Source organism: Arvicanthis niloticus, chromosome 24 (assembly GCF_011762505.2).
Source record: "Arvicanthis niloticus isolate mArvNil1 chromosome 24, mArvNil1.pat.X, whole genome shotgun sequence".
Classification (NCBI taxonomy): Eukaryota; Metazoa; Chordata; class Mammalia; order Rodentia; family Muridae; genus Arvicanthis; species Arvicanthis niloticus.
This window is the reverse complement of record NC_133432.1, coordinates 37,668,017-37,740,105: the sequence shown is the minus strand read 5'-3', so window position 1 is coordinate 37,740,105 and position 72,089 is coordinate 37,668,017. Positions and strand designations below refer to the sequence as shown.

General features: G+C 41.6%; 1 protein-coding gene and 2 pseudogenes across 1 annotated transcript in view; all 3 read left to right on the top strand.

Annotated features, from left to right (window-relative positions):
- The window catches only part of LOC143438268 (CD209 antigen-like protein A), a 3,575-nt gene extending 2,714 nt beyond the window's left edge, over positions 1-861 (top strand). The window contains exons 3-4 of the mRNA XM_076923958.1: positions 1-105; positions 736-861. The exon at positions 1-105 is cut by the window's left edge and continues 47 nt beyond it. Coding sequence (XP_076780073.1) covers positions 1-105; positions 736-861 — 231 coding nt within the window. The remainder of the gene's footprint in view (positions 106-735) is intronic.
- Positions 862-2,194: 1,333 nt separating this feature from the next.
- Positions 2,195-2,901, top strand: LOC143438150 (large ribosomal subunit protein eL15 pseudogene; annotated as a pseudogene).
- Positions 2,902-29,158: 26,257 nt separating this feature from the next.
- Positions 29,159-49,137, top strand: LOC143438267 (endogenous retrovirus group K member 6 Gag polyprotein-like; annotated as a pseudogene).
- Positions 49,138-72,089: the final 22,952 nt, after the last annotated feature.

Genomic DNA, 72,089 nt, shown 5'->3' with positions numbered 1-72,089 from the left:
AACTGTTACTTATTCTCCACATTCCAAAAGAATTGGAAGGAATCTGTTACTGCCCGCAAAAACATGGGAGCCCAACTAGTTGTCATAAAAAGTAATGAGGGGCAGGTATGTTGAGCTGGGCTTTTTTATTCTATATACATGAACTCTAGCTATATAAAATTCTTATAAGGTATTTTTTACTACACTTGAAGAGGTAGAATTGTACATTCAGATAAATACAAAGTGGGAACATGGATGCATGTATTAGGGAACATTTAATATGAAGGGGAATCTTTTGGAGTGCTGACCAGAGTTTAACATGCACTTCCATTGGTGTTAAATGTCCTGATTTGGGGCCCATGGGATGAGTTGATGGGTAATAGTGCTATCTAAGAAGCCCAGGAATCTGGAACTCACAGACTAGGAATACAACCAATTCTTGTCCTCTTACACACACACACACACACACACACACACACACACACACACACACACACATACACACGAAGTTTATTATTCTGAGAAGAAAATTCCTGATGAAATCTTCAAAACCTAGGAATCACCAGACTCTTGTAAGTTTGGGACGCTGGAAGCAAGTTTCCCATCTCATTATTTTAGTTAAACAAAGCATGTGAGACAAAGACAGATGCCAAAAATTAAGATCTATCAAGTCACACCACACACTGCTTCTACATTCTCCATCCCAGAGAGAGCTTTTGTGATATCTGGCCTGCTCTTTGGGGTTTTCAATTTCAGGAACCCAACAACGACTATGGCAATGAAGATTGTGCAGTAATTTCAAATGATGGATGGAATGATATCTCATGTTTAGCTATGTCATTTTGGATCTGCAAGAAACCTGTATCGCCTTGCTCTACGTGAAATCTGTTCATCGCCATAGTCTACAAACGGGGCCATTTATCATCTAGTTGAACTTTAAGCATGTTCATTTTAGTTCCTTCTATATTTCTATGTGTACTTGGGTCTCAAATATAGATCTGAATTCTAATTTTCCAGACACCTTGTCTTTAAACACGTGGGCCACTGCTCTGCCCTCTCCTGTGCAAATTGCTTACATTGGGTTGAGGTTGGAATGTTTCTCCATGTTTTCATCTTTCTTCCTGAATTAATTTCTGGATTGCTTATCACTTGGGGAACTTTTAGAATGTCCCCTGTAAGTTTACATATTTGAATACTTCGTCCCCAGTAGGTGGTGCTACTTGAAGGGGGCTATGCAACCTTTAGAAGATGGAACATTGCTAGAGAAAGTACATGACTAAGGGTGGGCTTTGGAGTTAATAGTCTCACCTCACTTGCTGTTCTCACTCTTCCTCATATGTGTGGTTGAAAATATGATCAGCCATCTTCCTGCTCCTCTTGCCATGCTTTTATTATAACAACAGAAAAGTATTTTTATCAAATCTAATGCATAAGAAGTAAAGTTGGTATAAAGGAATTGAGTATACTGACCATTTGTATTTCTGGAATAGGCAGGACTATCGCTATCTGATGCTCTTGTTAGGGAACCCACATATCCAAATGTTTTTATTAAGAGAAGAAGTAGGTACAAAGAGAGCATGAGCAGTAAGCATATTTCCTCAGTCAAGCATTATTTAAGTCCTATTTAGGCAACTTCATTTTATTTTTCAGATTCTTTTGGGAAAAACACCATGTCTAAACATATTATTTTATTAATATAAAGTTTCATAGAAACAAAATGAAAGAAAAATAGATATTTAAAGAAAAATATCAAAATGTTCTGAAAACTGCATAAAACTCCAGCATACCCTATCATTTGTACACTTTGGCTGTAGCAATACTTTTTTCTTTTTTATTGGATATTATATTTACATTTCAGGTTTTATGCCCTAACTCCTCTTCTGCCCACTACCCAGGAACCTCCTATCCCATCCATGCTCCTCATGCTTCTCTAAGGATGTGCCCCCACCTACCCCCACCCCCCCTTCCCACCCAAACTTGGTGTTCATCCTTCATGGGACCAAGAATCTCCTCTCCCACCTATGCCAGACAAGGCCATCCTCCCCTCCATGTAAGGTAGAGTCATGGGTCCCTCTCTGGTCAGCTCCCAGGCTGGTGGTTAGGACCCTGGGGAGCTTTGGTTAGTTGGTATTGCTGCTATCCTCATGGGGCCACAGACCCTTTCTGCTCCTTCAGTCTTCTCTCTAACTTCTCCATTAGAAAATCTTGATCATCCTTTCCTCTGGCGGCAGCCATCAGGTGAGCCAAGATGGGTGCATACAAATACATCCAGGAGCTATGGAGGAAGAAGCAGTCCGACGTGATGCGCTTTCTTCTGAGGGTCCGCTGCTGGCAGTACCACCAGCTCTCCGCGCTGCACAGGGCTCCCCGCCCCACCCGGCCTGATAAAGCACGAAGACTGGGATACAAGGCGAAGCAAGGTTATGTCATTTACAGGATTCGTGTCCGCCGTGGTGGTCGCAAACGCCCGGTTCCTAAGGGTGCAACTTACGGCAAGCCTGTCCACCATGGTGTTAACCAGCTGAAATTTGCCCGAAGCCTTCAGTCTGTTGCTGAGGAGAGAGCTGGGCGCCATTGTGGGGCTTTGAGAGTCCTGAATTCCTACTGGGTTGGTGAAGATTCCACATACAAATTTTTCGAGGTTATCCTCATTGATCCATTCCATAAAGCTATCAGAAGAAATCCTGACACCCAGTGGATCACCAAACCAGTCCACAAGCACAGAGAGATGCGTGGGCTGACATCTGCTGGCCGAAAGAGCCGTGGCCTTGGAAAGGGCCACAAGTTCCACCACACTATTGGTGGTTCTCGCCGTGCAGCCTGGAGAAGGCGCAATACTCTCCAGCTCCACCGTTACCGCTAATACACATGATATTTGTATAATTCATATCCAATAAACAATTTTAGGACAGTCAAAAAAAAAAAGAAAATCTTGATCAGATCAGTGGTTAGCTGTGAGCATCAGCCTCTGAAGGTGTCAGCCTCTGGCAGACCTCTGGGATGGAGACCAAGGTGGAATGGTCTCCAGATGGTTCCTCCCTCAGTTTCTGTCCCACACTTTGTTTCCATATTTGCTGCCTTGAGTATTCTGTTACTCCTTCTAAGTAGGACTGAGGCATCCACACTTGGTCTTTCTGCTTCATGAGCTTCATGTGGTCTGTGTGTTGAGTCTTCACTATTCCAAGCTTTTGGGCTAACATCTGCTTATCAGTGAGTAAATACCATGTGTGTTCTTTTGTAATTGGGTTAACTCACTTAGGATGATAATTTCTAGTTCCATCCATTTACCTAAGAATTTCTCAAATTCATTATTTTTAATAGCCGAGTAATACTCCATCATGTATATGTACCACATTCAGTGACTATAGGTGTGTGTGTTCATTTCTGGATGTTCAATTCTATTCCATTCATCTTCCTGCCTGTCTCTGTACCAATACCACGCAGTTTTTAATCACTATTGTTCTGTAGAACAGTTTGAGGTCAGGTGATTCCCCCAGAAGTTCTTTTATTGTTGAGAATAGTTCTCACTATCCTGGGTTTTTTGTTGTTCCAAATGAATTTGCCAATTGCTCTTTCTATCTCTATGAACAATTGATTTGGAATTTTGATGGGAATTGCATTGAATCTTTAGATTGCTTTTGGCCAGATGGCCATTTTTACTAAATTATTCCTGCCAATTCAGGAGCATAAAAGATCTTTCTATCTTCTGAGATCTTTTTCGATTTCTTTCTTCAGAGATTTGAAGTAAAGATCTTTCACTGGCTTGGTTAGATTCACTCCAAGGTATTTTATATTATTTGTGACTATTGTAAAGGGTGGCATTTCTCTAATTTCTTTCTCAACCTGTTTATCCTTTGAGTAGAGGAAGACTACTGATTTATTTGAGTTGATTTTATATCCAGCGACTTTGCTGAAGTTGTTTATCAGGTTTAGGAGTTCTCTGGTGGAAGTTTTAGGGTCACTTAAGTGTACTATCATATCATCTGCAAATAGTGAAATTTAGACTTCTTCCTTTCCTATCTGTATCCCTTTGACTTCCTTTTGTTGTCTAATTGCTCTGGATAGGATTTCCAGTACTATATTGAATAGGTAGAGTGAGAGTAGGCAGCCTTGTCTAGTCCCTGATCTTAGTGGGATTGCTACAAGTTTCTCTCCATTTAGTTTGATGTTGGCTACTGGTTTGCTGTATATTGCTTTTACTATGTTTAGGTATGGGCCTTGAATTCCTGATCTTTCCAAGACTTTTAACATGAAGGAATGTTGAATGTTGTCAAATGCTTTCTCAGCATCTAGTGAGATAATCATGTGGTTTTTTCTTTGAGTTTATTTATGTAGTGGATTACATTGATGGATTTCCAAATATTGAGCCAGGCTTGCATTCCTGGGATAAAGCCTGCTTGACCTTGATGGATGATTGTTTTGATGTGTTTTTGGATTCTGTCTGCGAGAATTTTACTGAGTATTTTTGCATCAGTATTCATAAGAGAGATTTGTCTGTAGTTCTCTTTCTTTGTTGGGTCTTTGTGAGTTTTAGGTATGAGTGTAATTATAGCTTCATAGAACGAACTCGGTATTGTTCCTTCTTTTTCTATTCTGTGGAGTAGTTTGAAGAGAATGAGTATTAGGTCTTCCTGGAAGGTCTGATAGAATTCTGCACTAAAACAATTTGGTCCCAGACTTTTTTTGGTGGGGAGACTTTTAATGACTACTTCTATTTCTTTAGAGGTTATGGGACTGTTTAAATGGTTTATCTGCTCCTGATTTAATTTTGGTACCTGGTATCTGTCTAGGAAATTGTCCATTTCATCCAGATTTTACAATTTCATTGAATATAGGCCTTTGTAGTAGTATCTGATGATTTTTTTAATTTCTTCAGTTTTTGTTCTTATGTCTACCTTTTCAGTTCTGATTTTATTTTAATATTGTCTCTGTGCCCTTTGGTTAGTCTGGCTAAGGGTTTATCTATTTTGTTGATTTTCTCAAAGAACCAGCTCCTGGTTTTGTTGATATTTTGTATATATTTCTTTCTGTTTCTACTTGGTTGATTTCAGCCCCGAGTTTGATTATTTCCTGCCGTCTACTCCTCTTGGGTATATTAGCTTCTTTTTGTTCTAACGCTTTCAGGTGTGCTGTCAAGTTGTTAGTGTATGCTCTTTCCCGTTTCTTTTTGTAGGCACTTAGAGCTATGAGTTTTCCTCTTAGTACTGCTTTCATGGAGTCCAACAAGTTTTGGTATGATGTGTCCCCAATTTTATTAAATTCTAAAAAGTCTTTAATTTCTTTCTTTATTTCTTCCTTGACCAAGTCATCACTGAGTAGAGCATATTTCAGTTTCCACGTGTATGTGGGCTTTCCATTGTTTTTGTCATTACTAAAGACCAACCTTAGTCCATGGTGGTCTGATAAGGTACTAGGGATTATTTCAAACTTTTTGTATCTGTTTAGGCCTGTTATGTGACCAAGTATATGGTCTATTTTGGAAAAGGTACCATGAGGTGCTGAGAAAAAGGTATATTCTTTTGTTTTAGGATGAAATGTTCTATAGATGTCAGTTAAGTTCAGTTGGTTCATAACTTCTGTTAGTTTCATTGTGTCTCGGTTTAGTTTTTTTTCCATGATGTGTCCATTGCTGAGAGTGGGGTGTTGAAATCTCCCACTATTATTGTGTGAGGTGCAATGTATGCTTCAAGCTGTAGTAAGGTTTCTTTTATGTATGTGGGTGCTCTTGTATTTGGGGCATACATGTTTAGAATTGAGAGTTCATCTTGGTCCATTTTTCCTTTGATGAATATGAAATGTCCTTCTTTATCTTTTTTTATTACTTTTGGTTGAAAACTGATTTTATTTTAAATTAGAATGGCTACTCCAGCTTGTTTCTTGGGACCATTTGCTTGGAAGATTGTTTTCCATCCTTTTTCTCTGAGGTAGTATCTGTCTTTTTCACAGAGGTGTGTTTCCTGAATGCAGCAAAATTCTGGGTGGTGTTTATGTATCCAGTCTGATAGTCTATGTCTTTTTATTGGAGAATTGAGTCCATTGATATTTAAAAATATTAAGTAAAAATGAATGTTGTTTCCTGTTATTTTTGTTATTGGAGTTGGAATTACGTTTGTGTAGTTATCTTCTTTTGGGATGTTTGGAAGATTACTTTCTTGCTTTTTCTACATTGTAGTTTCCCTCCTTGTGTTGGAGTTTTCCACCAATTATCCTTTGAAGTGCTGGATTTATGGTAAGATGTTGTGTAAATTTGGTTTTGTCATGGAATATTTTGGTTTCTCCCTTAATATTGATTGAGATTTTTGCTGGGTATAGTAGTCTGGGCTCGCATTTATGTTCTCTTAGGGTGTGTATGATATTAGTCCTGGATCTTCTGGCTTTTATAGTCTCTGGTGAGAAGTCTGGTGTAATTGTTATAGGTCAGCCTTTATATGTTACCTTACCTTTTTCCCGTACTGCTTTTAGTATTTTTTCTTTGTTTTGTACATTTGTTGTTTTGATTATTATGTGGCTGGAGATATTTCTTTTCTGGACTAGGCTATTTGGAGTTATGTAGACTTCTTGTATATTTATGGACATCTCTTTCTGTAGGTTAGGAAAGTTTTCCTCTATAATTTTGTTGAAGATATTTACTGGTTCTTTAATTTGGGAATCTTCACCCTCATCTATACCTATTATCCTTAGATTTGGCCTCCTCATTGTGTCCTGCATTTCTTGGATGTTTTGTCTTAGTAGCTTTTTGCATTTTCATTGATAGTTGTGTCAATATTTTCTATGGTATCTTCTGCACATGTGATTCTCTCTTATATCTCTTGTATTCTTTCGGTAATGCCTGTGTCTATGACTCCTGATCTTTTTTTTAGGTTTTCTATCTCCAGGATAGTCTCCCTGTGAAATTTCTTATTGTTTCTACTTCCATTTTTAGATCCTGGATGGTTTTGTTTAATTCCTTCACCTGTTTGGTTGTGTTTTCTTGAAATTCTTTAAGGGATTTTTGTGTTTCCTCTTTCAGGGCTTCTACCTGGCTACCTGTGTCCTTGTTAAATTTTTTGAGAGTGTTATTTATGTCCTTCTTAAAGTCCTCTATCATTGTCATGAGAAGTGATTTTAATTCCGAATCTTGCTTTTCTGGTGTGATGAGGTGTTCAGGGCTTGCCATGATGGGAGAACTGTGTTCTGATAATGCCATGTAACTTTGGAATCTTGCTTAAGTTCTTGAGCTTGCCTCTCTCCATCTGGTTAATTCTAGTGCTGCCTGCACTCACTGTCTCTGACTGGAGCCTGCCTTTCCAGTTATCTTGCTTGTGTCTGTACTCCTCAGGGTCCAGATGTCTCTGTGATCTTTTAGTCTTGAGCTCCAGTTGCTCTGAGTACAGTGGCTCCTCTAGGATGTCTCAGGTTATGGTATCTCCATGGTGGCAGACCAGCTAGGTGTCCACTTCTCTGGGTGCAGTGTCTCCTCTAGGGTGTCTCCCTATCCAGTGTCCACACAGGAGCAGACCAGGTGGGTGTCTGCCACTCTGGGTTCAGTGGTCTCTCTATGATGTCTTGGGATCTGGTGTCCACACAAGGGGCAGACCAGACAGGTATCTGCTCCAGGTAGCAGGCCTAGGAAACGAGTGGAAGGGGAGTGGTATTCCTCAGGGTTGGGGTTTGGGTGTCTGCTGCTCTGTGTTCAGTGGTTTCTCTACAATGTCTTGGAATTTGGTGTCCACACAGGAGCAGACCAGGAGGGTGTCTGTTCAAGGCAGCAGGCCCAGGTGAGGGGCAGAAAAGAAGTGGTATTCTGCAAGGGTAGGGTTTGGGGGTCTGCTGGAACCTGAGCTGCCTGCACCCAGTTATGGGTCTGCGGCAGCTTAGGACAGTGTGTGAGTGTTCTTACCTGCCACTCTGGGTTTGGTGATCCCTCTAAGATGTCTCAGGATCCAGTGTCCACACAGGAGCAGACCTGGCAGGTGTCTGCTGAAGGCCGAGTCAAGCACTTTTATCTACAGCATTTGTCTCCTTTATCATCTTAATTAGAGAATTGAAGTTTATTCTGGCCACTGTACCAAGTTACTATAATTTTCTTTAAACAGACACATTATTTTTCATAAAATTAAATCCACCATTCACTTACAGTATTCACACAGGAAATGTATATCAACATACTAGGGAAGACATTAAGAAAGTATTCTTACATTGAATAGCAGGTGAATACACAGTCTCAAGGCCACCCAAGAGTCTAAAAATAAGTGATAATTGTAGGCTTAGCACTAACCAAGACATATACACATTTCCCCCTTCAAAGTCTTATGCAACATTACAGATGAGGGTAAAGTGTACATAAAAACAGAAGGCACAGTTGAGGGCTGCAAACATTCTATACAGCTACTGCAATCATTAATTCACAACAGAAGTTACATGTACTGGACCCATGCAAGTCTTGCAGTCATCAGTCCAGTAATGGGCAGGTGCTAACAGGGCCTTACCTACTACCCTTGAAAAACTATTAATAGATTCTGAGAGAAGGAAATCATTGTCTCTAGTTGTGTACCAACTACAGAGTCCACAGTGTTTTAATGGAGAGCAATAGTCCCATGGCAACACAAGTGACCCTGGTTAAATCAAGTAGATCACAAACAAAATAAATGGGCATGAGAAAACTTCATGGGAGTGGACAGAAATGTTAGGAAGATGGAGGATGGTAAGGATGGGAGCGGTTAATGCATACTTTATATATACATATACTTTATATATACATATATATACATACACACACACACACACATATATATATATAATTGTTTAAGAAAAAATTAATTAACAGTTACAAAAGAAAGCTTCTAGGGAATTGAGAGATGTCACAGTGGTTAAGAGTGTTTATTGTTCTTGAAGAAGACCTAGGTTCAGTTCCATGCACCCACATTGGGTGGTCCACAGTAACCTGCAGCTGCTTCTAGTCTCATGCTAATTAGGGTTCCCAAAAACCAATTTTCAGTGTTCAGAATATAAGACTGAGGGACTCTGCCTCCAGTTTTTTGATTGGTAAGTAAAATTGTGGCAGCCAATGGTTTGGCAGATACAGAGGCGAGACTTGTTGGATTCCTGGGCAAGAGAATGAAGGAGGAGAGATTGCCACCATACCTGGGAAGGAAAGGAAACACCATGCCTGAGAGGTGCAGAGGAGAAGATAATAGAGTATCCTTAATTGGGTTCAACTATAATAACCTTTGACTCTAGTTCTAGGAGACATAATAGCCTCTTCTGATTTCTGAAGGCATTCATGTCATGCTCATAAACTCATTCAAACACACATACACACACACACAAATAGAAAGGGAGGAAGAGAAAGGGTAAGGAAGAAAGGAAGGAGGGAAGGAAGGAAGGAAGGAAGGAAGGAAGGAAAGAAGGAAGAGAGAAAGTCATAAGATGTTTTAGCCTCTGTAGGTCTAAAGAGATATTATTTGATAGTGAGCCTCTTATCCATTTAAGACCCTTGAGTTATTTCAATCTGTCACATTATCAATAAAATTCCTAGGAGTCTTTTTGTTTCCTCTTTCAAATACCTTGCCTCTCTTTGGTTCACAATGCAAATTACAGAAGCCATTTTTTTTTTTGTCCATAATTCCCAAGCTATTACTTCTAATCCTATCCACCACCATGCCTTCCTACAATATTTTTCTTCAGAAAAGAGTATACTCCCTATGGATATTAACCAAACTTGGCATATCAAGTTGCAGTAAGACTAAACACCTCTTCTCATATTGAGACTAGACAAGGCAATCCAGTAAAAGAAAAAAAGGGACCCAAAAGCAAGTAAAAGAGTCAGAGACATGACACACATACACACACACTCATTCTCATTCTCTCTCTCTCTCTCTCTCTCTCTCTCTCTCTCACAGAGAGAGAGAGAGAGAGACAGAGACAGAGACAGAGACATAGAGAGAGAGACCTACACACACACACTTAGGAGTCCCACAAGAAGACTAAGATATACAACTGTAGCATGTATGCAGAGGACCTAGGTTAGTCCCATGAAAGCTCCTTGGTTATTGATTCAGTCTCTATGAAGATTTATAAGCACAGGTTAAGTTGATTCTGTTTTTTCTGTGGTGTCTATGACTCCTTCAATTTGCTCACTTCTATCCCCCAATTTTCCACAAGACTCCCCGGGAAACACCTGAAATTTGGCGGAGGATCTTTGCATTTGCCTCCATCTACTGTTGGAGAAACAAACCCTCATAAAACTCTAGTCCAGATGGATCAAAGATCTCAACTTAACACTGAATATACTGAATCTAATAGAACAGAAAGTGAGAAATAGCCTTCAACTCATTAGTACAGGAGTCAACATCCTGAATAGAACACCATTGGCTGAGGCTGTATAATCAACAATTGATAAATAGTACTGCAAGAAACTATAAAGTTTCTGTAAGGCAAAAGACACTGTCAATAGGATGAAACAGCAACCTACAGATTGGGAAAGGAACTTCATCAACACTATGTCTGACAGGGCACTAATATCCAAAATTTTTAAAGAACCCAAGAAGTTAAACACTAATAACTCAAATAACCAAATTAAAAATGGGCACAAAGCTAAACAGAATTTTCAACAAAGGAATCTTAAATGGCCAAGGAACACTTAAAGGAATGTTCAAAATCTTTAGTCACTAGGGAAATAAAAATCAAAATGACTCTGAGATTCCATTTTACACCTATCAGAATGACTTGTACAACCACTTTGGAAATCAATTTGGTGGTTTCTCAGAAAACTGGAAATAGTTCTACTTCATGACCCAGCCCTGGAACTCTCAAAGACTGAACCCCAACCGAACAACATACACGGACTAAACCTAGGCCTCCCTGCTCACATGTAGCAGATCTGCAACTTGGTTTTCATGTGAATCCCAAACAACTAGAGTGGGGGCCACCCCAAAAGCAGTTTCTGTATGTGAGATAGTGAGATGTGCTCTTCTAACAGTGCTGCCTTGTCTGGCCTCAGTGGGAGAGAAAGCACCTAGCCTCAAAGAGACTTAAATTGCCAGGGTTGGGAGATAGCCTGTGGATTCTTCACCTGCTTGTAGGAGAAGGAGAGTTGGAGATGGGGGAAGTATTGTGGGAGGGGAAGATCAGGAACAGATATAGAGATAGATAGATAGATAGATAGATAGATAGATAGATAGATAGACAGACAGACAAACATGAATTTTGCAGGCAAATGGATGGATCTTGGAAGTATCATCCTGAGTGAAGTAACTCAGTCCACTAAAAGACATGCATGGTATGTATCACTTATAAGTGGATATTAGAAATAAAATATAAGATACACCTGCTACATTCCACAAACCCAAAGAAGCTAAACAAGAAGGAATGCAAAATGAAGATGCTTGAATCTCACTTACAAGGGGGATTAAAATAGTCACTAGAGGCAGATGGAGGTAGGGAACTGGGTGGGAAAGGTGATGGGGAGGGTAATAGGACTGCTGAGAATCAGATGTGGGAAAGGACATGAAGAATAGCCAGATGGCCATGAGAATGAATGGAAATCTGCAACTAATGGAATGGGAAGATAGGAGGCATCTCTAAGAAGAGACAGAGACCTGGAAGCCAAGAATCAATGGAGATGCCCTTGGCTGTCACTCACCACACTGTGGATATAGAACCTGAAGAGACCACCTCCTGTATCCAGGCATGAACCCCAATACCAATAGGGACACCAAACCATCCACAAAACTTCCAACCCAACATTTATCATGTCTACAAGAAATGCAGATATGGGGGATGGAGCAGAGACTGCTGAATGGCCAACCAATAACAGGTCCAACTTGGTACCCGTCCATGCATAAGCAGCCATTCCTGACACTATTAATTATATTGTTATGTTTTCAGACAGTAGTCTAGCATGGCTGTTCTCTGAGAGGCTTCACTCAGTAACTGACTCAGATAGATGCAGACATCCACAGCCAAACAGTGGATGGAGCTTGGGCACTCTTATGGAAGATCAGGACAAAGGATTGTAGGCCCCAAAGGGGATGGAAACTCCACAGGACAACCAACAGAGTCAACTACCTGGACACTTGAGGCTTCATAGTCTGAACCACTAGCCAAAAACACAAATGGGCTGGACCTAGGTCTCCCTGCATGTGTTGTAGATGTGTGTAGTGGTATATCTTCCCACTACATTTGTATAAAGCTCAGCAATTGGGCTGTATGAGAGATAGGTAAAGTGAGGAGTCAGAAAGAAAAGGAAGATGAGAAGGAAGAGGAAAAAAGAGGAGGAGTTAGGGGAGAGATGCAGGAGCCATGGAGAGTCATGCATATGTTGAAAGCAGTCCTGGGTAACAACATATATCTAGGTTAGTTAATTGGTTAACACTTCTAATTGTGTGGACATCTTGTTATTTGAGCATTACCAAATATATAAAGCTATTAGATAATCTTTAAACATTAAAGTCTCATTTCTACTGGGTACAGTGTGGATGGCAAGATGGTCTGGGCTCAGCCAAACATTGTGGAAACAGTGTGCCAGATTGCCAGAGCCATCTCCCATGCTGGTGTCTTGTGGGTGGCAGGGCCAGTTCTTCTGGCCTGCCTGAGCTGGTTGCCTGAGCTAAGGAACAGCGAGAACCCATGGCTGCTAGTGGTCTCAGGACTTGCCTAGTCAGGAAGATGGTGGCCCCATACCACAGACCATGTGCTACCATTTTAAAATATTACCATTAACATATGTGCACACTGGTCTTCATGTAGGTTCTAAACAATAAGAGCAGAGGCTATTTCAAAAGCTATTTCCTGTATGTGGAATATGTTATTCAAGCTGGGCTGCCTTGTTTGACTTCAGTGGGACAACAATTGCCTAGGCTCACAAAAACATGACATGCCATGGTGAGGGGATACCTGGGGGTGGGGAGGGAGAGAGGAAGAGGAATATGAGGGGAAGGATTTTGAGAGAGAGTCACCAAAGCGGGTGGTAGTAAGCAGGATGCAAACTGAGTAAGTAAAACAAATGTATAAAAAATGAATTAAAAAGCTAGAACACAAACAAACAACAACAAAACTGGAAGGTAAATCTAAAAGAAGAGCAAGTAGAGAGCTGCCTTGAACTCATTGGCACAGGAAACAAATTCCTGAATACAACACCAGTAGCTCAGGCACTAAGATTAAATATTAATAAATGGGACCTCATGTAACTGAAAACCTGTAAGTCAATGGACTTCATCAACAGGAAAAAAACAGTCACATATAGATGGGAAAACGTCTTCACCAACCCTCCATCAGGCAGAAAACTATTATCCAAAATATATAAAGAAGTCAAGAAGTTACACATAAACAAACCAAGTAACACAATTGAAAAACAGGATACAGACCTAAACAAAGAATTCTCAAGAGAGGAATTTCTAATGGTCTAGAAGTACTTAAAGTACTTAGTCATCAGGGAAATGCAAATCACAACTCTAAGATTACAGATTTATACCCATCAGAATAACTAAGATTATATCCTACAAAGCAGCCCATTTCCCTGTCCTGGGCTCATGTCAGATTCTTGCCAAGAAGCCCCAGAAGCTCTCTGCCTCTCCTCTTTTTTAATTTTATAACAAGACTGAGCCTGTCTTAGGCTGTTCTGCCAAGAATGCCTTCCTTATTCATCACAGAGTATGCATTACCAAAAGCAATGCACTTGTGTCTTAGGTTGGTAAGTCTCTGTGCAGAACCTTAGCTGTCCTAGGCTTGCCAGCCTGTTAATTTAATAATTGTGCCTGGGAGTCCATTTTCAGTTTTAAGCCATGTACAAAGCCAACATGTTGATGTTGTTAAAAAGAAGCTTTAACATGGTGGACAGGAATAAAAGTATTCCCAGGACAAAAAGGGCTAGCATGATCAAGCTATATATGCCCACCTTTTCTTACCTATACCCCTGATGGGATAAGCTGCCTTGCCTCAAGTTTTTAGACCTTGTGGGACAGAGAATCAAAAAGAGAAGGTATAATGACTCTTGTATTTTCCTTAAACATGAGCAGTCATTCAGACTCAATCATGTACTGGTCTAGAAATAAATCCAATATTGGAAATAATAATCTTCATTTGGAAAGTAGGATATGGACATTTTCAGAGACATATTTGGAAGTTAGCTGCAGTTCTCTATGATGTTCTGTTAACAAGAGATAAAGTTGGGACAGGATCTGGATTTCAAACAAGTGTTAGTACATGTGTTAAGGCTCTTATTTGTCAAGTTAAAATTACTTTTCTTCTACAGTATTTAATGTATGTTGCATTGATTGTACACTTTCTAATTGTGTTAGTGTATTGAAATCTGGCATGTCAGTTATGAAAGTCTATCAACCAGCTTTTGTTTTATTGCCCTGAGTATCACAGAACCTTGGTATTCTGAAAAAAGCTTACAAGTACGGGAAGAAGGGAGTCAGGCTTTAAGCTGAAGCAAGAGGGTAGTGGGCTTGATAATTACTGGTATAACAGCTTTAATTACATTAATTTCTAGAACCACTGCTTCTGCAATTCCTTTGACACAAGATGTTAAGACAGCTACTTTTGTTAACCATTTATCAAAAAAGGTTACTAATGTGTTGAATATACAAGAGGGTTTAGATAGGCATTTGGAACAATGGATTAATGCTCTTTATCCTATTCAAATTCTTGGAAGGAGGTTCAGAGTTTAAGAGTGAGGAGCCATCTTGACTGTCATTCCAAACACCACTGGATTCATGTTAGTTCTAAAATTTACAGTGATAGTCATTATAATTAGGAAAAAGTTTAAGAATACTTGCAGTGTATTTAGCATAATTCTAACACCTCTCTGGATGTTTTAACTTTGCATAGTGAGCTTATAAATTTAAAGAATGCTGCTTTGCTGAGCATTGATGTGGCAGATAATGCTGATAAAATTACCCATGGCCTGAGGTCAGTATTTCTATTTTGACCAAGTTTTAAGAATGGCATATATAGCTTGATCATACTAGCCCTTTTTGGGGCAGCTTGACAATGTCCTTGACATTGGCCAAAGACAAGGAAGTGGGCTTCAGGTAGGAATCTGACATTAGGCTAGAACAAAGAAGTAATTTCAGGCAGGAATCTAAATCTTAGGTAGAAAAAGAAGTAGGCTTCAGACATAAAAATGACTTTAGGCTAGGACAGGGAAGTTGGCTAAGATATTTTGGTCATCCTGATAAACCCTTAAAAAGAGTGATCACGGAGTAGTCACAGAACTTTGTTTATTTCCTTGCTTGCTCTTAGACTATTTGTGTTTATTCTCTTGCTTGTTCCTTGACTATTTGAAACTCTTGTATTTCGAACTCTTCAACCTAAAACTGACCTTAATACTTGCATGTAATTAAAATGATATAAAAGCAAATAGGAAGATGGGGGATGGGATAGGAGGTTTTTAGGGAGGGGAAATGGGAAAAAGGGATGGCATCTGAAATGTAAATAAATAAAATATCCAATAAAAAAAGAAAATAAGAAATTAACCAAATTTTTAAAAAGAGGTATATTGAAGGAAATATTTACCCAAGAGGATGTCATTATAAAGAGATAAGAAGAAAGTAGTGCCCTAGGTGTCACCTAACTTCCTGTTGCTGTGAGAGAATACCTTCAAAATTAACTTAACAAAATTAAACATATTTAGGCTCATGATTTTCAGATGTTCAATCCATGATCAATTGGCCCCATTTCTTCAGGGCTCTGGTAAAGCAGAATATCAATGCAGAAATCATGCTATACTCTGAAGGGATCCAGAATTTTAAAAATATATATTCATCAGGCCTTTCTAGAGGAATAGAATCAACAGAATGGTTTTTTAGATTGGCTAATATGGTAGGGGCTGGGTAGCCCAACACTGGCCATCTCACACTAGAGAAACAGACAACCCAGTAAATCCTCAGTTTACAAGTCTGGGTGTCTTACCTTTCTGTGTTTGGCATCAGCCAGGATGTTAACGATGAAAGAAACATTTGTCATTAAGATTCTGAGTTTATCCTTTCTTCTGCTGGAGCATCCTTGAAAATAACAGCCCACCTTCATATACTAAGTCAGGCCCAGTAACTTCTCAATGAAACTCACTATTTCTCTAAAGTTAAATACTAGTCCACACACTGGTTAGTTTTTATCAGGTTAATATCAATGTGAGTACCTGATATCACAGTTTGGGCTTCTGTTGCAGTGATAAAACACTGTGACTAAAAAAATCAAGGAGGAAGGGCTTAATTTAGCTTAAAGGTTGTAATTGTCACCCAGGGAAGTCAGGGAAGGAACTCAAGGTAGAAACCTAGAGGCATAAACTGATAGTTATTCTTTGAGTTGCTTTAAATCGTGGCCAAACAGAATCAAGTGAGGTTTTCCTTGCAGTTTTGGGGTGAAAAGGTTTGTAAATTCTAGCATCACTCATATAGAAATCATTCTGCTGATGAACAGGATTCCAAAGCTCTGGAGACAGTTCTCTATTGCAGTTTCAGTTGACATTGCAGATAACAGGAGAGCCTGGAAAGAAACTTCTCACCAACAAAATTCTGCTGCAAAGTTCCCACTAATGTTGCTATGTTTAGGGTCAGAGCTTAGGCCCTAACAGGCCCACGACAACAGGCTCAGCCACCATCCTTAACAGTGCAATTAAAGACTATCAATAGTGAAAAGCAGAAAAATAGATGTATTGAACATGGCTATATTGGGAATAGGAACTGTTAGGAGCCATGTAGGATGGGTTAAGTCTAGCAGGTGGCCTTCTTGGAGGTGGTCCATTGCTTTGGAATGGTCTGAGACATGTGAGCTCTATGAGGAAAGGTCTCAAAAAGAGTTCATCTCAGTATTGCTTCTTGAAGTTTATATTCCTTTCCTGTCATTATTAAATGAATATAACAGTCCCACCCTATTGATCAGATTTCTTGCAGATCATTATAAAGATGAACTTTCATGAATGAATGCTATGTAGATTAATTAATAATTCTATAGAATTCCTGATTTATCCAAATAATTTTAGATTAAGCCTTTTAAGTGATGGTCTTAGTTAATTTGTTCAAAAGATGTAATAAAATTAGAATCAAGAATAGAATGCGCCCACTCCTCATACAGTAAATAATGTTGCATAATAAGAAATAAAATGAGCTTTCATAAGCACACTAAAAAGAGAAATATAATTGGAACAAATCTGTGTTCAAAGAAAAACATTAAAATACAAAATTATATACTGATTATATCTGCCTAAACAAAGTAATTAACCCTTAATAATTCTGCATCACTAAGATGCAGTGGTCTGATGATTCTGGGCCAGAAGGCTGAAGATTTGATGCTCCAATGTTCTGTAGTATACGGACTGTCCGAGTGTTCAGCAGTCTCTATAAATTGGCTACGTTTTAGAAGGTATTCTTAGTGCTTCCCATAATTTCAGTTAACTCAGTCATTCTGGATTTCTGATGGGGTTGAAAACCTATAGTCTCATAACCAATCCTGGCTATTTACTTTCAGCTGACATTCACTCTAAAGCCAAGAAAAAGCCAGGTTCAAAACTAAGTGTTTTAGTTAGGAGAGATGACAGAGGTTCTGGTTAGTCAACAAAATGATGGACTGGGTATTAGGACTATCTTGTACCTCATTGGTACAAATAGACATAATTATGCTCTAATTGTATTTTGAGAGAAAAGTTTTATTTTAACAGGAAGGGTGATATGTAGGAGGAGCTAAGGGGGAAGGAGTACCAAGAGGAAGAGAAGGAGTAACGAGATTAGAAGAAGAAGAAGAGGAGAAGCTAGGTGATAAAAGAGAGAGAGAGAGAGAGGGGGGGGCATGGAGGCAGATGTTCACGTGTCTCCACCAGTCAAAGATAGTTGATATGTCTACGTTGGGTATTGGGTTACACTTCTGATTTTGCATTACCAAACTTATAAAACCTTTGATTAACAGTTTTTTAAAAATTGTATAAAAGCAAAAAAGGAAAAGGGGGCATAAAATAGGGGTTTTCTAGGGAGGGCAAATGGGGAAAGGGGATAGCATCGGAAATGTAAATAAAATATTCAATAAAAAAGAAAAAAATACAAAAATTAAGCCACAGATATGCTCTATGATAAAGCAAGACCATGTAAAAACTGTTGCTTTGAACCTATAATAAACACATAAAATGAAGCACTGCTTTGAACTTAATATCAGCATCCTTCTGTAACTCTTTTTGTGTAACATTTTATCCCTGAGGTAATTTTCTAAGAACTTTTGACTAAGAAGATATTTAAAAAGCCAAGAAAAAGAAATAAGATGTTGGCTTGAGGGGCTAGGCCCCATCCATCCATTCATTTTTCCATCCATCCATCCATCCATCCATCCATCCATCCATCCATCCATTCATCCATTCATCCAACCATTCATCCATGAGAATGTATATGTCTGTTTGTTTATATACGTGTATGAAGGTATATGTGTATATGTCAAGCATGCATGAACACTTGTGGAGATGATGAGACAGATGGCTAGGCCCAGCTAGAGTGTCTGTGTATGACTGTGCCTAAAATCTATATAAAGCTAAATAAATAATTAAAAGGTGATGTAGCCATTTTCTGCTTCATCTAGTGTGTGTGTTTTCTGTGTGAGTGACTCCTTCATCTTTTCTGGTTTACAAAGTGTTAACCAGCCAAGTTAGTAAGGGGCTTCTGGCTGCCTGGCCAGAGAAGGGAGTACTAGCAATAAATACTTGATCTAATCCCCAAACTCCCCCCACCCCAACCCTTTGTTAGCAACAAATGTCAGTAGGTGCAGAGGCCTGCAGTTTCTGGCCTCAGAGTAACTTAGTCAAGATAGGTATACATTATTATAGAAAGCAACACTAATTTCTCCCAAAGCCAATTCTTGCCCCCAACAATGCTATCCCCCACCTGCTACTACCTTCAAGAGAGAACCAGGTCTCCAGAGCTGGCTCTGACAAGAAACAATGAAAGGCAGTGAATCCATCTCCACTCACATCCATCTTGAGAGCTGTAACACAAGGCTCAGTTGTAACTAGAGTAGAGCTAAGTACTCCCATTCAAGGTGTGACCTGAATCAAAGTGAGCCCAACAGGACCCAGACCCTTGTGTGAGCTACAGCCCCACAATATGACAAGCACTCTCAAACAATATTTAGTGAAATAACTCATGCACTTTGTTCCTTGTGGATAGGACCTTATTAACATTTGGGGGTGGGCTTGGATCTAGAGGCAGATGTTTTCTATTGGCTTGCTCTGAGATGTTAGGGATGTCTCATCTGCATGCGGAAGGACTTCAGGGGTTCTTTCTATATAACTGACTGTAACAGTCTTCTCAATGGGGTGCTGTGGTCAAGTGTTCCAGGACAAAAGACTGGTAGGGAGTAGATTTAAATGCCTACCATTCTCAATTATGAGAATTTAGATTACTGAATCCATTCAGCTTTACCAGGTTTTCTGTCTCGTGGCATGGTCCACTGCTCCACAGGTTTCATTGGTTCAATAGTTTGATATCCAAGAGAGGGCATAAGTGTTTCTTCGAATATCTTCATTCTCCTGAGGATGGTTACATTAGGATACTGCCATCAAGATATCAGAACTATATGACACTCACAACACACATTAGCTTCTTTTTTGTTTTTGTTTTGTTTTTTATTTTTAATTTTTTTATTTTATATTTTATTTACATTTCAGATGCCAACCCCTTCCCTATTTCCCCTCCCTAGAAAACCCCTATCCCATACCCCTTTTTCTTTTTTGCTTTTATACATTTTTTTAAGTGTTAGTCAAAGGCTTTATACATTTGGTAATGCCCAATCAGAAGTGTAGCACAATACCCAACCTAGATATATACACTGTCTTTGACTGGTGGAGACATGTGGACATCTGCCTCCATGCCCCCTCTTTTCTTTCTCTTTCTCATCACCTTGATTCTCCTCTCCTTCATCTTCTCTTCTCCTTACTCCATCTCTTCCTCTCAGTACTCCTTCCCCATTAGCTCCTCCTACATATCACCCTTCCTGTTAAAATAAAACTTTTCTCTCAAAATACAATTAGAGCATAATTATGTCTATTTGTTTTTTGGGGTTTTTGTTTTGTTTTGTTTTGTTGTTTTTCGAGACAGGGTTTCTCTGTGTAGCCCTGGCTGTCCTGGAAATTATGTCTATTTGTACCAGTGAGGTACAAGATAGTCCTAATACCCAGTCCATCATTTTGTTGACTAACCAGAACCTCTGTCATCTCTCCTAACTAAAACACTTAGTTTTGAACCTGGCTTTTTTTCTTGGTTTAGAATAAATGTCAGCTGAAAACCTTCCACTCAGATCTTTTCTCTCAAGATAAATAGCCAGGATTGGCTATGAGACTATAGGTCTTCAACCCCATCACAAATCTAGAATGACTGAGTTAACTGAAATTATGGGAATCACTAAGAATAGCTTATAAAACTTAGCCAATTTACAGAGACTGCTGAACACCTGGACAGCCCCTATACTACAGAATGTTGGAGCATCAAATCTTCAGCCTTCTAGCCCAGAATCATCTGACAGACCTTAATGATGCAAAGTTATTAAGGGCTGATTACTCTGTCTAGGCAGATATAATCAGTCGACTATTCTGCAAGTGTGTCCTTTTCTGGACAGTAATTTGTCTGTAGATGGAAAGAGGCAATTCTTGCCATGTGACTGTCTCTGCACAACTGGAGTAACTCCAAGGATGTTCAATTTCTTCTTAGAATCCAAGACAAGAAGCTGTCAGGATCAAACAGGTCTCTAATCAAAATGAACATTAATATAGAAATGTTTATAACATCAATTCTGTGGACTTCTGACATTTTGAAAACCAACTATCCATGTAAGGTAACCTGGACTGTTGTCTGTTAACCCCTCTCAGCTATTTCTAAATAAAACATAGAGAACACCCTAACAATAAACTCCAAGCCATGAATTTGCTATAGTCCCCTAACTCACATGCTAACCATCTCAAATCTTTTTTAAAAAAGTTAAAGAAGGACTGGGTCTAAGCCCTGTAATCTTAAATGTGTTATACAGGCACAATGCCCATGAGAGTACCAATATTCATCTCATTTTTATATCAATAAGAAACTCGTACCAATGAAAATCTTAAATTTGAAATCAAAGTAAATTTTGTACCATTTAAGAAATTATAACTTCATCTTGATATTAATTATACAGACTTCTATCAATAGGTTGTGGCTATGCAATAAATCCTAGCTAATCCTCCCTGTTCCAACAAAACCTCTACTTTTCCCTAGAAGGACAGACCAATATTAACCACCTTAGTCCCCAAGCCCAGGGAATAGGGGCGCTGACTCTTCTTTAACTTCTTCAAGCTGATTATGGGTATTGAGATATTAGAAGAGGGGTTGGGGGAAGAGTAAATTGATAAGCCTCTGATGCTGTGTCTTCACTTCATCCAGCTGGAATTCCAGGACATCGGAGGTTTGAGCAGGTCTGCTCAGTTTGCTTGATGAGTAGATACGCCAAGGCTGTGTATTCTGCAATATACAATTCTCAGAAAAAATTTTAGTATCAAGAAAAAAAAATTTTCCCCCAGAGGGCTGACAGTTTTTTTTAAAGATGTTGGTTCTAACAACTTGTCTTTTTTTCCTTTTTTAAAAATTGGTTATAATATTTATGTTTCAAGTTCTATCCCCTTATCCCATCCCCCCACCACCCAGGAGCCCCTTATCCCATCCCTCCTCCTTGTGTTTCTATGAGGGTGTGATTTTCCAGTTTCTATGATGCTGTTTCCATTAACATAAACTGCCTCCTAAATTTCTAAATCCTTCCCTTTGTGTTATTAAATCTCCTATTTTTCTTTTTTCTTTCTTTTTTATCTTTTTTTCTTTTTTCTCCTTTTTTCCTTTTTCTTATCTCTATTTTTTAATTGGGTATTATATATACCTTTCAGATTTTATCCCCTCACCCCACTTCTTCCCACCACCCAGAAAACTCCTATCCCATTCCCCCTCCTCATGCTTCTATGAGGCAGTGCCTGCACCTACCCCCCACTACCCCCTCGCCACCCTCACATTTCCTCCCCCATTCTGTTTTTTTTTTATGAGACCAAGAAATTCCTCTCCCACCTATGCCCGACGAGGCCATCCTCCCTTACATATACCGCTGGAGTCCTGGGTCCCTCCCTATGTGCTCCCAGGCTGGTGGTTTAGACCCTGGGGGGCTCTGGGTGTTTGGTATTGTTGCTTTCCTCCTGGGGTCACAAACCCTTTCTACTCCTTCAGTCTTCTCTCTACGTTTTCCATTAGGAAACCCTTGATCATATCAGTGGTTAACTGTGAGCATTGTCCTCTGAAAGTGTTAGTCTTTGGCAGACCTCTAAGGAGACAGCTATATCATATTCTTGACAGCATGCACTTCCAGCCATCCACATCAGTGTCTAGCTTAGGTGACTGTACATGGGATGGATACCCAGGTGGAGTGGTCTCCTAATGGCTCCTCCTTCAGTTTTTGTCCCATGTTTTGTTTCCATATTTGCTCCCTTGAGTATTTTTGTTACTAGTCCTAAGTAGAACTGAGGCATACCCTCTTGGTTTTCTTTCTTCATTTGCTTCATGTGCTCTGCGGGTTGAGTCTCTGCTATTCTAAACTTTTGGGCTAACATCTGCTTAACAGTGAGTAAATACCATGTGTGTTCTTTTGTGATTGGGTTAACTCACTCAGGATGATAATTTCTAGATCCATCCATTTGCCTAAAAATTTCTCGAATTCATTATTTTTAATAGTGGAGTAATACTCCATTGTGTAGATGTACCACATTTTTTGTATCCATTCCTCTGTTGAGGGACATCTTGGACATCTTTCCAGCTTCTGGCTATTATAAATAAGGCTGCTATGAACGCAGTGGAGCATATGTCCCTGTTATATGTTGGAGCATCTTCTGGGTATATGCCCAGGAGTGGTATAGCTGAATCCTCAAGTAATGCTATGTCCAGTTTTCAGAGAAACCGCCAGACTGATTTCCAGAGTGGTTATACCAGCTTGCAATCCCACCAACAATGGAGGAGTGTTCCTTTTTCTCCGAATTCTTGCCAGCATCTACTATCGCCTGAGTTTTTGATCATAGCCATTCTGATTGGTGTGTGGTGGTATCTCAGGGTTGTTTTGATTTGCATTTCCCTGATGACTAATGATGTTGAGCATTTCTTAAGGTGATTCTCAGCCATTGGAGTTTCTTCTGTGGAGAATTCTTTGTTTAGCTCTGTACCCCATTTTTAATAGTGTTATTTGGTTGTCTAGAGTATAGTTTCTTGAGTTCTTTGTATAACTTGGATATTAGCCCTCTATTGGATGTAGGATTTGTTAAGATCTTTTCCCAATCTGTTGGTTGCCGTTTTGTCTTATTGACAATGTCCTTTTCCTTACAGAAGCTTTGCAATTTTATGAGGTCTCATTTGTCAATTCTTGATCTTAGAGCATAAGCCATTGGTGTTCTGTTCAGGAGCTTTTCCCCTGTGCCCAGGTATTCGAGGGTCTTTCCCACCTTCTCTTCTATTAGTTTTAGTGTATCTGGTTTTAACTGAAGGTCTTTTATCCACTTGGATTTGAGCTTTGTACAAGGAGATATGAATGGATTGATTCACTTCAGTTTTTAGATCCTGGATGGTTTTGTGTAATTCCTTCACCTGTTTGGTTGTGTTTTCTTGTATTTCTTTAAGGGCTTCTAACTGTTTACCTGCGTTCTCCTCAAATTCTTTGAGAGTGTTGTTTATGTCCTTTTTAAAGTCCTCCATCATCATCATCATGAGAAGTGATTTTAATTCTGAGTCCTGCTTTTATCTTGTGATGTGGTGTTCAGGACTTGCTATGGTGGGGGAAGTGAATCCTGGTGATGCCAAGTAACTTTGGTTTCTGTTGTTTATGTTCCTGCACTTGCCTTTTGCCATTTGGTTAACTCTAGTGTTACCCTCTCTCACTGGTTCTGACTGGGGACAGTCTTTCCACTTATCTTGCTTATGTCAGAACTCCTCAGGTTCCAGCTGTTTCTGTGATTCTGTTATCCTGAGCTCCAGCTGCTCTGAGTGCAGTGTCTCCTCTAGGATGTCTCAGGGTAAGGTGTTTTCTTGAGAGCAGACCAACTAGGTGTTCGCTGCTCTGAGTGCAGTGGTTCCTCCAGAATGTCTCAGGATAAGTTGACTGCTGCTCTGGGCTCCGTGGCTCCTCTAGGATGACTCTGGGTATGTTGTCCAATGCTCTGAGGTCAGTGGCCTTTCTAGGATGTCTCAGGATACAGTTTTCACAAGAGTGCAGGCCCACTGGGTGTCTGCCTCTCTGAGGACACTGACCTCTCTGGACTGACTCCAGATGCAGTTTCCACAAGGGTATAGACCCACTGGATGCCTGTTCCTGCCCCGGATCTGGAGAGGAACAGAGGGAGAGTGGAATTCCACAAGGGTTTGGGTACCTGGGGGAGGGTTGTCCTGAGAGCTTCCTATTCCCAGCTATCGCTCTGGTGCATAGGGCGGTGTGCAACTGACCCTACCTTCCTCCCTGAGGACACTGGCCTCTCAGGGATGTCTCAGGATACAGTTTCCACAAGGGAGCAGACCCTCTGGTTGTCTGCCTCCCTGAGGACACTGGCCTCCCAGGGATGTCTGAGGATACAGTCTCCCCAAGGGTGCAGACCCCGCTGGGAGTCTGCCTCAGCTACCGGGATGGATCCGGAGAGGGGCAGAAGGGGAATGGAGTTCTGCAGGAGCGAGGTTGGGTACCTGTAGGGGCATCCTGCAAGCTTCCTACTCCCAGCTGTGGGTCTGGAGCATAGGGCGGTGCACCACTGGCCTTACCTGCCTCCCTGATGACACTGGCTTCCCAGGGATGTCTGAGGATACAGTCTCCCCAAGGGTGCAGACCCCACTGGTTGTCTGCTCCAGCTACTGAGATGGATCTGGAGAGGGCATACATTAGCTTCTGTTTCGAAAGACTGACACATTTGATAGGCAATTCACCAAAATGTTCAACATTTCTTTGTTTTTCTGTGGCAGTTTATGCACCAAGAAATGGGTGGCATTAATATGGAGTTCTGGGCTTCCATTGTTTACTAGAACCGCAAAGTCTCCTTGAAACTCAGGACATGAGAGGTTTTGGAAGACCCTTGAATGCTGTTTTAGGACACTGTGATTGTCTTCGTTTCCTTATTTACAGAATTCTCTAGGATTACTGTGCTAGAGTTTGTGAGTAGAGTGGTGAGTCAGGTCTGAGAACTGAGAATTTGTTTTTAAAACATCTATGTTGGGGTTTTGTCTGTTGCTATGTACTGTAATGCTAAATTAAGGTCCCCAAGACTTGGTTGTCACAGACAGGAGAGTCCACACATAGACTATGGACACTAGTGACTTTATGTGATCTTGCCCCCAAGTTATTTATTTCTGATTGGTGAATAAAGATGCCAACAGCCAAGATCTGGGCAGAAGAGACATAATCAGGGTTTAAGGTTTCTGTACTTGGGGTCAGAGGGGAACCACAAGAGGGAGAAGGAAGGTGGAGGAAGAAGAAAGCTTCCATTGATTGTGTGAGTCATCAAATAATGGCCATCTTGGTTGACTAATTGGAGCAGCCCAGACAAAACATGGCAAATTATATATGGGATTACTGGCTGGAAAATAGAAATAATAGCATAGAGGATAGGTATCTGCCCAGTGTTTGTACTGATTAAGGCTTATTGTAAATATGAAGAATGTGTGTGTCATTTGTCTGAAAACTAAATAGTCAAAGGTGGGGTAGAGTTTCAAGAACATATCTATCAGTATATGCACCTGTATTCACACAAATATACAGGCACACACACATATGCACATGCATGCACATATGTACAAACCTACACTTGCACATACACACATATATGCACCTACATGCACACACACATGTACCAGCATGTACATATAGATGCATCTGAATATACACAGACAACTATATTAACATGCTTTTACACACATTTGCATGTGTACATACTCATACAACTGCATGTGCACACACACATTTGTGGGACCATAATGGCCCAGGGGCACAGAAGAAGTGTTGAGACAGCTTCAATTCCAGAAACCTCAAAGACAGGATGGCAGGAGTTGGATATCTCCCCTACTCCCAGCCTGGCTCCAGAAAGCCAGCTCTCCCACCATTAAGCCAATAAGAATTTACTGCACGTACAGTTATCACACTGCCCTCCTTGTTTGATTTTACAAAGTTCTCTGCCTGGACCCTATAGTCCCTAAATATACAAAAGAAGTGTCTTCCAACATCCTGTCCTGGCTAGTTGTACATAGCCACACAAACTTTGCCCCAGAGACTAGCAATTTCCCTAGGGACATAAATACACCTTTTTCCACTCAATGAATTGAATTATTTATCTGAAGCTGTTCGTGTGTGTGTGTGTGTGTGTGTGTATGTGTGTGTGTGTGTGTGTGTTATTTACCCACACACAACCTACCAATATTCTGCCTGCACCCACTGGCACCTGGATAAGCTTTTCTCCCCCTGATCCAGACTTGTTCACCTGAGGGAGAGAAGTAATACTTAGGATGGCAGCTGACACCCAAAGACACTCACCAGTGTACAAACACACAAAGAAGTCACCTGTTTCACATGTGCACGGGTGCGCATGCAAACATACACACAAATGCGTGAACACACATACCTGTATGCACACATAAACACACACTCCTGCATTTGCACACACTGATGCAAAGTGACTAATGATGGCAGGTGCTAAATAAACAGAATGATGATTTCAGCTCTGTCAGTCATTTAAAATTACTATGAGTGAAGTAAACCAAAGCAGAAAACCTTGGGTACAGTGTTTTGTGGAGAGTGTCGACATAGATAGTTGCCTCACTCTTTTTTTTGATTTTTTTATTAGATATTTTATTTACACTTCAGATGGCATCCGCTATCCCCATTCTCCCACCCCACCCCCCTTAGGAAACCCCTATCCCATGCCCCCTTTTCCTTTTTGCATTTATACATTTTTTTAAATAATGTTAATCATAGGCTTAATAAGTTTGGAATTGTTCAAGCAGAGGTGTAACCCACTGACCAACCTAGATATAACAACTATCTTTGACTGGTGGAGATACATGAATATCTGCCTCCCTGTCTCCCCCCTCTTTCTCTCTTTCATCACCTAGCTTCTCCTCTCTTTCTTCTTCTCCTCTTCTTACTCCTTTTCTTCCTCTCAGTACTCCTCCTACCTTAGCTCCTCCTACACATCACCCTTCCCGTTAAAATGAATTTTTTCTCTCAAAATACAATTAGAGCATAATTATGCCAATTTGTACCAGTGAGGTACAGTATAGTGCTAATACCCAGTCCATCCTTTTGTTGACTAACCAGCTCCTCTGTCATCTATTCTAACTAAAACATTTAGTTCTGAACCTGGCTTTAGGATGAATGTCAGCTGATGACCATACACTCAAATCTTTTCTCTTAAGGTCAATAGCTATATGTTTTCAACCCCATCAGAAATCCAGAATGACTGAGTTGACTATAATTGTGGGAAGCACAAATCGTAGTTTCTAAAACTTAGCCAATTTATAGAGACCTCTGAACACCTAGACACTCACTCTACTTCAAAACGTTGGAGCATCTGTTCTTCTGCCTTCTGGCCCAGGATCATCTGACAGACCTTAGTGATGCAGAATTATTAAGGGCTGATTACTCTGTCTAGGCAGATATAATCAGTCGACTATTCTGCAAGTGTGTCCTTTTCTGGACAGTAATTTGTCTGTAGAAGAAAAGTGGCAATTCTTGCCTAGTGGCTGTCTCACCACAACTGGAGTAACTCCAAGGATGCTCAGTTTCTTCTTAGAATTCAACATAGGAAGCTGTCCAGAGCAGACAGGTCTCTAATGAAAATGAACATTAATACTGAAATGTTTGTCATGTCAATTCTAAGGATTTCTGATGTTTTGAAAACCAGCTATCCATGTAAGGTAATCTGGACTGTTGCCTGTTAACTCCACTCAGCTATTTCTAAATAAAACTTAGAGAACACCCTTATAATAAACTCCAAGTCATGAATTTGCTATAGTCCCTTAACTCACAGGCTGACCATCTCAAATCAGTTTTAAAAAAAGTTAAAGAAGGACTGGGTCTAAGCTTTGTATTCCTAAATGTGTTATACTGGTACAATGTCTATGAGAGTAACAATATTCATCTCACTCTTATATCACTAAGAAGCTCATGCCAATGAAAACCTTAAAATTTGTAAACAAAGTAAATTGGTGCCATTTAAGAATTTATATCTTCATCTTGATATTAATTATACAGATTTCTACAAAAACTATCTTGATACTCAAACTTGTTTTGAGAATTGTATATTGCAGAATGATCAGCCTTGGTGTATCTACTCAACAAGCAAGCTGGGCAGACCTGCTCAAACCTCTGAGGTCTGGGAATTCCATCTGGAGGCATCGAAGACACAGCATCAGAGGATTGTCAATTTCCTCTCCCCCCCCCCCCACTCCTCTACTAATATCTCAACGCCCATAATCAGCTTGAAGAAGCTAATGATGAGTCAGCGCCCCTATTCCCTGGGCTTGGGGACTAAGGTGGTAAATGTTGGGCTGTCTCTCTAGGGAAAAGTAGTGGTTTTGTCGTAATAGAGAGGATTAGCTAGGGTTTATTGCGTTGCCTCACTCTTTAGTGCAGGAGGTGTAATGAAGAAGCTTCAGGGCAGGTTATTGGTTTTGCTCACTGCATGCCCACAGTTTTACCACACCACAAGTGACCAATTCTTTTGGCTGCTCACTGCAAACCTTCTGAGATGGCTAGTCCTAAATGTAAACTTGGTAGGTTGTAAGATCAACCTAGAAACAAACCTCTGTACATGTCTGTGAAAGTGAATGGGGGGTGGAATTCTAGGAGGTTACAATGTGCACAGCTTCCTCAAGCTCTGGTCACTCTAACTTTCACACCAGATGGACTATATCCTCAAGCTATGAGCAACCCTCCAAAAAAACTGTGTTGTTTCTTGTCAGATATTTGGTCACAGCAATGGAAGAATTAACTAACACACCTCATCTGCCCTCCTTTAACTTCATGGAAGGTCTGACAAATGTCTTACTGTGTCAGATGCTCAATGGCTCTTTCTAGCCTCTTCCGGCACTAATACTCACTTCCCCTTTTTCTCTTTATGAGTTCAGATCAGAAAGTAAAGAAAGTAAAAGCTGATGTTGCCAGCAGGTTCCAGCATTGAAGGACAACACCAATGATGATTGTCTCCATGGAAGCAAATAAGAAGCAGCAGCTAAGCCCCCTAGCTAAGGCAGGAATGGAGCTTGGTGGTTTGCGGGGAGGTAGCTCCAGGTCTCAGCATATTCACCTATGGCCTCCACACACAGTTACATATGTGTACATACATAAACACAAACTTAAACATAGATCACAAACATACTCCCATGTGCACCTGCACATGGGCATGTACACACACACAGTTAATTGCTAGCCTCCACATGCAGTTATGCATATATGCATACATACATACATATATACTATATATACACACACACTCACCTCTGGCCTCCAAACAGAGTTGTGTGGTGTGTGTGTGTGTGTGTGTGTGTGTGTGTGTGTGTGTGTGTGTTGAGTTGCTTTGGACACAAGCCTGGGTCAAGATTCTTGTATCCTAGAAAATTAGAGATTTCTCTGGGTTCCACTGGAATCAAAAGGCTCAGTCCTAGAGACCTGACACTGGTTTCCAAGCACTAAAAAGGTCGAGGCTGGGACATGAACTGCTGTTTTCTGGGGGAAAGGTGATTGACAGTCTTATTGTGAAATACCCCTCTCTACCACAGGGTGTCTGAGGCACAGCAATGGCCTTGTGGTGTTGGATCTGTTCTCCATTGTGCTCCTGGCTGGGCTTCTTGTGGCTGTTCTTGTTCAAGGTCAGGCAGAAAGAAGGTTTTGCACCTCTGGGCTGACTAACTGTCTGTGAAAGCTAGATCTGGGACATGTTTAGGGGATTAAGAGGAAATAATAAAAATGCACCATACTATAGCCTCTTGGGGAGTGCCCACTCTGGAGCATAAGAGGGTAAGAGTAGGGACAAGGTCCATGTCCATTTTTGTAGTACAGCCATCACTATTTGTCATTTTTTTCCTCTTTAAATGTTATTAGAGAAGATTTCTATTGCAAAGATCCAGAGCAGGTTATGACACACAGTGAGCATTTTAAGATAATAGTTTCTGGATTCTTCATGCAGGTTTTAAGGGCCCCAGCTCCTCAGGGAATGAGAAAATCTACAAGCAACTGATGCATCTGGGGGCTGGAGTGGGTAAGTGAGCAGAAATCAGGCATTAAGGAATTGAGAAGGTCTCCTTCTGAAGGCACTATGCTTGAGATATTGACCCACTCCAGACCTCAGTTTCCACTCCTGTGGGGACTTGATGTCTCAGATGGTAAAGTGTTTACCATATAGAATCTGAGTTTTAGTCACAGAATCTACATTTTTAAACGGATGGGGAATGTATGGTTTTAATCCCAGCATTGCAAAAATGCAGACAGATGGGTCCCTGAGACTCACTGGCCATCCAGATTAGTGCACCGATACACCTAACACACAGAAATGCATGCATGCACACATGATAAGTAAACAAATTAATGGGAACACAGGACAACAACCAGGGTATCATCTTAGGGGGTGACACACAAAGTAGGCACTCAATATTTCCAGGGGTTATGGAGATGTGCACAGAGTAGGCATTTAGTTTTCACAGTGGCCATGCACCCAGTACTCAAGATACACTCCTGGTCTCTGGTGTGACCTCTTAAGTGCCTGTTTCCCCCAGGATATAGTGTCACATGAGGGAGGGCCCTAAGTATAGAGGGTTTGAGAAATTTCAAGATCATGTGTATCCAAGTATGCATCTATCCTGATCCACCTCCCCCAATAAACAGCCTTTGCCCTCCTTGCCCCTGGGAATGGACATTCTTTCATAGAAAATGTTACTATGTCTCCAAGTCCCAGTGTAACTGGAATGATTCTGTTATTCCTTGCCAGGAAGTGGAGGCTCAACTAGTCATTGTTGAGAGTGACAGAGAACAGGTATGCCTCATGGGGTTCTTTATCCTTGGACAGTGCATGATCATTGAGCATGAAGGCAATAGTTGCCCAGAACATGTTTCTGGTTAAGGAATGCTGACTCCATTTGGAAAGGGGGTTGGGGGGTGAAGTGAGAATGAGGAGATCCCTAGCACCCTCTAAGTAGATGCACCAAGTTCTGAACATACATGAATGCTTCAGAAAACTCATAAAGTCATCTGTCTTACTGTAACTCTAGCTCCAAGGGATCTGATGCCTTTTTCTGGCCTCTGTGGCACATGCACTCACATGTGAACCTACTCACACACAGACACATACACATACTACAAATAATAAAATAAAAAGTTGCAAAAGCAATTTAAAAGAAAAGATGCTTTCTTTGCTCACTTCTTGGTTATAGTCAATCCTAGCCAGGAAGTCACAGCCACAGGAGCTTGAGAGATCCAGCCACGTGGCATTCCCAGTGACAGAAAGTGATAAAAGCTGGTGCTTAGCTTACTGTCTCAATTTTCCAAGGCTGAGTACCTCTGCTCAGAGAATGATTCTGCCCACAGTTAAAATGGCTCCTTCCCACATCAGTTAATATAGATAACACCTGGTAGGTATGCCAAGAAGCCTATCTCCTATGTGATTCTTGGTTCTATCAAGTTGACATTTAAAACTATCACATTATCCCAGCTAGCATGCTGGCTAAAAGATAGAAAATTTTTCTGGTAGGGGGAAAATATTCAAGTGTATACATTTAACCATTTTCTCTGGTGTAAATTATGCCATTGTGCTGCTAATGGGATATTGCTCAATGCAGAGCTAAAATGATCTTGGACATTGCTAGCTACCCTGAACCATCTGGCTCTGACACATTAAAGCTCATAGGTGAGTTTGTGTGGGGATGCTCCTCACAAATACTGGCAACACTTTCAGAAACATGTGTGGAGACTTCATCTGTGGACACTCTGTAAGTCAGACCTCATTTGGCTACAGAATAGAGATATAAAAGGGACTCAGACACTGGAACATGTATCAGGGGCTCCTCTCAGATATAAGAGTGAAAACTGGAGAGACACTAGGTGGAAGATATGGAAAATGAGGTAGAAACCCTACTGACTTCTCTCTTTCCCTTCCAGACATTCCTGAGTGTGATTTCTAAAGATAAAGAATCAGCCTGGATGGGTCTCTAAGTCCTGAAACAGGAGGGCATGTGGCAGTGGCTAGATGGCTCACCTTTGTCAGCCAGGTAGCCCTGGGAGCATGGAATATCACAGAGAGTGGGATGGGGTTGTGAAACTCTGACTTGAGCTGTCCTCCAAGTTCCTTGCTACTCCCTGGCTGCCTTAGGCATAAGTGTCCATGATAGTCATTGGGGTGGGGCGGTTTGTCTTCATATCCATGCTCAGATAGGAAGGTAGGACTTTTAAATTCTATAATCAGAGTGGCACTATCAATTTGCAGTTTGTTTGAGTTGTTTAAATACAGTGTGTTAAACAGCTGGGGAGGGAAATCCTTAAGCCAGTAAAGTGCGGGCATTGCAAGAACTTGAATTTGATCCCCAGAACCCACTTTTAAAAAAGCTGGTATCTCATAATACAATCAGAGTTCCTTGAGAGGAAGTTGAAAACTGGTCATAAGACAAAAAGTAAACATATGTTATCAAGAGAGCATTGTGGGGCCCGGAAGATGACTTAGTGGGAAAAGTGTTCATCATGCAAGAATGAACATCTGGCCCCTGGCCTGGATACCAGTGGCTGGAGCAGTCTTCCAGCTGATCTGCCTCCCTCTGGAAATTGAGTCCGGAGGCACCCTAGGGAGGTCACAGACAGCAGATCAGCAAGTAGGTGAACCCACACACCTCCCCAGGCCTTAGAAGCACAACTAGCAGTAGGGAGCCACCAGAGGGCACCTGACATCCAGACCCTGCCCCTACAGAGAGGCACTCCCCTTCCGCCCCTGGCCCAGAGCAGTCTTCCAGCCGATCTACTCCCCCTCTGGAAACTGAATCCGGAGGCACCCTAGGGAGGTCACAGACAGCAGAGCTGCAGAGGTACCCAAGAGAGGTCAAGGACCGCAGAGCTGCAGGCATCCTAGAGAGGACACGACCAACAGAGCTGCAGAGCAGGGGACACCATATCCTGAAGCATCATAGAGGAGCAACTACATTCAGAACAGCAAACACCTCGCTGGCCTACTACTGTGGAGACACCATATCCTGAAACATCCTAGAGGAGCCACTGTACCCAGAGCAGCTGGAGCTCAGGATCATAGAGTCATCTGGACCCCGAGGAGTTCTGACTCAACCAAGATAACTGGAAAGGCAGACTCCAGTCAGAACCAGTGATTGTGTGTAGCACTACAGCTAACCAAATGGCAAAAGGCAAGCATAAGAACATAAACAACAGAAACCAAAGTTACTTGGCATCAACAGAGCCCAGTTCCCCCACCATAGCAAGTTCTGAACACCACGCCACACCAGAAAAACAGGGCTCAGAATTAAAATCACTTCTCATGATGATGATGGAGGACTTTAAAAATGACATGAACAATACTCTCAAAGAATTTGAGGAGAATGCAGGTAAACAGATAGAAGCCCTTAAAGAAATGCAAGAAACACAACCAAACAGGTGAAGGAATTATACAAAACTGTCCAGGATCTAAAAATTGAAGTAGAAACAATAATGAAATCTCAAAGGGAGACTACCCTGGAGATAGAAAACCTAGGAAAAAGATCAGGAGTCTTAGATGCAAGCATCACCAACAGAATACAAGAGATAGAAGAGAGAATTTCATACACAGAAGATACCATGGAAAACATAGACACAACGGTCAAAAAAATATGAAATATAAAAAGCTCCTAACACAAAACATCCAGGAAATACAGGACACAATGAGAAGACCAAACCTAAGGATAATAAGTATAGATGAAGGTGAAGACTCCCAACGTAAAGGGCCAGTAAATATCTTCAACAAAATTATAGAGGAAAATTTCCCTAACCTAAAGAAAGAGATGTCATTAAATATACGAAAAGCTTACAGAAACCCAAATAGACTAGACCAAAAAAGAAACACCTCCCGTCACATAATAATCAAAACATCAAATATACATGTTCCGGGCCCCTTCTGAGTCCCCTTCGCCCGCGAAAGAGACACGTGAGGCAGTGTTCGGGTAGTTACTACAGCGAGGCTTTATTCTTGTATCAGCAGAAGCGGAAAACCCCAAGCCCAGGAAAGGCACTGCTATATGTACCCTAGAGTGGTGTGTTCACTTCTGATTGGCTGTTCACTCATCACCCCATATTACGCCCCGGGATGGGCAGTGACTTAGCGTGCTTTTGCCTTTTGCACCTGCGAAGTTAGTTGTTTACTTGTGGGAGCACAGGATGCCCACGCCATCTTGTAATGGCGAATGCTGTCACGCTCACCACGGCTCCTAACATCTCCCCCTTTCAATTTTATTAAGATGGAACAGCCTTTTGCCTATCAAACACGGCACCAACTCAGTGAGGGAAAGCAGAGGCCTGATCCCCTGTGCAAAATGAGATATTGTAATGGGTTTCTTCTCTTGTCGTTGTGCAATGAGGAATACTTCCCATACCCATCTCGATGCCTTTTTGTCGGGGAAAGGGAGCCTCCACTCTGGAGTGCTCGGTGGCCATCCGTGCACGGAGAGGAGGTTTTGGCATCAAACCTTTGTGCAATCAGGCATACTTTCGGGAAATCTATCCACACTCGTGGAACATTCCCTGTCGAGTACCCACTCGCAAACACCTCTAAATATTCAGGTACCACAGTTATTCAGGCAAGGGCTGGCTAGACTTAGACCTCTCATCGACCCAGTGCAATGGGCTGAACCCTTGGGGTGCATCGACTGAGGGTCTCAGTCATCAGATACTTTCTCAGCCTAGATAGCCAAATTTCAGGGGAAGATCCTTGCTCAAGGCTACGAGTGCTTGGGTGATAGCGACCTTGTCACGTTTTTGTTGGGCTCTGAGCTTGCAGGCCAACCATAACATGAACACTAATCCACAACATAGGGCTGCACCAAACAGGCCTAAACCCACCCTTTAAGAAAGAAAGAAAAGGCAGAGGTAAGCCAAGAAGTAAAATCACCAGGGGTAACAGGGTCCACTCGTGTTCCATCAAGGCTCAAGATCCGGACCTGCAATTACTGCTGCATCTGGTCCAGCTCCCCAGTCCAATTCCCTTGTAAATAAGCAGAAAGATTATGGCTTTGAATAAATGTATCATTCATAAATCTCAGAGGTGTAATACATAGATGTGGGGTTGCTGACATGCAGCTCATTTGAACCACATCTGTGAGTTGTTCTACATGGGCTTGGAGCAAATCAACTCTCTGATTGACCAACAGAATGCCTGATGCCAAGTGTGCATCCACTTTCTGTAGAGTGGTCAAAGCCTCAGAAGTCTTTTCTGAAATTTGATTAACAAAAGTAGCTGCTGTAACTTGATGAGCCAAGGCTATGCCGGCTGTCACAGCTGCAGCTGCAGAGATGGTAATAGCAGTGATAATGGCTGCAGTTATATCAAAATCTCTCTTCTGTCGAAATAAAGTCAAGGTCCCAGACGTCTGAACGGGAATATGGATCCATAGTGGTATACTGGCTATTAGGGCCTGCTTATAGACAAGAGCAGACCAGCACTGGGACATAAAGCAAGTTACATTGGTACAAGTATTAAAGGAGTTGTTGGACAAACTGGAGTGAGGCATTATAGTTAAGGGTATAGGAGAAATTCTGTTTAGCAGAAGCGGCGCCTTTTAAGAAGGCAAGGGCATAGGTTTTGGAAAAGCAGATAGGATAGCCCATCTAAATTCACTATATATACTAGGAACCCAATTTAGGAGAGTCCAAATGAGAACTGAGAGCGTCTGCAGATGAATCCTTCGGGGGGTCATTTTCAGGAACCGCGAGTCGCCATGTCAGTCACTCTGGCAGCCAAAATGGGTTGTCTTCTTCCTGTGGAAAAACAGAAACTTCTCCCCTGGATCTTATTAAAATAGGATCCGGGCCTTTCCATTGACCAGTCAAAACATCTTTCCATTTTATCATTTCTTTTGGCCTAGTTGGTTCCAGGCAATGGCGATCAGCTGCCGTGTTGCCCTGACTGTCCAAATTCAAAAAGTTGAGAGTAAAAAGTGCCAGAGAAACAGTAACCCATGGCACCATGGGCAGAGCTTCCTCAACTTCTCCTTTTTGTTTTATCAAATAAGTTTTAAGGGTACGATGAGCACGCTCAATGATGCCCTGTCCCTGAGGGTTGTAAGGAAGACCCGTCAGGTGTGTCACCTCCATTTGGCGACAAAATTGTTGACATTTTTGAGAAGTGTAGGCTGGTCCATTGTCAGTTTTAAGGATTTTAGGCTTTCCCCAGGCACTCCAAGCTTCGAGACAATGTTGAATAACATGGGCCGCCTTTTCTCCGGTCAATGGAGAGGCGAACATAACTCCAGAACAAGTATCAATGGAGACATGCAAATATTGTAATTTGCCAAAGGATGGGATGTGAGTAACATCCATTTGCCAGATCTGTAATGGCCTAATTCCCCGAGGGTTAATTCTGGTATGGGGAACAGGTAGGAATTGACAGCAGTTTTGGCATTGAGTCACGATATCTCTAGCCTCTTTTCTAGTGATGTTAAATCGACATCGTAGCATTTCAAATGTCACATGAAACCTTTTATGAAAGGCTTTAGCCAAATCCAATTTTGGCAAAAGGGCAATTGCAATCAACTTTGTGGCTCGATCTGCCAGGTCATTTCCACGGGACATAGGTCCTGATAAGCCTGAGTGAGCTCTAATATGAGTTATAAAGACAGGGAATCTTCGCTTAGCCAGGGAATCTTCGCTTAGCCAGGGTAAGCTGAATCTTTTGAAAAACTCCTACAAGTCTGCTAGATGTCTTAATTAACCCAGCAACTTCTAATGCTTTCACTACATTAACCACATAGAAGGAATCTGAAACAATATTTAAGGGACCTGGAAAGATTTCCAGAACCTCTGACACCACTAGGCATTCCACAATTTGAGGTGAGGTTTCATGGTATTGTTTGGATGTAACCTTATCATTAACCACATAGGCACCCACTCCTGTTTTTGACCCGTCCGTATAAACTACCATTCCATCTGGGAGTGGCTTCTGAGACACAATATGTGGAAATATGATAGCTTGAGTTAAGGCAAATTGTAAGATGGGATGCTTAGGATAATGATTATCTATTTGACCATTGAAGGAAGCAACCAGCACTACCCAAACATCAGAGGTCGCCATTAATATTTGGACTTGATGGGCAGTATAAGGCACTATCAAAACCTTAGGCTCCCTTCCAAAATGGGTAATGGCTGCTTTTAGTCCATGAAGGGCAAGCTGAGCAACTGAATCTGAATACCTTTCAATAATCTTTGCGGGAGAAGCATTGGGATGAATCTATAACAAAGGCCCCTCCTGCCATAACACAGCAGTTGGTAAGTGTCTAGTTTTTAAAACACATAAGTTAAAGGTTTTGGTTTCATCTATGTGTTTTAGTTGGCCATCTTGTAAAGCATTTTCTACTACTTGTAGAGCATGGCTCGCAGCCAGTGTTAAGGCTCTCGGTGAGGAAATATGAGCATCCCCTTCCAAGATATCATATAAAGGTTTCAGCTCGGCCAAGGGAATTTTTAAAAATGGTCTTAACCAATTTATATCACCTAATAATTTCTGAAAATCATTCAAGGTATGTAAATGGTCTCTACGAATCTCCAATTTCTGAGGAATTATCTTTTCTGGATAAATTACCGGTCCTAGAAAAGAGCCAAATTCTGAAATTTTTGGGATCTGAAGTCTCCAAAGATTCTGCCAGCTGCCTCAGTCATACGGGCCACAAAGTCAGAGAAGGACTCACTGGTCCCCTGAGTTATTTTGGACAAATAAAGATTACCCCCTTCTTGCCTGGGGAGAGACTTCCAGGCCTTAACAGCAGCTGTCGCTATTTGTGAGTATACCTGCCAGGGATGAGCGGTCTGGTCGTTCGCATGTGCGCCAACTCCAGCCAGCATATCAAAAGTCCATAATTGTTGTCCCTCAGTGTTTGCATTAGTCCTGGCTTGTGCTTGCAGTGCTTCATGCCACAAGGCCTTCCACTCTAGGTATTGGCCCATATTGTTAAGTACCACCTTCACTGTGTCCTGCCAGTCTCCTGGCATCATAGCAGCTGTACTTAATCTCTCCATTTGGGATACGGTAAAATTAGCCCCAATTCCATATGCGTGTACTGCCTCAGCTAATTCTTTGACCTGCCTATACTCTACTGGGGCATGAACACAGGCTCCCTCTGCCCCTTCAAAGACTGGAAATGCCAGCTGTAGCTGTCTCCGATCTCCTGGGCTGAGAAATGAATTAGAGACGCTGCCCAGGGCATAGGCTGGAGGCAAGGGCGGGGCTGAGGGACTCAAGGTCTTTCTTAGTCTTATCTCAGAACGGTTATTTTTTGCATAGGCGGCTGCCGCCTCCTCCTCTAGACTTTCTTCTTCGGAGCTGCTAAGGTCTATGGCGGCAAGCTCCTTAATGGGGTATAGGCGGGTCCTTTTGACCTCTACTCTCTCTTCACCAGCCGGTGAAGGGTCCTTAACCTTAACAGGCCCTGCAGTGGCCCCTGTTCCTTTTGAGTACTCTTTTCTTTGACCAGGCTCCTTGGCCTGTCTCTGTTGCTCAGGCTTTTTTGCCTGCTTCTCCTTTCCAGGCTCCTTGGCCTTATCTTTTTCCCCAGGCTCCTTGGCCTGATGCCGGCTAACATGCTCTGTTTCTGATACCCTGGAGTGGACCTTTCTTGAAACCTTTTGACTTGCACTAATAGCTGTGCTGTGAGCTGGATCCCCACAACACAAATAAGCTAAAAGCAAAATCAACACAAACAAGAGGCCAACTAGTGCAGCGGTGGCCATGGGTGAAAATCCGCTCGCAACGAAGGCTTCTACCCCAAACATATCTCTCAGAGATGTACCTCGATCCTGTAGTCTTTTAACCCGCCCTGAGTCTCGGGGGGGGGGGTCTCTGCGGCGCCTTGAATCCCGGGTTTCGGCACCAGATTGTTCCGTGCCCCTTCCGAGTCCCCTTCACCCGCGAAAGAGACATGTGAGGCAGTGTTCGGGTAGTTACTACAGCAAGGCTTTATTCTTGTATCAGCAGAAGTGGAAGACCCCAAGCCCGGGTCTTGTACCCTAGATTGGTGTGTTCACTTCTGATTGGCTGTTCACTCATCACCCCATATTACGCCCCGGGATTGGCAGTGACTTGGCATGCTTTTGCCTTTTGCACCTGCGCAGTTAGTTGTTTACTTGTGGGAGCACAGGATGCCCGCGCCATCTTGTAATGGCGAGTGTTGTCACGCTCACTGCGGCTCCTAACAGGCTGAGTCTCCCAGATCAAGGGATTCTGTTCCACCTTCATCATCAAGACCAATCAAAGAGGGATAAAGAGGGGTGGCTTTAATGGTTGTAGGGGCAAAGTTGAAGGTACCTTTTGAGAAATTTATATAAGTCAGGGGCCCTCGGGACAGGAATTTTGAGAGGGTGGTTGAGAACAAGGGGATTCAGAGGGAGGGCTTGAACTCTGCTATAGGGCCCTCTCTCCCTCTTCAAAGACATTTTGAACATCAGGCCAATTATTGTGAATCTTTAATAGGTCATTAATGAGATTCCAGTAACTAAAAGCTGTAACAGAGACCTTTTCCAGACCAAAGGTTTTATAATAATCGTGTAAACAATCACTGACTCTCTTCCACTTCTTCTGATTAATATTTCCTTCTTGGGGGAACCAGGGACAAAGGTAAACCAAAAAATCAAAAAATCCCTTTAAGTCTTTCTTCTACATCATTTCCACCTGTTAAAGGCATTAAACATCTTTTACAAGACTCTATTTAAAATCATGTGCTATCAGGATCTTAATATTCAGTGTCCTCCCGATTTATCACCAAACTGGCTCTGAGGCCTCTATCCAGGAGCTATTAAACCAGTAAACAGCTCAGAAGGCATGGCCCAAGTCACAGTCCTAGTACAACCAGAAGGAAGGGCTCTATAATAGACATTAGACAAGTTTTAAATCCATCAGCCATTCCAAAATACCCAGAGCTCTAGGGCTTCTCTTCTGTTGGCTACTTTCCCTTACCAGGTCCACCATGTTTTGAACCATTCCTGGCTTGTTAGATAGTAACAACACCCTTCTTTCAAGTATGCACATAACCCCCTTTCTAGTTACTGGATAGAATTAGCCTTTTACAGGGTTGGAAGGCTCTATTCAAGTTCAAGCAACATATATATATATATATGTATATGTATATGTATATGTATATGTATATGTATATGTATATGTATATGTATATGTATATGTATATATTTGGATTCAGAGGCAGATATAGTTAAAGAATCAGATAATATTTTTTGTAAACCTATATGTTTCCAAATATATCAGAAGTAGTAAAATTCTTTTCAGAGTCCAATCCTGAGGAGCCATCATGGCTAGCCCTGTGAAAAGCATAATGGACAATATTATCATGAGACCAAAAGGAGGGAGTGCCACCATTATTCCCATCTCCAAGTGTCCCCTGCTGATTTTCTCAACTTTCTGCAGTATATAGACCTGCTGAAATCCAGATTTACAACTTGATCAGAGATGAAGAACCAGTCTTTCTGTCTCTGAAAGGACTGATTTGGGTGAACATTCATAGTCCAGATCTCCTGTGCAGGTGGCATTGCTTTCTTTACACAGGCATGGTGGGTCCACAGGACCTAGAGTTTTAATGAGAGCCCATAGTTCATTCTGGTGTGCTGACTGGTCCTAGAACAGAGGCTCTAAAACTCCCCTGAGGACTTCATATAGAATCAGGTATCAATCTCAGGCCTGGACTGGCTTTGTTAAAAGGAGGAGAATGGAAAGCTGAGGGAAAGGATATGGCTGAGTGAACCAGTACACAGGTACTGAGGGAAATATTTTTAAAATGATACCATCACATGCTATTGTCAGCTACTCTCAGACTTGCCCTAGCATCCCCGCTGCCTCCATGGCTAGCCCAAAGCAGTGACCTCCCATCTCATGGTTCTCTTGCTGTGGATTCCACTCACATTTTCAGCTTCCATCCCCTGTGGTCAGTGGTCCCAAATTCCAGTAACCCAGTAAAATCAAAACTTCAGAGACTTGTAATTTATAAGTCAGATTTATATCAGTAAATTCACACCTCACAAAGTGGCCACACAATGAACTCAGAGCCAATTGATATAAATAGTCTACCTAGATAAGACAAACTATCTTGTAATTATCCATCCCTTATAAGATATTCATAGCTACCTGTGGCTATTTAAAGCCACTGGAATCTGTATCATCTTCCTCTTCCTCCATCCTCTTTCCTTCTCCCCATCCTCTTGGTCTCTGTCCCTGAAGCTCTTAGCTCCACTTCCCTTTTCCCTGTCCAATCACAGGCTTCTTGTATTAATGTTCAAATTAATTAGGGGTGTGGGGAATTCTGCTACCTGCAGTTCCTATACTATTTGTGTGGCAGGCTTAGACAAGATTGCCCTCTTCACAATATGGTCATGTGTCAGTTTGAGAGACACTGAGGGCACCATAATTGTTATTTTCCTCCATTGCTTGAGAAATTTAAGATATGAGTACTGTGGTAGAGAATTTGTCTACCTACCATGTGAGACATGAGGAATAATTTATCTTTCTTATAGATAGGGAGGAAGTTTTCCTGATCAGGTATATACAGTAGAAAACAGAGCAATTAGTACAAAACTCTGGCCAATCTTATGTCTCTGTACATCTTTATCATGTATGCAAATTTACTCTGATGGGGTCTGTGTCCCATCCAAGGGAAAAGGTAGTACTTGAGCCTGGACATGTCCTGCCGTGTAAATCTACTGTAAACACAACCCATTTTACTTGAATACTGAATTCTCTATTACTAGTTTTTATATACCTGACTTTAAATATTCCTTTATATCAAACAAACTTTAATTTTACATTTAAACTTGTTTTTAGTTAACCTGTGTTAGGCCTAACTTTAACAACATATCCAGAATGACTATATAATGGGAGATATAACTTAATCTCTATCTCCAATCTTGTCCTGGTAAGTAAGCATTGAAGCTGTGGATTGCTTTTGGCAAGATGACCATTTTTACTAAATTAATCCTGCTGATCCAGGAGCATGGGAAATCTTTCCATCTTCTGAGATCTTCTAGTATTTCATTCTTCAGAAACTTGAAGTTCTTCTGAAGACCCCCATACACGGGAGACCCTTCCTCAAGTCTCAGGGAATCACAACCACCCAAAGATTACAAGAAACCATACCTGGATGCAATCAGCAGAGGTTTATTAGGGAAGAAACCTGCCAGCCAGCAGTCTCACCACGCACTCGCACAGGAGTGGGGTTCGACCCCAACATCCAGTCCGTGGAGGGTTTTAAAGGGAAAAACCACAAACCAGGGGAGTGGGGAGGGGGTGAGGGGTTGCCAAGGATACATAACATAAGAATAGTGAAACATTCCAGAGAAACTCACCCTGAAAGGTTAATGGCCATGGAAATTACTCAGTACAATCATTTTCTCAAAAATGTGGTTTCACCATGTCATTGCCGTACTCTGTCATTTACCAACTATTTATCAACTATTTTTCACTAGCTCCAGCTGTAAAGCCACATCCCTGTCATTGTGTTTTTACCATCTGAATGATTTTCATTCTTTACAGCCAGTTCCTGGAACTGGTCTAGCTTGTTTCAGAGAAAAGTTTCCATGTCCCTAAAAGAACTTAAAAAGCATCTATATGTGTATATATTCTATAAAATGATTTTTATAATTTTTCATTCTTCACTTCTCATACAGATCATTTACTTGCTTGCTTAGATTCACTCCAAAGTATTTTATATTGTTTGTAACTATTGTGAAGGGTGTCATTTCACTAATTTCTTTCTCAGCCTATTTATCCTTTGAAGAGAGGAAGGCTACTGATTTATTTGAGTTGACTTTGTATCCAGCCACATGGCTGAAGTTGTTTATCAGGTTTAGGTGGAACTTTTAGTGTCACTCAAGTATACTATCATATCATCTGCAAATAGTTAAATTTTAACTTCTTCCTTTCCTATTTGTGTCCCTTTGACTTCCTTTTGTTGTATAATCACTCTAGCTAGGACTTCCAGTACTATATTGAATGGGTAGGGTGAGAATGGGCAACCTTGTCTAGTCCCTGATCTTAGTGGGATTGCTTCCAGTTTCTCTCCATTTAGTTTGATGTTGGCTACTGGCTTGCTGTATATTGCTTTTACTATGTTTAGGTATGGGCCTTGAATTCCTGATCTTTCCAAGACTTTTACCATGAAGGGATGTTGAATTTTGTCAAATACTTTCTCAGCATCTAGTGAGATGATCATGTGGTTTTTTTCTTTGAGTTTATTTATGTAGTGGATTACATTGATGGATTTCTGAATATTGAGCCATCCCTGCATTCCTGGGATAAAGCCTACTTGAACTTGACGGATAATTGTTTTGATGTGTTGTTGGATTCGGTTTGAGAGAATTTTATTGAGTATTTTTGCATCAATATTCATAAGAGAAATTGGTCTGTAGTTCTCTTTCTTTGTTGGGTCTTTGTGAGGTTTAGGTATGAGCATAATTATAACTTCATAGAATGAATTATGTATTGTTCCTTCTGTTTCTATTCTGTGGAATAGCTTGAAGAGAATTGGTATTAGGTCTTCCTGGAAGGTCTGATAGAATTCTGCACTAAAACCATCTGGCCCTGAACTTTTTTTGGTGGGGAGGCTTTTAATGACTCCTGCTATTTCTTTAGGGGTTATGGGACTGTTTAGATGGTTTATCTGCTTCTGTTTTAATTTTAATACTTGGTATCTGTCTAGAAAATTGTCCATTCCATCCAGAGTTTCCAATTTTGTTGAGTATAGGCCTTTGTAGTAAGATCTGATGATTTTTTTTAATTTCCTCTGTTTCTGTTGTTATGTCTCCCTTTTCAGTTCTGATTTTATTAATTTGAGTACTGTCTCTGTGCCCTTTGGTTAGTCTGGCTAAGGGTTTGTCTGTCTTCTTGATTTTCTCAAAGAACCAGCTCCTGGTTTTGTTGATATTTTGTACAGTTCTTTCTGTTTCTACTTGGTTGATTTCAGCTCTGAGTTTGATTATTTCCTGTCATCTACTCCTCTTGGGTATATTTGCTTATTTTTGCTCTAACACTTTCAGGTGTGCTATCAAGTTGTTGGTGTATGCTCTTTCCAGTTTCTTTTTGTGGGCACCTCGATCTATGAGTTTTTCTCTTAGTACTGCTTTCATGGAGTCCCCCAAGTTTTGGTATGATGTATCCTCATTTTCATTAAACTCTAAAAAGTTTTTGATTTCTTTCTTTATTCCTTCCTTGACCAGGTCATCATTGAGTAGAGCATTGTTCAGTTTCCATGTGTATGTGGGCTTTCTGCTGTTTTTGTCCATATTAAAGACGAGTCTTAGTTCCTGATGATCTGATAGGGTACAAGGGATTATTTCAATCTATTTGTATCTGTTGAGGCCTGTTTTGTGACCAATTATATCATCTATTTTGGAGAAGTGAGGTGCTGAGAAAAAGGGTATATTCTTTTGCTTTAGGATGAAATGTTCTATAGATGTCAGTTAAGTCCAGTTGGTTCATAACTTCTGTTAGTTTCATTGTGTCTCTGTTTAGTCTTTGTTTCCATGATCTGTCCATTGCTCAGAGTGGGGTGTTGAAATCTCCCACTATTATTTTGTGAGGCGCAATGTATGTTTTAAGCTTTAGTTAAGTTTCTTTTATGTATGTGTGTGCCCTTACATTTGGGGCATAGATGTTCAGAATTGCAAGTTCCTCTTGGTACATTTTTCCTTTGATGAATATGACGTGTCCTTCTTTATCTTCTTTGATTACTTTTGGTTGAAAGTTGATTTTATTTGATATTAGAATCGCTACTCCAGCTTGTTTCTTGGGGCCATTTGCTTGGAAGATTGTTTTCCATCTTTTTTCTCTGGGGTAGTGTTTGAGAGGAATCCGGTGTCCACAGGAGCAGACCGGGCAGGGGTCTGTGCCAGGCCTCAGATCCAGGAGAGGGTCAGAAGGAGAGCACTATTCCGCAAGAGCAGGGCTTGGGGATCTGCTGGAATCTGAGCGCTCCCCTCACCCAGCTATGGGCATAGGACACTGAGTGGGTCTTCTTACCTACTGCTCTGGGTTCAGTGGTCCTTCTAGGATGTCTCGAGAGGAATCCCATATCCACAGGAGCAGACTGGGCAGGGGTCTGCACCAGGCCTCAGATCTGGGAGAGGGTTTTACCACAATTCTTACACGACTAAGTTTCTCCAAATAGCAAAACATAACTAAGTTAGCAAAGACAAACGACTCAACATACAACTTGAAGTCGGTCTCTATCCACAGATAGAGATAGAACATTTTTTTTAATTTTCAGCATTGAGTATGTCATCTTTGCTTGTGACATATTCAGACCTTCTCTGACTTGGTTTCAATCTTTCATGAGTTTGTCACCATCTTTACCAAATTCAACCTCTCTATAATAGCTTAACACTTTTACTAGGTAAGCATGTCTGGCCCTGTGCAGGAGACTCTGTTTTATGTTACCACTTCACATTTATATCTTGTTTTAGGGTAAAATGTTATATATAATCAGATAGACCCATTTGGTTAATAACTTCTGTTAGTTTCATTGTGTTTCTGTTTCTATGATTTGTCCATTGCTGAGAGTGGGGTGTTGAAATCTCCCACTATTATTGTGTGAGGTGTGATGTATGCTTTGAGTTTTAGCAAAGTTTAGTTTATATATGTGGGTGCCCTTGCATTTGGGGCATAGATGTTCAGAATTGAGAGTTCATCTTAATATATTTTTCCTTTGATGAGTATAAAGTGTCCTTCTTTATCTTTTTTTTATGTTTGGTTGAAAATCAATTTTATTTGATATTAGAGTTGCTACTCCAGCTTGTTTTTTGGAACCATTTGCTTTGAAGATTGTCTTTCATCCTTTTACTCTGAGGTAGTGTCTGTCTTTTTCACAGAGGTGTGTTTCCTGTATGCAGCAAAATTCTCGGTCTTGTTTATGTATCCAGTCTGCTAGCCTATGTCTTTTTATTGGAGAGTTGAGTCCATTGATATTAAGAGATATTAAGGAAAAAAAGATTGTTGCTTCCTGTCACTTTTGTTATTGGAGATAAAATTATATTTGTGTAACTACCTTCTTTTAGGGTTGTTGGGAGATTACTTTCTTGTTTTTTCTACATTGTAATTTCCCTCCTTGTGTTGCAGTTTTCCATCCATTACTCTTTGAAGGGCTGGATTTGTAGAAATATATTGTGTAAATTTGATTTTGTCATGAAATATCTTAGTTTCTCCATCAATATTGATTGAGAGTTTTGCTGGGTATAGTAGTCTGGGCTGGCATTTGTGTTCTCTTAGGGTCTGTATGATATCAGTCCAGGATCTTCTGGTTTTTATAGTGTCTGGTGAGAAGTCTGGTGGAATTCTTATAGGTCTGCCTTGATATGTTACTTTGCCTTTTTCCCTTACTGCTTTTAGTATTTTTTCTTTGTTTTGTATATTTGATGTTTTGATTATTAAGAGATGGGAGGTATTTCTTTTCTGGTCTAGTCTATTTGGCATTCTGTGGGCTTCTTGTATATTTAAGGACATCTCTTTCTTTAGGTTAGGGAAGTTTTCCTCTATAATTTTGTTGAAGATATTTACTGGCCCTTTAAGTTGTGAGTCTTCCCCCTCATCTATACCTATTATCCTTAGGTTTGGCCTTCTCATTGTGTCCTGTATTTCCTGGATGTTTTGGGTTAGGAGCTTCTTGCATTTCACATTTTCTTTGATAGTCATGTCAATGTTTTCTATGGTATCTTCTGCACATGACATTCTTCTATCTCTTGTATTCTGTTGGTGATGCTTTTGTCTATGACTCCTGGTCTATTTCTTAGATTTTCTATCTCCAGGGTAGTCTCCCTTTGAGATTTCTTTATTGTTTCTACTTCAATTTTTAGATCCTAGACAGTTTTGTTTAATGCCTTCACTGTGAGGAGCCGCCCTCACATTCACCATTGCAAGATGGCACTGACATCCATTCGACCAACTGACAAAACAGGTGGTTTGCGTGTGTGCTAGTGCACTGCCTCACCTGTGACACAATACCGGCCAACGGGCTACAGCCAACCATTGGGTGCCACGTCCTAGGCGGGGAGCAGTTTCCTATATAAGGGCTGGGATTTTGCCCACTCGGGGTCCTCTTCATCTGTAAGCTTATGCTCTCCCTTTCAAGATGCATAAAAGCTTTACTGCAGAAGGATCCTGTGTGTGCCGCGTCGTTCCTGCTGGCGGGAGGTTGCCCGGGCCATCTGGTGCCGAAACCAGGGATATCTCGACCTCGTCATCGTCAGCACCTCAGAGGACCCCTCGATTCAGAGGAGGATTCAGAACTGCAGGGAGGTACATTCGGAGAGGTATGTCTTCCCCTGAAATTTATGACCTGATCTTCACTGTGATTTTCATGGTCCTTGTTCTAGTTGTTAAAAACTGTTTAGGAGATGAAAACTATAAGGAAGCAGTAAGTGAAGGGCAGGTTACTCTCGAGGGAGTTCAGGACAGCATGTCAGAAACCGAATGGAGTGAGAGGTTGGGCGCGCGCAAGAAAAAGGACGTCCCAAAAAAGAAGGATAGGCACCCTCCTAAGACAGGAGAGATACCCCCCGATGGAGTCCAGTATCCCTCGTAAGGAGAGAAAGGGTGGGCTCTACCCCTCTTTGGAGCTGGAGGCACTGACCCTCAACAGTTTGGAAAGCTCCAGTGATGATGACACCTCTGGTAAGGATACTCTTAACTCGGAGGAGGAGGCTGAGTTAGATGAAGAAGCAGCTAGATATGAGGCAGAGAGATATCACCCAGATGATAACAAGAAATATAAAAAATTACCTAGAATTCCTCCTCAAAAGACGGTGCCCTCTGCACCTCCGCCTTATGAGGTGCATCCTCCATCAGGTTACTCGCTTGTACCAGAAAAGGTGAGGAGAAAGGTCAGGACTGTATTCCCTGTTTTTGAAACAGAAAATGGAGGGCGAATTCATGCACCAGTAGATTTCAACCAGCTTAAGGAACTGGTCGAATCTGTTCGCAAGTATGGGACCAATGCTAATTTTACCCTGGTACAGCTTGATAGACTTGCCAATTCAGCATTAACACCAGCCGATTGGCAAATGATTGCAAAAGCCGCCCTCCCTAATATGGGCCAATATATGGAATGGAAAGCACTGTGGTATGAGGCCTCACAAGCACAAGCCCGGGTCAACGCTACTGCCTTGACCCCAGAACAGAGAGATTGGACTTTAGACCTGTTAACAGGTCAAGGGGCTTATACTGCTGATCAAGCCAACTATCATTGGGGAGCCTATACCCTGGTCTCTGCCACGGCCATTAGGGCATGGAAGGCACTTTCCTGAAAAGGGGAAGCGAGTGGACAACTCACAAAGATAATTCAAGGACCCCAAGAGTCCTTTTCAGATTTTGTGGCCAGAATGACAGAGGCAGCTGGGCGTATTTTCGGAGACGTAGGTCTAGTCGAGCCCCTAATCCAACAGATAATTTTTGAACAAGCCACTCAGGAGTGCCGAGCAGCCATTGCTCCACGTAAAAACAAGGGCTTACAAGATTGGCTTAGGGTCTGCCGAGAGCTCAGAGGGCCCCTTACTAATGCCGGGCTGGCGGCTGCTATTCTTCAATCACAGAGGCGTCCCCTGATGAGACCCGGTCCAAAGGTCTGCTATAATTGTGGCAAGCCCGGTCATTTTAAAAAGGATTGTACAAATTTGAATAGAAAGGTAGAGACTCCCACTCTTTGTGACAGATGCGGCAAGGGATATCATAAAGCTAGTGCATGCCGTTCAGTAAGAGATATTAGGGGCAGACTCCTCCCTCCGCTGGATAATCAGTCAGACGAGATGCCAAAAAACGAGACATCGGGCCCCCGGTCCCAGGGCCCTCAAAGATATGGGAACTGACTAGTCAGAACCCAGGAAGCCAACAGAAAGAGAAATCAGGAAATAACCCAGGAAGACCCACAAGGGTGGATTTGCGTGCTGCCTCCAACTTCTTACTAATGCCACAAACGAATATTCAGCCAATTCCAGTGGAGCCTATAACACCCTTGCTTCCCAGAATCATGGGCCTTATCCTCGGCCGAGGATCACTGACCCTGCAAGGTTTAATAGTGTACCCCGGGGTAGTGGATGGCCAGCATTCTCCTGAAATACAAGTCTTATGTTCTAGCCCTAAAGGAGTTTTTTCTATTACAAAGGGAGATCGAATAGCCCAGTTGCTATTCCTCCCTGAGGTGGGAAGGGTCAATAGAATGGGAACAGAACAGATGGGCTCCTCAGGTAGTGATCTAGCTTACTTAATGATTCCCTTGAATGAAAGGCCTAAACTGCGTTTAAAAGGAAAAGGAAAAGATTTTGAGGGTATTCTAGATACGGGGCTGATAAGAGTATCATCTCCTCACACTGGTGGCCCAAAGCATGGCCCACCATTGAGTCATCACATTCGTTACAAGGCCTAGGATATCAGTCTTGCCCCACCATCAGCTCCACAACCTTGACCTGGGAATCCCCCGAAGGACAGCAGGGAAAATTTATACCTTATGTTCTTCCTCTCCCCGTTAACCTCTGGGGAAGAGATGTCTTGCAGGGTGTGGGTCTCACCCTGTCAAATGAACCTATTCTTACAAAACCATATTCGGACCAGGCAAGAGACATGATGATTAAGATGGGCTACAGGGAAGGAAAAGGACTGGGAAAGTTGGAACAGGGCAGGGTGGAGCCTATATCCCCTAGTAGAAAACAAGATAGAAAAGGGTTGGATTTTTCCTAGGGGCCGTTGGGGTAGTACAGCCTATACCATGGAAAACAGAGGACCCGGTGTGGGTTCCCCAATGGCCTTTATCCTCTGAAAAACTAGAAGCTGTAACAAAATTGGTAAAGGAACAATTAGAGCTCGATCATATTGAGTCTTCTACCTCACCTTGGAATACTCCCATCTTCGTGATCAAAAAGAAGTCGGGAAAATGGAGATTACTCCATGACCTCAGAGCTATTAATGAACAGATGAAATTGTTGGGCCCAGTCCAGAGGGGCCTTCCTGTGCTCTCTGCTCTCCCTTGTGGCTGGAAGCTCCTCATTATAGATATTAAAGATTGCTTTTTCTCCATACCCTTGTGCCCTAAAGATAGGCCTAGATTTGCTTTTACTATTCCTTCCATTAATCATATGGAACCAGACAAGAGGTATCAATGGAAAGTCTTACCCCAGGGCATGGCCAATAGCCCCACCATGTGTCAAATTTTTGTTCAAACAGCCTTGGGACCGCTAAGACAACGGTTTCCCACCTTACTTGTCATCCATTATATAGATGACATACTTTTGTCACATAAAGAGTTAAAAATATTACAAGAAGCCTACCCCTGTTTGATACAAACTTTGGCACAATGGGGGTTACAAATAGCAGTGGAAAAGGTTCAGATCTCTGAGGTGGGCACCTTCTTGGGGACTGTTATTTCTCCTACCAATATAATTCCCCAAAAATTGGAAATCTGTAGAGACCATCTGCACACCCTCAATGATTTTCAGAAATTATTGGGAGATATAAATTGACTCAGACCCTTTTTGAAAATTTCTTCAGCTGAGTTGAAACCTTTATTTGATGTTTTAGAAGGAGACCCCCATATCTCCTCTCCTAGGGCCCTTACTCCTGCCGCAAGTCAGGCCTTAAAGAAGGTAGAGGATGCCTTGCAAAGAGCTCAACTGCAGCGCATTGATGAATCACAACCTTTTATCCTGTGTGTTATGAAAACCATTCGGCTGCCAACTGCCGTGTTGTGGCAGAAAGGGCCCTTATTATGGGTTCATCCGAACGCCTCTCCTGCCAAAATTATAGACTGGTATCCCAATGCAATTGCCCAGCTTGCGCTTCGAGGAATAAAGGCAGCCATTACTCATTTTGGACGAGAACCTAACTCTCTCATTACACCTTATACTGCTGCGGAAGTACAAGTTCTGGTGGCCACCTCTAATGATTGGGCAATCTTGGTTACCTCCTTTTCAGGACAGATTGATAATCATTATCCTAAACATCCTGTTTTACAATTTGCATTGAATCAGGCTATAGTATTTCCACAAATTACAGCTAGGCAACCTCTTAAGGATGGGATTGTTGTATATACAGATGGTTCAAAGACTGGTCTGGGTGCTTATGTAGTAAATAATAAAGTGGTGTCAAAACAGTTCAGTGAAACATCACCTCAACTTGTAGAATGTTTGGTGGTACTGGAGGTCCTTAAAACCTTTCCAGGGCCTCTTAACATTGTGTCAGATTCCTTTTATGTGGTTAACGCAGTTAACCTTCTTGAAGTGGCTGGAATCATAAAGCCCTCTAGCAGAGTTCATGGCACCTTTCAACAAATACAGCTTGCTTTGTTGAATAGAAGATCTCCTATGTATATTACTCATATCAGAGCCCATTCAGGACTCCCTGGCCCTATGACTTTGGGAAATGAGCTAGCAGATAAAGCTACCAAGCTCGTGGCCGTTGCGTTATCATCTCAAACAGAAGCAGCAAGGGAGTTCCACAAACATTTTCATGTGACGGCAGAGACCTTGCGTCGCCGTTACTCACTTACCAGAAAAGAAGCCAGGGAGATTGTTATTCAATGCCAAAATTGCTGTGAATTCTTGCCTGCTCCTCATGTGGGAATAAACCCACGTGGCATAAGGCCTTTACAGGTCTGGCAGATGGATGTTACTCATGTCCCTTCCTTTGGAAGGCTTCAATACTTACATGTCTCTATTGATACATGTTCTGTTATCATTGTTGCCACACCTCTAACAGGTGAAAAGGCCTCACATGTGATCCAACATTGTCTGGAAGCATGGAGTGCCTGGGGGAAACCCAAACTCCTCAAAACAGACAATGGACCAGCTTATACCCCTCAAAAATTTCAACAGTTCTGTCACCAAATGGCAGTAACTCACTTGACTGGACTTCCATACAACCCTCAAGGACAAGGCGTCGTAGAACGTGCCCATTGCACGCTTAAATCATATTTAATAAAACAGAAAGGGGGAGTTGAGGAGGCTCTCCCCCCAGTACCAAGAGTAGCTGTTTCCATGGCACTCTTTACCCTTAATTTTTTGAATCTTGATGCTCAAGGCCACACTGCGGCTGAGCGTCATTGTATAGAGCCTGACAGGCCAAAAGAAATGGTAAAATGGAAAGATGTGCTAACAGGAAAATGGAAAGGCCCAGATCCTATTTTGATAAGATCCAGGGGAGCTGTTTGTGTCTTCCCACAGGAGGACGAGAATCCCTTCTGGGTACCAGAGAGACTGACCCGCAAGATCTTTGAACATGAAAAACTGATGCTGCCAAGGTCTACAGTTGATCATCATGATGAAGATGTTGATAAGTCTGAGGATGGTAACAGGGACACCATGGTGGGGGATTATGACAACCTTCCCAATTCCCATGCCGGTGACCAATAAGTCTTTGGGCTTGGCCTATATCCCTTATGATGATCAGATTCAGAGCGTGCCCACCAATAACAGCTATCGCCTGTTAGGAAGTTTATGTTTTATATTTTACTTTCTCCCCAGATATTAGCACATATTATAATGATACCTTTATGGGATTTAATTTCACATACATGAATCTGAGAAAGGCAGATGCGAATCCATTTGACCAATGGCTCCTTTGTGGGGTCAACGGAAGTTGCACCGATCTGTCACCCCTTGTTATGCTAGGGAAGGGGGCCACCGCTAAGGGACAATTGTCATTTGACTGGACGGGTACCCTTGGTGGCTCCCTTGGTAAAAGAAAATCGGGAGGTAGCTTTAGTTGGCAATCTGCTAACACCAAGTATACTGAGTTTAAGAGCATCACATTTGGACCTACACCATCTGTGTATGGCCACCTTTTGTTTGGATAGTGAGCAATGATAGTTTTATCTGGAATGAGACCTTGACATGCACACCTAATACCTGCTTTTTTGTTCTCTGCTGGAATGCTACAATGTTCCCTTTTGCCATGGTTACCCGCTTGCCGAGATTTGTTCCTGTGCCAGTAGAGGCACCCAACACTTTAACCCATTTTAGAATTAGGAGAGATTTTGGAATTTCTGCCATTATAGTGGGCATTATTGCAGGGGCCGCTGTAATAGGATCGGTTACAGCCTCTGCCCTTGCATTATCCTCCTCGGTGCAGGCGGCAGATTCTATAAACCAACTGTCTGCATCAGTCACTCCAGCATTGGATGTATAAGCCTCCGCCAATTCACAAATCATGGGGGGATTGATGCTAGTGAATCAGAGGATTGATCTGTTTCAAGAGCAAATTGATATTTTATGGCAGTTGGCTCAATTGGGATGCGAACAGAAGATGCCTGGGTTATGTATAACATCCATACCTTATGATAATTATACCCGCACCACTAATTTGTCAAAAGTTTTTTCTCAGTTTTTATTGCAGAATTGGACCCTAGAATTCGAAGAAACACTTCATAAATTGCGCTTTGCCATAATTGAGGTGAATTTGACCCGCCTTGATTTATTCTTGACCGAGGGATTGTCGTCATGGATCCATTCAGCCGTCTCCTTCTTCAAAGAGTGGGTGGGGGTTGGCCTGTTCGGAGCTGCACTCTGCTGTGGGGGTGTGTTACTGCTCTGGTTGGTTTGCAAGCTTAAGGCACAAACAAAAAGAGACAAGGTGGTTGTCACCCAGGCACTCACGGCACTAGAACAAGGTGCCTCCCCCGATATTTGGCTCTCTATGCTTAGGCAATAGATCGCTGGCCGCTCAGTTCTTGCACCCCAAGAGGCTGCCCTCACTGCACTGGGTAGAGTGAGCGTGCTTCAGCAGCCCAGGAGAGTTGCATGGCTAAGCACTGCAGCAGAATGGCCCTGCGGTGTTAAATGGGCCTATTCTGGGGAGATATGTCATCTTGCATGAAGGTTGAGTGCCTAAAATAACCTTCCCCCAGGAAAAATGGCACAGAGAGAGTTGTAGGCTATATCAGCCCTTGCACATTGCTGGGGCGTTGCCCATTGCACACGATAGGGTGATCTTGCCTTACTCTAATTTGTTTACTGGGGATTTGACCTCTATCTCTGCTCTCAGCATTGGGTGCTCTATTGCTTGATGATTAAAAGAAAAGGGGGAGATGTGAGGAGCCGCCCTCACATTCACCATTGCAAGATGGTGCTGACATCCGTTCGACCAACTGACAAAACAGTTGGTTTGCGCGTGTGCTAGTGCACTGCCTCACCTGTGACACAATACCGGCCAACGGGCTACAGCCAACCATTGGGTGCCACGTCCTAGGCGGGGAGCAGTTTCCTATATAAGGGCTGGGATTTTGCCCCCTCGGGGTCCTCTTCATCTGTAAGCTTATGCTCTCCCTCTCAAAACGCATAAAAGCTTTACTGCAGAAGGATCCTGTGTGTGCCGCGTCGTTCCTGCTGGTGGGAGGTTGCGCGGGCCACCTTCACCTGTTTGGTTGTGTTTTCTTGTAATTCTTTAAGGGATTTTTGTATTTCCTCTATAATGGTTTCTATCCGTTTATCTGTGTTCTCCTCAAATTCTTTAAGAGTGTTATTTATGACCTTCTTAAAGTCCTCTAACATCATCATGAGAAGTGATTTTAATTCTGTATCCTGCTTTTCCGGTGTGATGTGGTGTTCAGGGCTTGCTATGGTGGGGGAACTGGGTTCTGGTGATGCCAAGTAACTTGGTTTCTGTTGTTTACATTCTTGCGCTTGCCTTTCATAATTTGGTTAACTCTAGTGCTACCCTCACTCATTGGTTCTGACTGGAGACTGTCTTTCCAGTTATCATGCTTGTGTTAGAACTCCTCAGGGTCCCGGTGTCTCTGTGATCCTGTGATCCTGAGGTCCAACTGCTCTGAGTGCAGTGTGTCTTCTAGGATGTCTCAGGGTAAGGTGTCTTCGTGAGAGCAGACCAGCTAGGTGTTCACTGCTCTGAGTGCAGTGGCTCCTCTAGAATGTCTCAGGATATGGTGTCTGCTGCTCTGTGTTCCATGGCTCCTCTAGGATGTCTTTGGGTATGATGTCCCCTGCTCTGAGGTCTGTGGCCTCTCTAGAATGTCTCAGGATACGGATTCCACATGGGTCCAGATCTGCTGGGTGTCTGAGGACACTGGCCTCTCTGGGATCTCTCAGGTCGCGGATTCCACAAGGGTCCAGACCCGCTTGGAGTCTGCTCCCATCACTGGGATCTGGAGAGGGAAGGAAGGGGAGTGGAATTCTGCAGGGGAAGGGTTTGGATACCTGAGGTGGGTTCTGTGAGCTTCCTACTCCCAGCTGTGTCTCTGGTGTGTAAGGCGGGGCACAACTGACCTTACCTGCCTCCTTGAGGACACTGGTCTCTCTGGGATGTCTCAGGATACAATTTCCACAAGGGTGCAGACCCACTGGGTGTCTGCTCCCACTACCTGTGTGTTTATTCTTAAAGATCGAGAACATAAATCTGGGTGGGTAGAGACATAGAGAGAATGTGAGGAGAGTTTAAGGAGGGGAAAACATGATCAAAATGACTTTAAAAAATATTTTATGAAAATGAGTGTTTTTTAAGGTTTATGTTTTCCTCCATTTAAAGTAATTCCTTTTGCATTATTGACTCATTAAATTCAGTGTTTATAGTCCCTATTGAATCCATCTCTTCAGACCATTTGCTGACATGTATAAGGGCAGAGAAAAGGATGCTCTTCCCGAATAAATGAATAGAGCTGTCTTCTGTATCTGCCACTGAGCACAGTTGGCCTTAACACTTACATCTTGTCCAGTCAAGTCAGTGTCTTGCTGAAATAGAACCCCGGCTTTTGCAGGTAATGAAGTGCTTGCCCCACAGTCTGGACAGGGTAGTGTAGGTCCCCAGGAATCTGGTTTCTAGCTGTGTTTTATGCTTTTAACTTTCCAGCACATGGACTCTATCTAGTGTGGCTCTACCCTGCTATACACAGATTTCAGGTTTGGAGAGGCTTCTGGGAATACTCAGCTAGATGAGACCTTTGCGGATGGGATTTCTCTCACATCTAGTCAACAGCATTAAACATTAAGCAGGTGATTTCATCGATAAGCAACTGCCATTTTCTTGAGGTGGTACACAAGAGCTTTAGCATCTTTGTCTGATAACAAATAAATGAGTAAACTCTTTAAAACCATTGCTGTTACTTTGTTTCAGAAAAGGTTTTTTTTTTTTAAAGATTTAGAAAGGAGCAGCAAAAATTCTCTAGTCAGACAGACTAATTTCTTTTAAGTCACATAAAGAAAATTCTACTTCTTATAAAACTAAAGTGTCAACCCAGGAAAAATCTTGTCCATCATTATTATTTAAAGAGTTTTTTTGAGATTATACTTTGGTTATATCACTCCTAACTTACCTTTCCTTCTCCAACCTTCCATATATCTGCTTTCATTCAAATTTTTGACTTTTTCCTAATTGTTACTGCTTGTATATTTTCATAAAATATTTTATACATAATATATAGGATATTCATATATATATGGATATATATATATATTCATACATGAAAAATGAGTATTTTTCCAGGCTTATATTATATATATATGTGTGTGTGTGTGTGTGTGTGTGTGTGTGTAAATATATATAAATACATATATGAATATATATGTATGTATGAATAGATGTATATATATGTATGTATATGTATATATATATTCATTCTTAAATATATTTAAATAAATAAACATTTATTTAGTCTTAGGTGCAGAAGTGTTTTGTAGATGTGTCCATTTAGACTAGGTTTTTAAAAATCTCAATAATGATTGATTGTGGATTTCTGTAGTGGTCTCTGGTAGAAAAGAGAAGTTTCTTTGATGAGGACAAACATGTATAAGAACAAATAGTATTTACAGAGTTTTCTAGTTTGGTAAATTAGGTTGTATATCTCTGACCATTAATAATGACTTCACTATCTTTGAGTAATTATCTAAGTTTCCAGTATCAGGTATGGTTACCTTTTGTTGAACTGGACTTTAGTCAAATTAGAGAGCTGTTGGTTACCACTGAGTTTTGTTTGCCAGTACAGCACCCTTTAGGTCATTGTGCCACACTGGTCATTGACGTGGTTCCTACACTATAGCTTGACAGAACTGTTAATCTCCCTCCTTTGGCAGTTTGCTTTTGGTACTATAAAAGCTAGTTATCCAGGAGCTGCATTCAAGTCAGTTCCTGTTTCTAAAACCTATGGTGTCTTAAGCAATAGGAACTTACATTCCACCTCTGAGGAGTAACCAAGTGCAACATTGTTGTGGTAAATCTCCAACCCCAATAATCCTATGTAAAGAACACACAACTTAGTTATAATATTTATAAGCTGTACCTCTAGATAAGGCAGATACATTACTACACTACTCTGTTCCCCAGCTATGAGATACCTTGCTACTTGCGACTTCTCCAGACCACATAGTTTTGTTCCATCATTCTTCCATATTCTCTTCCTCCATCCTCTTCTGTCTCCTCCATCTCCTCCTCTCCTCCCCTCCTTCCTCTCTCTCCCTCTCTGAAACCTCCAGCCCTACCTTCCCCTTCCATTGCCCACTCATAGGCTCTAGCCTTTATTTGACCAGTTAAAATGGGGAGAAGGTTCACACATAAAATCAGCTGAGTACGTGATACACGACTTGTTGGGGCAGCACCTCTTGATGATACAGAATTTGTATCAAAATACAAGCAGCACCATGGCAATCCATAACACAACAGAAATAGGCTTTATATTTTGGCAGTCTCCCGGACATCCAACCTTTCCAAACAGTCGTAACTGTCTATCATTTCTTAACATACTTAATACTGATAATGAATAAAAATGATTTGTCTCTGTTGTGTTTTGGTCTGTTGCAATGTATTATAATGTTAAGTACTGGCCCTCATTGTCTGATTGCCCCTATGAATAAGGAGATCCTCATGTTCATCAAATGATGATATGTAACCTTGCTTTTTAATTTAAAGCTATTGGTTGAATAAAGATGCCTACAGCCAGCAATTTTAGGGTCTGAGGCAGAAAGCACAAGGAAAGGAAAAAGAGAGGTAAAGGAGGAAGAATATGCCATGGAGTAGGTGAATCCTGAGAACATGGCCCTGAGGGCCAGCCAATTGGAGTAAAAGTAGCTCCGGTGAAATGTGACAATGCATATCATGCCTTGGGTTTGCCTATGTCCTGCTTCATACAGGCAGTATTTGGAGAGGACTCATTTTTGTCTGTCCTGCAGTAAAGAGGGTGCATGGAAAGAATTCACAAATCTAGAGAGTCTGTATGAAAGAGACATAATCCAGGCATTTTATTTACAAACTGTAAGGCTAATTTGGGCTTGTATAGAGCTATACTAACTTAGTCTCCAGCTATGAAGTCCCTTGTTACTTTCTGTTTTTCCTGGCCACTTGCTCATAGTCCATCTCTGAATTAGAAACTTAAGGGTTCTTTGAAGGGTTAGTTGTGTTGTATGGTGCTTTGCCAGGGGCAAATACATGAAGGAGTGTTTTCCTGAAGTGGACACATGTGAAACACTAAGGTAGGCTTGTAAAGAAATGTTTAGCTGAAGCAGACACAGGAGAGATGTTCTGCTAAAGCAAGTATGTAAATGACCACATGATGAAGGAATCTTTGCTAACAGCACACATGTATTGGTCTGCCTTACATTGCAAGGTTTAGCTGCATTTGTTGGGACTCCATAAAGAGAAACACACCAAAAAATCCTGGTAGTGTTCTGCAGACTCTTGCTGCTTCTGCAGACTCTGGCTGATTAGATGCACATGGTGAGGTAAGGCACATTTTGAGACAAGACACCTGGAGGACATCTCTACCCAGCTGTGTTGTTTTGCCACGTTTAGAGATATGGGAAGAAACAGGCTACCTGTACTTCTGCAAAACAAAAAGTTTTGCAGAAACTTTTTTTTTGCATATTGGGATGTCTTGAGACTGTTTTTACCATACACACAGTCTTCAGGTCAGATTCCAGGGCTGACAGATACCAAGCTGATCAGCCCTCTTGAACAGGCAGGGCAAGGTCAACAGTCTCTCTCTCTCTCTCTCTCTCTCTCTCTCTCTCTCTCTCTCTCTCTGTGTGTGTGTGTGTGTGTGTGTGTGTGTGTGTGTGTGTGTGTGTGTGTGTGTGTTTTAAAGAAAGATTCATTTGAACCCTGGGTTATATTTATAAACAATCCAGCTCATTCCTGTTGTTCAAACTTGTCCCAAACATGTAAGGCTATTGTACAACATTGTTCTAGGACAACATGTAAGGCTATTGTACAACATTGTTCTAGGACAACATCATCAGGCATTATCTTTACTCTGAATTCAGACTATAGACCCTTGATCCTTGACAACAGCAATGCCTCTGATCCTAGTTCATTGCTCCACGATTGAAGCCTCATCTCACCACCATGTTAGCCACTGTAATTGAGGGCTAGACTCTAAAATGGCTGTCATCAAATCTCTCCAGTGGTTTGGAATTCTACAATTTTTCATGGCCCAGTTATTAAGTATCTGTTTGATATATGGTAAACATAAGCCATAGGTTGTATTACTTCTTAAAATCTTTTAAAATCTTCTATATCTTTAATTTGCCACTTGAATTCTTGACAATCCTGTGAAATTTCTTTATCAAAGCTTGATCTTCCTCATTTTTACTCATAATTTTTAAAAATATTTTCTTGTAAGTTTATCTCCATATTTTATTCTTTTTTCCTTTTTTATCCCTATCATCCTAGGACTTCTTAATTCTTATTTATAATCTCTTCTAATTTTTCTTCTCAGATTTGTCTCCATTTTCATTTTCTCCTCTTCTTGTCTTTCTAAAGCCCCTTTCCTTGAGAAGAAAGGGGCTTTAGAAGATGCCATTATGGCTACCAGAATTAAAGTAAGGATTACCAGTGCAATAGTAATCATAATTGGTAACATATCAGTTACAAGTAGGTCATTTATGTCTTTGTCATTTGTTTCTACCTTTAAACCATTTAAAATTGCAATATATAGAGTCCTAAGGGTCCGTATGATTGTCCCTCTAAACTTTATGTTCCTTATTTCTTTAAATTTATTTTAATTCTTTCTCTAAAGACATTTTTTTCTCTTGTTGTTTTTAATTTTAATACTTTACTAGTTCAGAAGTTTGATGCTTTTCAGTATGGGCCTGGCTTCCATTTCCTTCAGTCATTTTCTGCCATGTAGCACAAGCCTTAAAGAACCAGACCCCCCCCCGGCACCCCCCCCCCCAATGACCCAACCTACTGGACAGGAAGAGGTGATCCCACCATGCTGACTTGTTCGAAGACTTCTCAGTGGTATCTGCCAGCTGCTGCTGCAATAACTGGCCAAGGAAACTGCAGCTGCACCCACTATAAGTTGCCCAAGAGACTGATGCTCAAGTCAAGCACTTGCCTTCTGAGTGAGTTCACAGGCTCCATTCAAGTACCTTACAGCTGGCTTTGTTGCAAAGCAGTAGTTTGTCTTAAAGGAGCCATGCTTGTGAAATGCATTCAGTTTCAGCTGCCCATATCTACCTAGAAAACTGCTGTATTTCCAGGGAGTGCTTGTTTTTGTTTTCCACCTAGAACTTTCAGATGCTAAAACTGGCCCTTTCTAATTTTGGACTCTATGTCCCAGATTAGGCACCATCTATACCTGTGAACTTTCCATGAATTCCCAAGTTCTTCAAAATAATAACTCTGGTACTGAATTATTGTGAATAAATGTCTAGGCCAAAAGCTAAGGCTTGTTTCCTGACTAACTTGTAACTCAGTTACTACATATATTTTATTCTAAGTTTTGAAACATAAGGGATACTTTTTCTCCATCATTGTTCAGGGTGAATGCCTTCCTGTACTTTTCTCTCTCACTTGGATGTCTTGCTACCCCAGCCCTCCTTTTTGTTCTTTTCTTTCTTTCTTTTCATTTATTTATTCACTTGACATCCTGATCACAGCCACCTTCTCCTCACAGCTCCTCCTCCTACAACCCCTCTCATTCCCCATTCCTTCTTTTCCAAGAAAAGAGAGCCCCCTCTCTTGGGACCAACCCAAACTGGCACATCAAGTCACTGCAGGGCTGGGCATATCCTCTTCTTCTGAGGTTAGACAAGGCAGCCAAGTTAGGGGAACAGGGTTCACAGTTAGAGTCACGGACAGCTTCTGCTCTATTTGTGGGGGCCCATATGAAAACTAAGCTTCACATCTGCTACATATGTGAGGAGGTTAGGTCCAACCCATGTACACTCTTTGGTTGAGGGTTCAGTATCTGAGAGTCCACAAGGATCCAAGCCAGTTGACTCTGTCTTCTTGTGGAATTTCTATCCCCTCTGTGTCCCTCAGTCCTTCCCTCCAATTCTTCCACAAGAGTCTCTAAGTTCTATCTAATGCTTGCCTAGGGGACTTTGTAACTGTTTCTATTGGCTGCTGGGTGGAGTGTCTCAGAGGAAAGTTTCACTATGCTCCTGTCTGCAGGCATAACAGAGTATCATTAATGTCATGAATTGTTTCTTGCCCATAGAATGGATCTCAAGATGGGCTTGAGGTCATTGGTTGGCCATCTTATCAGTCTCTGCTCCATCTTTGTCCCTGCACTTCTTATAGGCAGGGCAAATTTTGGGTCAAGGTTTGTAGGTGGGTTGGTGTCCTTTTGCCTCCACTGTGAGACATGCCTGGCTACAGAAGGTGACCACTTCATCTCAATATCGCCTAATGCTAGGAGTCTCAGCTAGACTCACCCTTATAGACTTCCTAAACATCACCTATCCCAGGTCTCTTGGACATCCTATAGATGCACCACCCCTAGGCAAGCTCCAATTTCCATTATCTCTTCTGGCCCACTCTCCCCTCTCTTCTACCTCCTTATCCATGCCTAAACTCATTGGTCAAAGAAATTTTTATTGACGTAAATGATTCCACATGTTGCACAAAAGATTCCCTCTGCAGAAGTCACAGCATCAGAAGCTTGAAAAAGCTGACCAAGATCAAGCCAGTGAACATTCAAATATGGATGGGCTCATGAGTCCCATGAACTATTGGCAGTTGATGATCTGGGAAAAAACAGTTATTTTGCTTAGTGTTGTGGCCCTGATAGGTTACCCATGCTCCAGTGGGTGGTCCAGAGTTACTGCATATTGGCTGAACTATTTGAATTCAATGCTATTTAGAAAAAGAATGAAGAGAACATGAAATTAGAGGTGAATGGTTTAGGGTTCTAGGAGTAAATGAAGGTAGGTAGTAGGGGGGGTGGATCTGATCATAATGCATTGCAATCACGTACAAATACTCAAAGAATTTAAAAATCCTTAAGAAATAGGACAGCAATTTTAAAAGATGTCTGACATTCACCTCCAGTCTCTACATTAATGTAAACAAATGAGTAACCCCTCAACATAGTTGGAAAAGGTGCATCCATCAAAAGAAGAGTGAGGGCACACTACAGAGCTTTCCTCCCCTCTGTACTTGTGGCACCATTCGGTATCTCCTTATGTGCAACAATTCTTGAACCTAGCAGATTTTTCAGTATTTAAAGAACTTGGTCTTTAATCAATTTTCCTTTCTGAAGACTGATTAATAAACAGAAACTTTACCATGAAATTGCCTATGTAGTCTTCCTGTTGATAAACCTTTTACAGTTTCCCAGTCCTCATGTTAAGCCATTCTATTTGCATAAACTTAAGTTTAGTCAAAGGATCTACTTAGCTTCATCAACTTGACACAGCCTTAGTCACCCCACCATGGGTGAGGGGGAGTCTCATTTGAGTTGGTCTACAAAGGGCTACCTTAATTGGAAATTCACTTAGGAGAGACCAGCCCATCATGGCAGGCATCCTTTCTGTCTCTCATGTCTTTGTTTCATTTTGAGTCACAAAGTTTAACCAGGGTTGTTTGTGTGACCTGGGTTTGGAACTATCCTTTGGAGGCTTGTAAGGTCATCAGTGCATACCCAGATGAAGATAATGAACGGCCTCCTCAGATCCATAGTATCTGGTAGTCCAGTGGGCTCTGGAAGAGGGTGGTTATAAGGTATTTTGATCAGATTCACTCTTTTTTTAATTTTATTTTATATTTTATTTACATTTAAGATGCTATCACCTTTCCACATTTCCCCTCCCTAGAACACCCCTGTCCCATGCCCCCCTTTCCTTTTTGCTTTTATACAATTTTTTTTAAATGTTAATCAAAGGATTTATAAGTTTGATAATGCTCAATCAGAAGCGTAACCCAATACCCAACCTAGATATAAAAACTATCTTTGACTGGTGGAGACATGTGAACATCTGCCTCCATGCCCCCTCTCTCTTTCTCTCTCTCATCACCTAGCTTCTCCTCTTCTTCATCTTGTCTCCTTGTTCCATCTCTTCCTCTCAGTACTCCTTCCCACTTATCTCCTCCTACATATCACTCTTCCTGTTAACGTAAAACTTTTCTCTCAAAATACAAATAGAGCATACTTATTCCTAATTGTACCAGTGAGGTACAAGATAGTCCTAATACCCAGTCCTGTGGGAAGCGGCTCCATTACAAAGTGGCACTTGGCATAGGCATTGCTTGAGAGAAAAGACAACTCCATATATGGAGTTGTATGTGCTGAGAGGTGTGGTTACCCAATCACCCCACCTCGCATCATTGAGAGTGGCCAATTAGCAATGACTTCGTGGCAGCTGCTGATAGGATCGAGGCAATGCTTATAAGAGGCTGCGGGAGTTGGGGAGAGGGACAAAACAAAAAGAAAAGAAGGAGAGAGAGGAAGCGCGCTGTACAGGGATAGCTGAATAAACCGCTTGAAGAACACGGTTGCCGTTGCCTTATTCCGCGGGTCGGACGTGGATAGCGACAAGTGGTGCCGAAACCCATGATCCACTGAAACCTCTCAGGACTTGTTCAGAACTTCTTGTGGCTTCAGGACAGTCGACTGGGTAAGTTTCCAGGTAAGTGGGACAAGTTAGGTTCTCAGGTAGGAGACAAGATAAGTTCCCAGGTAAGTGGGACAAGTTAGGTTCTTGGGTAGGAGACAAGATAGGTTCCCGGTATTGGGATGAGTTGAAAGCAAGAGTTGAAAGCAAGTGTTGAAACTGACAGTTGACAGCGAGAGTTGAAACTGACAGTTGACAGAGAGAGTTGAAACTGACAGTTGACAGTGAGAGTTGAAACTGACAGTTGAAAGTGAAAGTAGGTTCCCCGTTAGTGGAACAAGTCAGGCTCTCGGAAGAGACTATAAAGTTCCCAGGTAAGTGGGACAAGTTAAGCAGAAAAATCGAAAGGAGTAGAGCTTAAGAAGAATACTTTGGAAAAGTTCTTACTGGCCGTGAATGAGGTTTCAGTTTCGAGGAAGTATCTTAAGATGGCCAAGGAACAAAGGGTCCAAGAATGATAATGTTAATTGATTTAACTTTTAAAATGGGTGTGATTTTGAGTTGTATATTTTTCCTCTGGACTAAAGGTCAATGTTTCCTCTGGACAAAATGTCAATGTATAGGTTTTTCTGGTTATTGGCTGAAGGAAAGGCTAATTTGGGAAAAAAGGTTTTTCTATGAGTTTTTTGATAAGGTCATTAAGGTAGTAGTTATATCATCCAGAATTATATGGATCGGATACGACAGAGGTAGGCTTCCAGAAGACTAGATTCTAGAGAATCAAACAAAATAATTATCTTGATACTAAAATTTGTTTTGAGATTTGCATATTACAGAATACAAAGCTTTGGTGAATGAATCTTATCACCTGCATGTTCACTGATAGCCTGTACTTCCAGCTGGACGCAGTTAACACAGGCATCAGAGGCTTATCAATATACCATTTCCCTCATCCCTCTTCTAATATCTCAATGCCCATGTTCAGCTTGAAGAAGTTAATGAAGAGACGGTACCCCAATTCCCTGAACTTGGGGACTGAGGTGGTTAATATTAGACTGTCTTTCTAGGGAAAAGTAATGGTTTTATTGGAACAGGAAAGAAGAGGTAAAATTGATTACACAGCTATAATCTATTGGTAGAAATCTGTATAATTGTTACTAAGCTGATGCAAATTCAAGAATTTCATTGGTATAATTTCTTCTATTGAAAATTTGTGGGTACAAGGCTTGCACGGGCCTGCTTAACACCTGGCCAATATTTAGATTGGAAAGCCTATTTCATAGAATATTCAGCTGAATATGTGGCTCAAAATCAGGCAGCCAGACAGCAACAATGGGATCAGGACATGCTTTTAGGACAAGATAGATGGACCATCTTGAATATCAGAGAGCAAAAGGGTTTTTGAAAAGCAGTTGTTCTCTCTCTGGGTTGTGTCAGCAAAAAAGAATGAAAAGGCTGTTTCAGAGCTCTCCTAGGAACAAGAGAAAATTCAGGAAACGTCTTGAGTTTCTCTCTTCCACAGGAGAAATCCTTAGTTCTGCTTTCTTTGTTTATTGTCTTGTCCTTGGTGCACGAGTGTCCACATGTGTCAATTGTTGTTTGAATGATTGGTGGTCTATGTTTTATGGTGTTCTATGTTTCATGTTCAAAAGAAAAGATCGTTAAAACTGCTTGATCCAGCCTTTGATCTAGTTTACCTTGGTTTGAAAAGCAGTCTTAGTATGCACAGCAGAGGTTGATAAGTTACCCTACACCTGTAGCTAAGAGTCAAGCTGAGCTGGAAAAACCTTTCCAGGAACTGATTGTCAGCATAAGCTGCTTTTAAAAGGGCCCAGCAGCTTTTTGGCTTCTATGATAAAGAAGAGTTGTCTTTCTTAGAAAAATCTCAGTGACAAGGTGCTTTTCTCTTGAAATTACAGCTAGAAAGACAAGAAAATTTTGTTTGGTCTAAATATGAAAATTTGTAGGGAAATAAGAGGACCTTTAATGCAGGTCTAGCTGCTGCTGTGATGCAAATGACTTGCGGTACAGGTGCAGCAAATAATGCATGCTTTAAGTTTGGGCAACCAGGACACCTGAAGCGTCAATGCCCACAGCTGCAGGGTAATCAGGATCAAAGAAGCCAAACTCCAGGTTTATACCCAAAGTGCAAAAAGGGAAATCATTTGGAGGCACCATCAGCTATGACCCTGTTTAGGACACACAGGGATTTTGGTATCACTGCTGCCATCGTGACACCTATTTCAGTGTCAGCTACTGCTGTTACTGCAGCAGGCCAATGCAGCTACGGCCCTGGATACACAGAGGCAGATTAATTCTCAATTGAGAGCCAGCATTATGCTGGTGAATCAAAGAGTGGATCTAGTCCAGGAGCAAGTAGACATGCTCATGGAATTAGCTCAATTGGGCTGTCAGTGGAAGTATACATGTCTTTGTATGACATCTGTAAGATATGAAAATGCAAGTCAAGCAGCTCATTTGTCTAGAAATTTGTCTCAGTATTTTACAGGAAATTGGACGGAAGATTTCGATGGCTTGATACAGAAGCTGCGGCTAGCCATAGTGCATGTGAATTCCACATGTGTTGACCTGTTTGTTGCTGATGGCCTGGCCTCCTGGATCCGATCTGCAATGAATGGGTGGGAATTGCAGCCCTTAGCTTTTGCCTTGTTCTTGTCAGTTGCCTAGCACTATGGTCCATTCTGAAGATGCGTATACAACAGCACAACGCTAATGCCATGATTGTTCAAGCATTTACTGCTCTTGAAGGAGGCCAGTCCCCGCAAATCTGGCTAAGCTATTTGAAGTGCTCTGAGTTGTAACATGCAGCAGGATGTAGGGCATAGCACCGCAGAGGGTGCTGTACTTCCTCGGACATATGTCTGACTGCATACAGGTTTTGCCATAGTTCCTGTCCCCTAGAAAACAGCATCGAGTTGGGTTGCCCATGGTAACCATACTGTAGACAGCAGGTAGTGAAAATGGGGTTGACAATCTCCCTTCAAATACAGGGGGTCAGACCTCTATGTCCTTCTGCTTGCATAAAACAAAAAGGGGGGAGCTGTGGGAAGCGGCTCCGCTCTTTCCATTACAAAGTGGCACTTGGCATAGGCATTGCTTGAGAGAAAAGACAACTCCATATATGGAGTTGTATGTGCTGAGAGGTGTGGTTACCCGATCACCCCACCTCACATCATTGAGAGTGGCCAATTAGCAATGACTTCGTGGCAGCTGCTGATAGGATTGAGGCAATGCTTATAAGGGGCTGCAGGAGTTGGGGAGAGGGACAAAACAAAAAGAAGAGAAGAGAAGAAGAGAGAGGAAGCACGCTATACAGGGATAGCTGAATAAACCGCTTGAAGAAGAACACGGTTGCCATTGCCTTATTCCACAGGTTGGACATGGGTAGCGACACAGTCCATCATTTTGTTGACTAACCAGAACCTCTGTTATCTCTTCTAACTAAAACACTTACTTTTGGTCCTGGCTTTTTTGGCTTTAGAATGAATGTCAGCTGAAAACCATCTACTCAGATCTTTTCTCTCAAAGTAAATAGCCAGGATTGGCTATGAGACTATAAGTCTTCAATCCCATCAGAAATCCAGAATGACTGAGTTAACTGAAGTTATGGGAAGCACTAAACATAACTTCTAAAATTTAGCCAATTTATAGAGACCGCTGAACACCTGAAAAGCCCCTATACTACCAAACGTTGGAGCATCAAATCTTCAGCCTTCTGGCCCAGCATCATCTGACAGACCTTAGTGATGCAGGATTATTAAGAGCTGATTACTCTGTCTAGGCAGACATAATCAGTCGACTATTCTGCATGTGTGTCCTTTTCTGGAAAGTAATTTTTCTGTAGATGGAGAGAGGCAATTCTTGCCTAGTGGCTGTCACCACACAACGGGAGTAACTCCAAGGATGCTCAATTTCTTCTTACAATCCAAGACAGGAAGCTGTCAGGAGCAGACAGGTCTCTAATCAATATGAACATTAATATATAAATATTTGTAGCGTCAGTTCTATGGACTTCTGATGTTTTGAAAACCAACTATCCATGTATGGTAACCTGGACTGTTGTCTGTTAACTCCTCTCAGCTATTTCTAAATAAAATATGGAAAACACCCTAACAATAAACTCAAAACCATGAATTTGCTATAGTCCCTTAACTCATTGGTTAACCGTCCCAAATCAGTTAAAAAAGCTAAAAAAGGGCTGGGTCTAGGCCTTGTATTCCTAAATGTGTTATACAGGCACAATGCCCATGAGAGTATCAATATTCATCTCATTTTTATATTAATAAGAGGCTCATACCAATGAAAACCTTAAATTTAAAATCAAAGTAAATTTTGTACCATTTAAGAAATTATAACTTCATCTTGATAATAATTATACAGATTTCTACCAATAGGTTATGGCTATGAAATAAATCCTAGCTAATCCCCCCTGTTCCAACAAAACCACTACTTTTCCCTAGAAAGACAGACCATTATTAACCACCTTAGTCACCAAGCTCAGGGAATAAGGGGCTCTGACTCCTCTTTAACTTCTTCAAGCAGATTAAGGGCATTGAGATTTTAGAAGAGGAGTGGGGGGAAGAGTAAGTTGATAAGCCTCTGACACTGTCTTCATTGAATCCAGATGGAATTCCAGGACATCGGAGGTTTGGGCAGGTCTCCCCAGTATGCTTGATGAGTAGATACACCAAGGCTGTGTATTCTGCAATATACAATTCTCAGAACAAGTTTTAGTATCAAGAAAAAAAAATCCCCCCTCCTCAAGGGGCTGACTTTTTTTTTAAGATGTTGGTTCTGACAACTTTTTTTTCGCTTGTTAAAATTGGTTGTAGTATTTACGTTTCAGATTTTATCCCTTTACCCTACTTCCTCCGACCACCCATAAACCTCCTATCTCATCCCCCTCCTCATGCTTCTATGAGGCAGTGACCGCCCTCACTATCCCCTCCCCTCCCTCACATTCCCCCCCACTCTGTGTTCATTTTTATGGGACCAAGAAACTCCTCTCCCACCTATGTCCAACAAGGCCATCCTCCCCTACATATACCTCTGGAGTCTTGGGTCCCTCCCTATGTGTTCCCAGGCTGGTGGTTTAGACCCTGGGGGACTCTGGTTGTTTGGTATTGTTGCTTTCCACCTGGGGTCACTAACCCTTTCTGCTCCTTCAGTCCTCTCACTAAGTTCTCCATTGGGAAACCCCTGATCATATCAGTGGTTAACTGTGACCATCATCCTCTGAGTGTGTTAGTCTTTGGCAGACCTCTAAAGAGACAGCTATATCATGTTCCTCACATTATGCACTTCCAGCCATCCACAACAGTGTTTAGCTTAGGTGGCTGTACATGGGATGAATACCCAGGTGGAATGGTCTCCTGATGGCCCCTCCTTCAGTTTCTGTTCCATGTTTTGTTTCCCTATTTGCTCCCTTGAGCATTTTTGTTTCTTGTTCTAAGTAGAACTGAGGCATCCCCTCTTGGTCTTCCTTCTTCATGAGCTTCATGTGGTCTGCGAGTTGAGTCTTCGCTAATCCAAACTTTTGGGCTAACATCCGTGGAGATATGTTTGTGTAGCTACCTTCTTTTACAGTTTTTGGAAGATTACTTTCTTGCTTTTTCTAGGTTGTAGTTTCCCTCCTTGTGTTGGAGTTTTCCACCAATTATTCTTTGAAGTGCTGGATTTGTGTTGAGATACTGTGTAAATTTGGATTTGTCATGGAATATTTTGGTTTCTCCATCAATAATGATTGACAATTTTGCTGGGTATAGTAGTCTGGGCTGGCATGTGTGTTCTCTTAGGGTCTGTATGATATCGGTACAGGATCTTCTGGCTTTTATAGTCTCTGGTGAGAAGTCTGGTGTAATTCTTATAGGTCTGCCTTTATATGTTACTTTGCCTTTTTCCCTTACTGCTTTTAGTATTTTTTCTTTGTTTTGTACATTTGATGTTTTGACTATTATATGGCGGGAAGTATTTCTTTTCTGGTCTAAACTATTTGGAGTTCTGTAGGCTTCTTGTATATTTATGGTCATCTCTTTCTTTAGGTTAGGGAAGTTTTCCTCTATAATTTTGTTGAGGATATTTACTGGTCCTTTAAGTTGGGAATCTTCCCCCTCATCTATACCTATTATCCTTAGGTTTGGCCTTCTCATTGTGTCTTGGATTTCTTGTATATTTTGGGTTAGTAGCTTTTTGTATTTTGCATTTTCTTTGACAGTTGTGTCAATGTTTTCCATGGTATCTTCTACACATGAGATTCTCTCTTCCATCTCTTGTATTCTGTTGGTGATACTTGTGTCTATGACTCCTGATCTTTTTTTAGGTTTTCTATCTCCAGGGTAGTCTCCCTTTGTGATTTCTTAATTGTTTCTACTTCCATTTTTAGATCCTACATGGTTTTGTTTAATTCCTGCTCCTGTTTGGTTGCATTTTCATGCAATTCCTTAAGGGATTTTTGTGTTTTCTCTTTAAGGGTTTCTATCTGTCTACCAGTGCTCTCCTTAAGTTCTCTGAGAGTGTTATTTATGTCTTTCTTAAAGCTCTCTATTATCATCATGAGAAGTGATTTTAATTCTGAATCCTGCTTTTCTGGTGTGATGGGGTGTTCAGGGCTTGCTCTGATGGGGGAGCTGGGTTCTGATGATGCCATGTAACTTTGGTTTCTGATGCTTATGTTCTTGCTCTTGCCTTTTGCCATCTGGTTAACTCTAGTGCTGCCTGTACTTGCTGTCTCTGACTGAAGCCTGCTTTTCCAGTTATCTAACTTGTGTCTGATCTCCTAGGGGTCCAGATGTCTCTGTGATCTTTTCCAGCTGCACTGATTACAGTGGTACCTCTAGGATGCCTCAGGATATGGTGCCTCCAAGGTAGCAGTCCATCTAGGTGTCTGCTGTTCTGGGTGCAGTGTCTCCTCTAGAATATCTCAGGATATGATGTCTGACACTCTGAGTTCAGTTGTTCCTCTGTGGCTCTGGGTTGAGTAGACCTTCCAGTATGTCTCAGGTGGAATCCGGGGTCCACACAACAGCAGACCTGGCAGAGGTCTGATCCAGGCCTCAGATCCGAGGACTAGTTTCTAAGACACTGTCCAAGTTAGAGTGCCTGGGATCCCCACTTCCTCTGGGTTCTTGGAGGCTGGGGGCAGAGCTGCCACCCAAGATCTGCTCAGTGCTCTGGCCCAGACCGGATTCACCCTTATTACTGCTCTTTGTACACTCTTCCGCTCCTGTTTATATCTTTATTCATGAAAACTTGTTCTCTTTCTCTGTCTCTCTGTCTCTCTGACTCTCTCTCTCCCTCTCTCCTTCTCTCTCCTTCCATCCCTCCCTCTCTTCTCTCTCTCTCTCTCTCTCCTTCTCTCTATCCTCTGTCTCTCTCTCAGAACCAGTGAATTCGATTAATATTATTTTCAGGAACATGTGCACCTTGCCAGTGTTTATGCCACTGAAGAAAATTATTCCACCAGTTACAAGTAACTGCCTATAAATCCTCAAGAATGGGTGTGGCCTCAGGAGTCTTCCCAAGGGTCTTCCTAAGTGTGCATATCTAATATTGGGGTTACATAGACATGTGTGCTTTGAACATAGTCAGATCCAGATGTTTATTTTTCTGTACTCCTGTGTGCTATGCCTGGAGAAGCATGACCTTGAGGCAGGCAATTTTCTGTGGCAATCCAGTAATAGAAGAACTGAGAGGTGACTGATATCTTCAGCTGAATTTTCAATAGTTGGGATGACATAGCCTTATTTTAACAAACAAACCATAAGGTGTTTTAGTGGATAAATACACTCATTGCTAGGCCTGATGTGCTAAGTGTGGTCCCTAGAACTCATATGCTAGAAGGAGAGTCCAACTCCAGTATGCTGTTCTCTGACCTTCATACAAGTGTTATGATGCACATACCTACACACTTGTGCACACAAAAATACATTTAATAAAAGTTTTAAATTTTTTATAGGTATATATCCCTTGTTGAGTGTATCCCAAGTATCCTGTTTCATCCTTTCCTGTTGGGAGCCGACTTTAGTGGAAAGCGGCTAGATCAACTTTACAGCCATCTGGAACCATATACCCTGATGAAAGACTTGGTTTTCAAAATCCTATAACAGCTGAAGCACACTCTGATAAATATA